The following is a 60,118-nucleotide window of genomic DNA, read 5'->3' as shown; positions in this document are numbered from 1 at the left end:
TTTTTCTAGGAGTTATCCCACTTTGACATTTAATATACTATTGCAACAGTTTATCAGCTCAACTTCCCCTGAAACCACACATCAGAATTTCATGAAATTTGTAGTTAATGACGACATATTATGACTTTTGTAAGAGATATGAGGCTCTCGTGATATTTTGTTTGCCCAGTGACAATGTGGGGGCATGGGATATGTGACCATACTTACATAAGTTCTTTCATTTTTAAATAAAATAGTTCAAAATAAAACAACTGAACTTTCCAATTCATTTTATTTACATTATATAAATATATATACTTTTAATTATGTCAACAATAAAAACAAAAACAATATTTACATTACTAATAGATGGAAAAATTAATAAACATTTGTAAATTTGATTTTTCACCAGCATATCCACACATCACAATAAACATGATAAAAAAACTATCTTTACCAATGACGGCTTGACTTTTTGTAGAGCTTGTCTATAAATCAGAAAGGATTATGCATGATTGAACATACATTCACACTGTCTCAGTTGTAAGATCAATTTAAAGATTTGACTTAAATATCACATATATTTATAAATGACAATTGTTAATTACAAATTCATGATTAGACTAGGAGTAAACTGGATATATATATAATTAATTTCAGAGAGATGATGTTGATAACATTAAATAAAACAAACTGCCCTAGTCATGGTTAAAACAAATATCATTTAACTGGTAAATCTGTGACATTTAAAACTGTCCAAATTTAAAAAATACTAGACAACTTGCTACAATTAACACAATTGTGAAATATAGATGCAGAAAAAATTAATGCATTTTTCATTAAAGGAAGTGAATTGTCATAAATAAAGAAACATCACATGTATAACAGTTAGCACTAATACTAAGGGTATATATGACCAATATTTCCTCCACTTGTGAAAGGATCCTGATTTACCCTTATGTGTGTCGTTCATAAAAAATAAGGACAAAAAATGAAAATAAATGAATGCATAGAAAATAACATTTATCACAAACAATTAAAACCTTAAATCAATAACATGGACTTAACGACAGCAAACTTGACTTTGGATAAAAAAAAATAGCTGCTCCAATTCTTTCCAAGAATATAATAATATGTTGGTTAAACATCAATAAGACAGAAACCTAACAACACAAACAAAATTAACAAATAAATCCATTCATTCCATAGAAACAACACAACCCTTTATCATTTCATACAAAAACTAGGGGAAAAAGAACACATCCATGCTGCTATTTTCTCAACACATATTTAGTAAAATTAACGGCTTTACAGATCAATGTATATTGTATACTTCTAAATGATGCTACCAGTTATTAAATTTCATCTTCAAAATATCATTTTCCTTCATAAATATATAAAATCATAACGGTAATAATAAAGTCTACAGTTAAAAGTATCTTTTTCATTGTTACTAGAATCTTATTCAATTTCTTATTGTTAGCTCTACATTTAGAGAGTATTCATTCACCAACATTCCTTTTCATTTTATTTCCAAGTTTACTACAATTACAGATATGTTGCATATGTAGAAATACGACTATAAATACATGTTATATCACAGGAAAACTTTTGTGTCCGATAAAAAATACTTCAATATCACAAACAGTAATGAATTGAGCAAAATGAATGGAATTATGATAATTGATAACGAAGGCAAAGGGGTCAAAGATATCTGGTTATAGGTTATGTACAATCTTGTCAAGGCTTTTGGTAACCACAGTATTACTTATTTCAGACTCCTATTCTATGAAGCAAAACCGTCTGCCCAACTACTTTTTTTAGAATTTTTTATCAAACTTGCAGTCAATGTTTTTACGAGTTGCAAAATAAATGATTTCCTGTCATTTGATTAGAAATAAAGATTAAAGCTTTGAATTGACAACTTTTTACTAATTAACACACTACATTAATACAGAAATCATTTATGTGATCTGGTAAAAAAAGAATAAGTTAAAAAGTAAATTACAGTATCATTTTATGTATTAATAAATGATTCTTTGAATGCCATTACCTAGAAAAAGATACATGATACAAAATAATGTCTGTGATGCTTTCATACAAAAAAAAAAATCCTTTCATTTTTTTTCAAATAAACAGCAGCAGTTAAAAAAGGAAGACAGTCTTTCAAGTAATGTTTATTTATAATATAAATCAAATTCAAGTTCTTCACATGCAAAAAAATGAGATGTCTGGTTGTAAGAACTCTTTATGTTTATGTGTTGAATTTCGTCATGCATGTTTATGCTTCATACTTAGTTAAGGACAGATAACGGTAAATTGAATCTTTGTTGTTGTGGAGATCTATTCATGTGATTAATGATGATTAACCCTTTACAGCACATTTTGCTATGATTTATTTCTCTATTTTCAAAATTGTTCGTGTTTGAAAATAACACTTTTTCAAAATTGTTCGTGTTTGAAAATAACACTTTTTCAAAATTGTTCGTGTTTGAAAATAACACTTAATCAAAATTGTTCATGTTTGAAAATAACATTTTATCAAAAAAGATGCGAAAGATGTCAGTTGGACATTCAAACTCATTAGTAGATTTTAACTTTGTGAGTCCTACGATTTTCCTGAAGTTACCTTTATCATTAATGTTCAAACCCAAAAATTTTAAAGCCATGGTTGTATAGATACATAGAAACATAAGGAGCTTTATAACCTAAAGGAACCTAAACATTGAATAAAAGGTTAAATTTACATGAAGGTGTTTGTGTCTTGGAAAAGATTCAGTTTTGACAAATCGATGATATTTTTCCACTGGCAGGTAATGAAAATTATGAAAGTAAATCATTCATGAATATTAGCAATGAACTCTCTAATTAGATAAAACAATCACTGTATCATTCATCACTAACACTGAAGAGGTCATAATCCAGTGTCTTCAACTTTTTGTGTATTTTGATGAGATTGTTCCTCGGTTTCCATCTTTGTCTTTTCTTCTTTGTCTTCATTTTCTTTTTCCACTGTAACTTGTAAACTTTCAAAATTTACTCTCTCACTTATTTCATACTACAATAAAATTTCAATTGATGTATTTTAAATAAATATTTGCTTATAAGGTATTCACTTAATAAGGTGTTTGAGAAATAAAGAACTTTTAATCTTAATCAAAATTGTAGTGTACAATGCTTTGCCTAAAATATCTGAAATTTTTTAAAATCAAAAACTGTTCAATGTCAATTTGCCTTTCCTTAATATCACATTAATTCTTTATAAAAAAAAATTGCGACCAGATACCTATTACACATGTGTGTGGTACACATGTCTATGATAAAAGTGTATATTTAATGTGTATCACAATTAAGAATATTAGCAACTGAGCAAGTATAATAAAGACGAAAATGTATATAGTATATGTAGAGTAGATGTATTGTATGAAATTTTGTTTTGATTTCTTTTGTGTAAAAGAATGTTGTGGTATTATAGAAAACAATTTAGTTACTAATGCGTATTTATATTTCAAGACTGAGAATATTCTAAATATAAAAAAAAACAGATTTTCAAATTAATTTAAGGTCCAAGACTCCTCTCTCTATTTAGCTCTATATGTTAATGAAGTTCCACTTACATGTTTGTTAAAGGCAGCCATTTTAAATTCTTGCCAACTGTCATCACAGCCTCTCATCTTCCGACTGTTAATGTAAGATAAGAGATATAAAAATACATGATAATTTTATAATATTAATAAATCATTAGGTGAATAGAATTTTGAAAAGTGTTTGATCAGCCCTAATATTAAACTATAAAATACATCCACGGACAGGTCATAAAATATATCAAAATCATGAATATTTACTCAAATTGAAAAAACATTTTCATCTACTTTGATTAAAAAAAAATCCCTTACAATAGACAACTTTCGAGTTTTATGCATTTGTGATTTTGGTTTTAGTGAATATCACTTCTGTTCCCATTTTGAGTGAGTGGTTGGAAAACTATGATGCTATATTGCACGATTTATTCGGCAAATTGAATTCTCATATTTGACAATCAGCACTGCTGTCATTAGGGAATTGTGATTAAGTACCTACCGAACCAACATTATTTCTATTTTATCCTGCACAATGACGATCAGCAAGACACTTGATGAACGTTAATAGTGCAGGGATACAGGTGATCCCCTCTATCTGGTAAATGTCGTCATAAAGGCACGCATAATTGACGAGTTGAAGGATTAACTCAAAAGGGGTCTATTGGCACTGTTGTAGCAGTCAAGGAGATATTATTTCATCGAAAAATCTTAATTGATTATATCAACAGCATGACTTAAATGTCCTAAACTTGATTACTTTAAAGTTCAAGATATCCTTTTTGATATTTTACCCTTTCCTAGGCCTTTCTGGGAATTTATTCAACACCCATGAATTAGTCATTTAAAATAAATATTGGTTCCCTAAAACTGAAAATCCAAACATGTAAAATCGCTCATTTGTTCAAAACAGAAAAATTCTAATATAAGAAATAAAAAGTTCCCTCTTTTATACAGTACCGAAATTATGCAAATTTGCAATAATTTGTTGATAAATAGTTTCACATATTACAGTAGTCAAAATAAATAATAGTTAAAATAAATATTAGTTCCCTATAAATGTAAATCAAAACATAAAAATCCCATATTTGTTCAAACATCAAAATTCTAATACATGTATAAGAAATAAATATTTCCCTCAATTATACATTACCCTACTTTTGAAATTTTCTCAATATTTTTTCTGATAAATAGTGTGATTTATAAGTGAGTAAAAATAAATATTGGTTCCCAATAACTGAAAATTAAAACATGAAAATAACCCATTTGGTTATACATGTACAAACCAAAATTCTTATAACAGAAATAATTTTTTTCCCTCATTTATACATTACCTACTTATGAGATTTTCTCAATAACTTGTTGATAAACAGTTTAACTAATATATATGTGTACATATATATTATCATCTTTGGGTGTCTCATTTTCAACATCTATGATTGGAAGAATATAAGCCAGTTAAAAAAAAATCAAAAATATTTTTAAATTCTAATGCTAAACTTTGTTTCTAATCTTTCCAAAAATATGTAGAAGTTAAATCACATGATGTCAAATTTAACTTTCAAATGTTATAAAAAAGCAATATAATAAGTGATTCCTGCACAATTTATCACATTATTCAAAGATATAGATATAATGATTCTTACAGCTTGATTAGCTAAGCCTTCGTCTGTACTTGACCCATCAGTGGCTATAGGACTTATTTCTGATTCATTCTTGGAGGGACCACCATCATCAGATGTTTCTGTCTTTGGTTCATCCTTTTAATATAGAATTCATATTTGTTAAAATCAGGGTTTAAAGCATGAAGATCTATGTTTTAAGATTCTACTACAAGGCAATGATCATGTGTAAATGCAAGAAATGTCACATTTGAAACCAGGTGCTCCGCAGGGCGCAGCTTTATACGACCGCAGAGGTCGAACCCTGAACAGTTGGGGCAAGTATGGACAAAACATTCAAGCGTGATACAGCTCTGAATTTGGATTGTGATCAAATTTTTGACATTACATGGTTTTTTTTTACACAAAACAAATGTCAAGATTTTACAAATCAATTAAAGATTTCTTCTTCAAACTTTTTAAATCTAAAATTAAATAGTTGACACAGCATAGGTTTCTGACACAGAATGAATGTGGTCTAATGAACTTAAAAGTTTTTTTTTTTGCCTTTGAGCAATTCACTATGCTGTTGAATATTAATCCTCTCAAAAAAATGTTTGAAGAAATTTTCTTTTTATTTATGAAATCTGAAATGAGAAAAATTTAAACCCCCCCCCTTTTTTTTCACATCCCCGCGTTTCCCTTTTTCCAAAACTGATATCAATTCAAATTTCTAATGGAGTTTGCAACAATAACTACTCTTTTAAATACATCATAAAATATTAAAATGTAAAGTAAAGTGCTTGTTATCACTGAATGGTAAAGATTGGTTGGTAGTAAAAGTGAATATACATTGTTTATTGTATAAAACAATAAAAAAAACTTCATCAGCAACATTTTATATTGGCAAATTACCAATGAAGTTATTTACATAAAGTTATTGGCAAATAAAAATAGAAAATGACATCATAGTCATGTCTGGCAAATGTCCAACATACATTATCTAAAAACATTTTAGATAAGATAAGGAAAAAAAGCTTCATCAGCAACATTTTATATTGGCAAATTTCCAATGAAGTTATTTACATAAAGTTATTGGCAAATAAAAATAGAAAATGACATCATAGTCATGTCTGGCAAATTTCCAACATATATTATCAACTACTATTCTATACAAAGAAAGATAACTCCAATTGAAAATTAATTGCTATTGCACAATATTGTGCAATTAGATATTTCTTGCTATTGTGCAATACTGTGCAATTGAAAATTTCTTGCTATTGCACAATACTTGATATGGAATCCTGATTTGGACCAACTTGAAAACTGGGCCCATAATCAAAAATCAAAGTACATATTTAGATAAAGCATATCAAATAAGCCCAAGAATTTAATTTTTTTAAAAATCAAACTTAGTTTAATTTTGGACCCTTTGGACCTTAATATAGACCAATTTGAAAACTGGACCAAAAATTAAGAATCTACATACACAGTTAGATTTGGCATATCAAAGAACCCATTTATTCAATTTTTGATGAAATCAAACAAAGTTTAATTTTGGACCCCAATTTGGACCAACTTGAAAACTAGGCCAATAATTAAAAATCTAAGTACATTTTTAAATTCAGTATATCAAAGAACCCCAAGGATTCAATTTTTGTTAAAATCAAACTAAGTTTAATTTTGGACCCTATGGACCTTAATGTAGACCAATTTGAAAACGGGACCAAAAATTAAGAATCTACATACATAGTTAGATTCGGCATATCAAAGAACCCCAATTATTCAATTTTTGATGAAATCACACAAAGTTCAATTTTGGACCCTTTGGGCCCCTTATTCCTAAACTGTTAGGACCAAAACTCCCAAAATCAAACCCAACCTTCCTTTTATGGTCATAAACCTTGTGCTTAAATTTCATAGATTTCTATTTACTTATACTAAAGTTATGGTGCAAAAACCAAAAATAATGCTTATTTGGGCCCCTTTTTGGCCCTTAATTCATAAACTGTTGTGACCTCAACTCCAACTAGAGGCTCTCAAGAGCCTGTATCGCTCACCTGATTCTACTTGGGTTTTTGAAATCATATAAAAAAATATAAAATTTGGCTAAAAGTGACAACACAACCTCATTTATAAGGAAAGGAACATGTTAAATTTCATTCAAAAGTCCCCCACTGGTGGCCATCTTGGATGATGGATCGGCTACAAAGTAACAACACTTGGTCAGCACCTCATAAGGAACATTCATGCCATGTTTGGTTTTATTCCATTCAGTGGTTCTCTAAAAGAAGTCATTTGTATGCATTTCCCATAGGGTCCTATGTTAAACTAAGTCCCCCGCTGGCGGCAATCTTGGATAATGGATTGGCTACAAAGTAACAACACTTGGTCAGCACCACATTAGGAACATTCATGCCATGTTTGATTTCATTCCATTCAGTGGTTCTCTAAAAGAAGTCATTTGTATGCATTTCCCATAGGGTCCTATGTTAAACTAAGTCCCACGCTGGCAGCCATCTTGGATGATGGATCAGCTACAAAGTAACAACACTTGGTCAGCACTCCATAAGGAACATTCATGCTATGTATGGTTTCATTCCAGTTAGTGGTTCTCTAGAAGAAGTCATTTGTATGCATTTCCCATAGGGTCCTATGTTAAACTAAGTCCCCCGCTGGCGGCCATCTTGGATGATGGATCGGCTACAAAGTAACAACACTTGGTCAGCATCCCATAAGGAACATTCATGCTATGTTTGGTTTCATTCTATTCAGTGGTTCTCTAAAAGAAGTCATTTGTATGCATTTCCAATAGGGTCCTATGTTAAACTAAGTCCCCGGCTGGCGGCCATCTTGCATGATGGATCAGCAACAAAGTAACAACACTTGGTCAGCACCTCATAAGGAACATTCATGCCATGTTTGGTTTCATTCCATTCAGTGGTTCTCTAAAAGAAGTCATTTGTATGCATTTCCCATAGGGTCCATGTTAAACTAAGTCCCCCGCTGGCGGCCATCTTGGATGATGGATCGGCTACAAAGTAAGAACACTTGGTCAGCACCCCATAAGGAACATTCATGCTATGTTTGGTTGTATTCCATTCAGTGGTTCTCTAAAAGAAGTCATTTGTATGCGTTTCCCATAGGGTCCTATGTTAAACTAAGTCCCCTGCTGGCGGCCATCTTTGATGATGGATCGGCTACAAAGTAACAACACTTGGTCAGCACCACATAAGGAACATTCATGCCATGTTTGGTTTCATTCCATTCAGTGGTTCACTAGAAGAAGTCATTTGTATGCATTTCCAATAGGGTCCTATGTTAAACTAAGTCCCCGCTGGTGGCCATCTTGGATAATGGATCGGCTACAAAGTAACAACACTTGGTCAGCACTCCATAAGGAACATTCATGCTATGTTTGGTTTCATTCCATTTAGTGGTTCTCTAGAAGAAGTCATTTGTATGTATTTCCCATAGGGTCCTATGTTAAACTAAGTCCCCCGCTGGCGGCCATCTTGGATGATGGATCGGCTACAAAGTAACAACACTTGGTCAGCACCCCATAAGGATAATTCATGCTATGTTTGGTTTTATTCCATTCAGTGGTTCTCTAAAAGAAGTCATTTGTATGCATTTCCCATAGGGTCCTATGTTAAACTAAGTCCCCGGCTGGCGGCCATCTTGGATGATGGATCGGCAACAAAGTAACAACACTTGGTCAGCACCTCATAAGGAACATTCCTGCCATGTTTGGTTTCATTCCATTCAATGGTTCTCTAAAAGAAGTCATTTGTATGCATTTCCCATAGCGTCCTATGTTAAACTAAGTCCCCCGCTGGCGGCCATCTTGGATGATGGATCGGCTACAAAGTAACAACACTTGGTCAGCACCTCATAAGGAACATTCATGCCATGTTTGGTTCCATTCCATTCAGTGGTTCTCTAGAAGAAGTTCAAAATGTAAATTGTTAACGACGACGGACGACGGACGACGACGACGGACGACGACGACGGACGACGGACGCCAAGTGGTGAGAAAAGCTCACTTGGCCCTTCGGGCCAGGTGAGCTAAAAATCAATCCCAACCTTCCTTTTGTGGTCATGAACATTGTGTTTAAATTTCATTGATTTCTATTTACTTAAACTAAAGTAATTGTGCGAAAACCAAGAATAATGCTTATTTGGGCCCTTTTTTGGCCCCTAATTCCTAAACTGTTGGAACCAAAACTCCCAAAATCAATCCCAACCTTTCTTTTGTGGTCATAAACCTTGTGTCAAAATTTCATAGATTTCTATTAACTTAAACTAAAGTTATAGTGCGAAAACCAAGAAAATGCTTATTTGGGCCCTTTTTGGCCCCTAATTCCTAAAATGTTGGGACCAAAACTCCCAAAATCAATCCCAACCTTCCTTTTGTGGTCATAAACCTTGTGTTAAAATTTCATAGATTTTTATTCACTTTTACTAAAGTTAGAGTGCGAAAACTAAAAGTATTCGGACGACGACGCCAACGTGATAGCAATATACGACGAAAAATTTTTCAAATTTTGCGGTCGTATAAAAAGGTTGGTTGATTGCTGATGTTGAATGACTGTTTTTTAATGTTTTTTATTGTTTCTTAACCTTTCTTGAAATAACAAATTTTTTAGTGTAGACCTTTGGTAAAATTTTTTTTTCAATAAATGGAAGTAATTAATAGGTGTAAGACAAATATAATCTAACCTTTTTCTGTGCTTGAAAAGTATGTAATACTGCATCATGTATGGTAGGGAATAACTTTTCTCTGTCTAGCATATCAAAGAAACCTGTCTTCTCAAACATTTCTCTAACCCCAGCTGTAATATAAACATTCAATTGTTGTATATCTCTGTAAAACATTTTTTTTAACTCAGGCTGGTTAAAATCACACAACCTCTTTTAAAAAGTGATTTCATTATTCGAACTTTTGAAATGGTAATTTGAGAACTTTTCAACCATTACATGGAATAGAACTATTTACTTTTGTTTTGTTTTGATTAATCACTAAATCTATGAAAATCCATTGCTTCAGATTCTCTACATGAATATTGAGAAATTACTCATTTGTACAGCAGAATGAAAACATTGCTGCTCAAGTGGCTGAATATTAATTGTAGGATATTGTTAACCAATAATGACCTTTTTTGTTGTATACTCTTGACAATATTACATAGAGAATTAATCTGATTCTGAAATGGCATATGAGCACCCTTTGCAATTAAGCACTGTGGATTTCGGTAAATACTAATTGTAGGTCTTCAATGATAAAAAAGAAATGTAGGAGAAGAAAGTTAAAATATAACTCACCTTTACAGAAGGCTAAGTAAATATCTATCTCTACATCTCTGTATTCTTTGATTACCTATATAAAATAAATGAAAATTAGAATAAATAATTTATACAAATATAGAAACAGCTATTGCTCTAGGCAAAACTTACACTATAGATAAATTGAATAATTCTTGAAGCAAGTTTAAATGTATCTTTTCATTTTTAATTTGTAAAATAGTTGGTTTTCTATGTTTTAGCTTTATCAAATAAAATCTTTTTTTCTATGACTCCAATGTTAACTGTTAATAAATTCTCTCAGTCATTATTTATACCTTATGTGCATATTCTTTTAACAATTGAGAAGCCCAAAGCCAATATTAATGACTGTCGCTTAAATATTTTTTTCATTTCTTATACTTACATTAGTTAAAGCTTTAACCCCCATGGAATCAATAAAACTCCAAGTGGAACAGTCCAGTATAACAATATCATATGGAATTGCAGGAATATTAACTGTGACTTCAGGTAAATCAATTGGTGCTAACTCCATACTACCACCATCCATGTTTGAAGATGAATTCTAAAAAAAAAGATAAAAATATAAAAAGTGAAGTTTAATTCTGTCCGTATTTTGCACTATTTTATCTTAATTAGATTAATATTTGGTTTAAATTTAGTGACTAAACAAATGCATCCTAAATGAGAATAAATAAAGAGAACTGACACATGGGTCATTTTCTTTATAAGCAATTTGATTGCATTTTGATTGGATTAGGACACTAACATATATCTTTGACGTCGCCGCGATGTAGCCTTTTTGTGTTAATGCGCGTAAAGCAAACAACAATAAATCAATATATCTTTGACATATAGTTGCTAAGATGATAATCTAATACAAAACTGATCCAAAATCATTTTTGAGTCAAAATGAAGGCCTAAGTGACCCATGATCACTTTTGATACTATGTGAAATATGCACATTGATAAAATATAATTTATCTATGAATTTAGTCCAAATATTTTGGATATCTTTTTTATATATATCTATAAAAACAAAACAAAACCAGTCATCATTTGGAGAACATTCCTGTTCATTATTAAAGACCATGAGTAGGCTGTAAGATGTTTTTTTCTATGTTCTGTCATTGGGTTGCTGTCTCAATGACATTCGCACAACATTTTCTTTAACCCATATAAATGTCATCTTAAACTTACCCTTATATTATATTCTACTTCTTGCTGCTCTCTCTGATTGTGTGCTCTCATTTTAGCTTTAGATATCTCCGTCTTTAAATGTCGAGGATTTATTGTACATTTATATAGTGTATTACGAAAATGTTCTACACTAACAAAAAATATAGCATTTTCAAAACGGAAAATTTTTAATCTTGGAAACTCTTGAGCCTACAAATAAAAAAACTTGTTATAAGACACTGAAAATTCATGTATACACATGAATGGTTCAAAAATGTAAGCTTTGTTTTTTGAATAACAATATTAAATTTAAAATGCATGCTTTAATTGTAGATTTTGAAAATCATTTATTTTGCATAGATTTAAAACGTGCATTGCTTTTATTACTATGTCTTTTGATTGAGTTAAGCCATTTCAATTTATATTTTATAGTGTGTCTTTTTGTTTTGTATGTTGTGATGTTACACTATTATTTCGGGTAAGGGTGAAGGTTGGTACCTATCTAAATGTTTAAAACCACTGCATTTGTTTGCACCTGAAGGCCATATTTTGATCTATAATGGTTTACTTATACAAATTGTGACTTGGATGGATTGTTGTCTCATTGGCACTTATATAAATTTGAAGAATTATATAAAAAATGTCAAAAGATAAGTTAATATAAATTTTGAAAAGGTTATGAGCAGTTTTTAATGAAGTTTAATGCAGACAAAACTTCAAACATAAAATATAGCCGGTGTGAAATTAAATATTTTGATAATATCAAGTATGATGACTTCAGTAGTTAACACCTATGGCCATCTTCTGTTATGATTTTTCATTGCGCTGCAGCATTTTTATGCTGATGTGAGATTAAGCAATCAATAATCAATCAATCTGTAATGACTGAATGTGCAAGATGGAATTTTTCTTCCATGTTAAACCTGTAATAAATAATTTGAATGCTTAAAGCTTTTAAATAAATAAATGTTTACAAAATCTGCTCAGAAGCAAAACAAATAACATAAATTTTAATTCTTATCTGCTACTTACTTCTTTATAAACTTTAACATCTCTATAAATATCTGTGTTTGGAATTTGACCTAATACACAAGCATATGGTCTGTAAATTGAAAGACATAAAATTAATAGATATGAAAATCTGTCACGTCAATGCTCAATAAATCTTATAACTTCTTATTACAAGAATTTTAGTATTAAAATCAATCCCTATTCCATAATAATTTATAAGCCAAGATTTTTAGATATATACAGTTATCCTTCTTTTCATATTCTCAAATCACCCCAAATAGAAAACATCATATTATTTTATTCTATAATCATGATTTTCATTTGTTTCTACAGTTTAAAAGATCATCTTCCATTGAAACAGAAAGTTGACATGATTTATCTCTCTTTTCCCATGAAACCTTTCAGTGGAGTAAATTACACTTGGTAGGCGAAGTGAATGAACTAGGATTATCGGCATCAAAATATGTATTCAAACAAAGAAAAACATTGATAGATTTTTAATACATGTATATACTATTAATGTTTATAGTTTGTATACAAATACAGATTATACATTAACAGTTTTGTGTTTTCTCAATACTATTGAATAAAATTAACGGTACCAATTTTCTTGCACCAGATTCGTATTTCAACAATACATGTCTCTTTAGTGATGCTCATGGCCAAAATATTTGAAATCCAAAGCTTATATAAAAGATGAAGAGCTATAATCCAAAAGTTCCAAAAAGTATTGCCAAATCCGTGAAAGGAATCAGAGCTTTGCATGAGGGAGATACATTCCTTAATTTATAATAATTTCTAACATTTTGTAACAGCAAATTTTAATAACACAAAAAATCTGTATTTTCATGCCAGTACCGAAGTACTGGCTACTGGGCTGGTGATACCCTCAGGGACTAATAGTCCACCAGCAGAGACATCAACCCAGTGGTAGTAATAAAATTAACGGTACCAATTTTCTTGCATCAGATGCGCATTTCAACAATACATGTCTCTTCAGTGATGCTCATGGCCAAAATATTTGAAATCCAAAGCTTATTTTGAACTTGCATATATATCACTAATTGACCAATTTATAAAACAAGACTCAATTATACTATTATTCTACAACAAGGTAAAACTCATTATGACTAATATAGATATCAATTACATATATCTTACCTCTGAACTCTGTATACTATAGTTAATAACCCTATAACAACTCCTACAAGGAGACCAAGATCTACATCTAACAGCACAGTGGCTAAAAATGTGGATAACCAAATAAACTACAATATAAAAAGTAATTAAAAATATTTTTAAGTTTATGTTATTTAGAATTGCTGAAAAAATCACCTAATTACAAAGATTTTGTTCAAATATCTTCCTTTAACATAACACTAACAATAGTCGTTATTATTGTAGGGACTCTATGCATTAAATGGCCTGCTGTGCAGTAAATGTTTGATTAATTGTTGAAGGCAGCACAGTGAAATAATGTTTCTTACTTCTATGTCAACTGGTATCTTATGGGTGGTGTCTCATTGGCAATCATACCACATCTTCTAATTTTAATATAAAAGTCTGCATCAATGTAATGTATGTTGTTGGTGAAAATATGTAGTCAAATAAATCAGATTCATAATTCTGTCATGTATATTAGCCTCACTTTGAAAATTGACAAAAATGAAGAGGGAATTCTGTGTGTCATGACCCAATCTTTAAATCATAGGGCAATGATTAAACTGTAGTGTGAAAATTGTAATTTGGGGTCTAAACTTGTAGATCATGGTCACTGATCAGTGATGTGGATCTTTTGGGTATCTGTCAAAGTGAGATATGGTGTGATGAGGTGTAAACACATGGAAAACAGTAATTTATCACAATTCATTCATAAATGGATATCAAGTGAATTGTGTATGCTAAGTAAAACACATATCTTCATGATCATACCTGCCAACTTTTCAAAATGTCCATGGGGGTTTTGCGTGTAAGATGGCTCTTATAGTCCGAAAAAACCTTCAAGGGGACCTTCAAATGTTAATTAATGTTGTTTTTTGGCTTCCTCATATTTTTTAAAAGCCTATAGCAATTGTAAAATTAACTGTTTTGTTTAAAATTGTAGACAAAATTGCTCTTACAAAATTTCCATTTGGGAGCTTTCATGGGGGAAATCCCCCACAAATAGTGACAGTTGGCAGGTATGCATGATAAGTTGAGAAGGTAGTAACTTGTGCACAAATTTAAGTTCTTTTTGTAAATGACCAAAATTCTTCATGACACAAACTGAAGTTAAATTTAATACAAAAGATTGCTAATGTGTTTTCCTACATTTGACACTTTCACTGGAAGACATAAATTTCAAATGTAATAAGTATTTTATTGAACTATTCTTAATTTTTTTTGAAAACTTGACATTTAGTATACTTGTCCTATTAATGATTTTATAACTGATACTGGTGTTCAAGTTGACAAACAACAAAAGATAAAGATATCATGTAACACATGTAACATGTTTTTGTAGGGTGTTAGATCTTACCGCAAGCTTATTTATACTTCTGCCAATACTTACAAAATCTATTTTTGACAGCTTCCATAATCTTTGAAGCTCAAAAAACTGTCTAAACATTCCTTGTAAGGCTACAATAATTATAGATGCTAAGATACACTGAAAAATACAAAATACAAATGCTTTTATGGGAAAATACTACTAAATGCTTTATTTCCTCTGAAATTTATAAATCTTTAAAAAAATATTATCTCCCCTTTATTCATACTATTATCCAAACTTTTGTACCTTTTTTTGCCAGAACTCATTGGCAATCATATATTATCTAAAGTTGTCGATTAATTCGCCATATCTAATGTTTATTTTACATCCCATCATATATAAACAATGTTTTTAAAATAAGTACAATATGATCACAACGACCATTAAATTTTCATTAACAGTACCATTCATTCAGATATTAACATTTGACCATGCTGAAATCCTTTGACATTGGTATCATATTGTATAGAAATGTGAAAAAAGCACCTGATCAGTGGCATTATAGTAAATTCAATCACTCCAATAACCAAAACTTTATACATGGTTACTGCAATGTATTTGAATCTTTAATATCAGACATAAATACACACATTTATAAATACAGGGAATTAATCTATTGTTGTGGATTTTTAGTGGAATGAGGAATAATTTTATTTTGTGAAGAGTTGATTTCAAGGTTTTAAGACATTCTACAGTCAAACATGTAGGAAATTGTCCATTTGTTATTATCTCAATTTGTGGTATACAATAACCCACAAATCCACAAATATTGGTACCCTATGAAAAAAATTTAACACACACAACAAAATATTATCATTTGTTTGTAGTAAATAAAAAACAAAATCACTGATAGTCCTCTAAATTTAGACTCACCTTAGGTAATGTTTTGAAGTAAGGTCCTAACAGCAACAAGACCAATAAAAGTAAAGCACTAGACACTAACCCTACTACCTGAAAAGAAAGATTACAATGTTATGAAATGCACCTGTAAATAGCATAACCTGTGTAAGTTGTTAATTTTTCCCTGTTTTCAATTTTACAGAGCATATTGCAGAATCATATATAAGGCATATCATTTTTCACTTTTTTCTTTTTTTCACTGAATGATAATTTGTTTTCTCTATTTCAATCAACTAATACATAAGAAAATGATGTTATTCAGAGGTTGCTTGGTTGGCACCCGCTTGGTTGATGTCAGTTTTTTTTTCGTTTTTTTCGTTTTTTTTTTTTTTTTCTTAATTCAGGACATTGGTTTAACTTGTCATATGACACATCTTTTAGTGCAGTCTTCTTTAAAACTCTAGTTTAAATCCTTTGTAACAGAAGTTATTATTATTACCTGTGTTTTACCACCAACATTTTCTTGAACAAGACTTCTGGATAATGATGCTGATGAGACAAAGGCAGAGAAAAATGAACTGACTATATTACACGCTGCATATGCTATTAACTCCTGGAACAGACAGAAAATGTAATTACAACAACACTGAAAATTAAATAATCCATTTCAAATTTTTGTCAAAAATAGTTTATAAATGTTGACTATTGTTCCAGGGTCATTTGTTTGGAGATATGTATGTACATTAAATGATTTAACCATTGCATATTAAAATTCAAGCTTACAGTCTACAAGACAACACATCATATTATTCAAAGCTAATCAAGCTTTGTTCTGACTCATAAAACTTTTATTTCAAATTATTGTTGTGAATCAGTCAAAAATGGAACCCATCACCAAATTTGAGATAGCATGCTACATGTTTTATTAACCTTATGTTGTGATTTGTGTCATGAATTAATAAACCATATACTTTCTTTTCAGATACAAGGTCACCAAAGGTCAAATGAAAGCATTATAATTCTACGACCTAGAAAGTCAAACTTCCAGTATGTATAAATGTGTCTTGCACAAAACAGTATTTTCATATTACATCAACTTGTTCTTGTCCTGAATATGTATATATCTCCTCATATTAAGTTTCTATTATTCTATACTTTCTTTATTAATTGTGTTTAAAATAAACAAGAATGTTTCCCCAGTAAATGGATGCCCCACTCACAATATCATTTCCTTTGTTCAGTGGACCGTGAAATTGGGGTCAAAACTCTTATTTGACATTAAAATTAGAAAGATCATAACATAAGGAACCTGTGAACTAAATTTCAAGTTGATTGGACTTCAGCTTCATCAAAAACTACCTTGACCAAAAACTTTAACCTGAAGTGGAACGAACGGACGAACGAACTTACAGACGCACAGACTAGAAAACATAATGCCCCTCTACTATCGTAGGTGGGGCATAATAAGGCAAAATTCTCAATCCTAAAACGTTTATAGTATAAAATGTTCACACACTAAATAACTATCATTTGTAATATACCTGATTGGAATTAATCTCGTAATCATATTTTTTGGCTAATATTTTGCCCATGGAAACAGAAATGGCAAAAACAACAATACTGATAGCAAAGGCGTCTGCTATCACATCTGGTATCATACTGAAATTTGGTACTTTAGGTATAGGCATCCTGTAATAAAAAAATATTTGTTTTCCATATCAAAAATGTTTATCGAATAATTTAGTGACAAATATGGATTTTCATATTCTTTATTGTTGATATAAAAAGAAGAAACTAGGTAAATATACACATTTTATTCTTCTTAACATTTAAAACTAGAAGCTACTAGTTGCATATCACAACATTGTTCATCCCACAGTTCATCTTGTATTCTTAATAAGTAAACATTTTTTTAAAGTTGGGTTAATTCCCTTGATTTGGTCTCATAAGCTTATTTAGAAATTAATTTGATACAAGTTAAATATACACCATTTCATATACATCAAAACTTACATAAAACCTTTTTATTTTGCATTAAAAACTTTATTATAATATTATGAAGTGCCTGATAAGAAATTTGAAACCTAAAAATTATTTTACAATCATGTTATCAACCATATATTTTATAACAGGTAAATCTTGCTAACCCTCCAACAAGTAAATTGTGACGTCATGAATTGTGGAATATGGCCTTTCCAAATGGAAGGCAATGAAAAAACAATAACAGGACCCATATATATCACTCCCTCCCCAATAGTTGTAATGTAAATCCCCCAATCTCCTCAACGAAAAGAAAGCTGTAAAATATGTAATTCAAAAAAAAAAAACCATGATATTTTAAAATATCTCATAATGATTTGAAATTGCTGTAATCATCATTTTTTAAATAGTCTAAACAGTAGCAGCTAAACTTTCCTTGCCAAATTATGATTCTTTTTTGCTATTAACTTTAAAATGTGAAATGTTATTCATATTTCAAATTTCAAAACTTATGCATAACTTTAATATTTGAGATTGTTTTGAATCAATGGTTTAGGCCATATATTTAAAAATTTCAAGTGCCAGGATGAACACCTCATATTGGGAAAATTCCTCACAAAACTGAAGAGTTGGCAAATTGGACTACCACTTGCATTTGACTTACCCAACAGGAATATCTCCAACCTGTGTTACACCAAAATCTCTTTGTAAATTAGCACCATAGGAAATTAAAGTTCCTAAAACCACCTATTAAAATAAAAAAATCATCATATATATAATTAATTGAAAAGATTTGCAGCAGAAAATCAATTAACATACTTTTGTTTAGATTTTTTTTTTCAAGAAATTTTACGAATTACACCTAAGAGTATGAAAAGTTTATTGAATTATCTCCCTTTCCATGTATTAAATCTGTACACTTGTAATAAAATAATATCTTTCATATCTTAATAACAGAAACTTGTTTCCTTTAAATCGTCAATTGGTGATTAATCATTATTAGTATTATTTAACGGCAAATAGTCCTCAAAGCTAGTTATTTTATTCAGATCTATTTTCAGGGTTAAGAAAAAGAATCTAGCATTACTTGATATTGTTTACCAAGATGCCACTAATGACTTCCAATTATGATAAGTTTCTTAAACTGTTGGAATGAATTTAAAAAAAAAAATTGCATTTAAGAATTGAATGCTTCTTTTTGTAACTTCATTGGGGTGTAAAAGTGTTGACTGAAGTAAATTTCGTATGAAGCACGGAAGCGCTTCATTCTAAAAATGTGTGCACGGTCAACGCTTTTACAACCCTATGAAGTTACAAAAAGAAGCATTCAATTCTTATAATTACATTTTTTAGCTAGGATCATGAAAACACAAATTTTATCAATTTTTTTATTTAATTCACCTGAGCACTTTATTGTGGGACCTCGTGTCATCATGAATAATAGTTTTATTGAGTGATGCAATTGCTTAAGGAATAACATGTGATTTGCAGTTAGCAAATCAGAATAAAGTAGTATAATAAAACATACATCTAATGTAATTATTTTTAAAGTATAAAAAAGTATTTTTAAAATAGATTGACATTGTGGGGCAATATTACTGGGTTATATTTTGCTCTCCTTTCTTCTTGATATTTACATTGAAAAATAAAGGTTTTGCACACTGAGTCCTAAAAAAACATTCTCAATTACAGAAATGCTACAAGTCCTACAATTTAACTTGTTAATGCTTTTTAACTTTCACACTTACAGCTATCAACTCTACAGGAACAGGCATTTTCAGTCTTGGTTTTATTTTTGGATTCTGGTTGATATATGTTTTTATTGTATACAGGAACACCATACATATTACAGAAGCTATCAGAGTCACTGCATTAGTATGTGGTATATTTGTGAAAAAGTCTCTGTATGTCTGAAAAACACAATAATAATCTATCATTTTATTTCCAACAGTGGTATCATGCATCAACATACACAATGTATCAGATATTAAAGTTAATGAGTAAATCTTCCACTACAACTTCAGAATTACATTTCAAATACAGAAGCAATTTTATGTAATTTTGAAACAAAATTAAAAACATTTAACATCAAATATATATGGATACAGGTAAGTATAATTTTTGCATAATTATTAATTAGTCTGTTTCTGATTTTTTTAATTTTAATATTTTATTATCCTGTAAGGAAAATGTGATTGAATTATCTCCCTTTCAATGCTTTCAAACTGTAACGAAAAAATCAAATCGCCTTAACTGCTGTTTGATTATATAACATACAAGACAAGGAATGTGTTAAAAAGTTTATAAAGAAAATTTGCACTTCTCAAAGTCTTCTGCATTTTAAAAATGCACACCTCAGCATTTGAAACATATGCAACTGTATGACAGGTTTTAACAGCTTATCAATGACTAACATGACATTTATGTTGTTTTTTCTTCTTTTTCAAAAATGTAAACATACAGACTGACTTAAGCCGCATACCTTTCAATTTTTCTCATTTTTCATTTTGTGTCAACAGTTGTTGGTTATGTAACTTTTATTTAAGAAAGCAAAACAATCCATTTTTAAAATATGTTAATACATGTAAATCTTTATTGATTAATCATTTAAACATATAAGTACTGTACACACATCATTTATAATAACAGGATATAAATCATGATTTGTATCAACGTAAGCATCTTGTGTAATTTTTCTATAAATTTGTTTTTATATCCTTATATGTAAAGACACCGTTTCAGTTGTTTATTAAATAAGATGTTTGCTCAAGGACATTTTGGTTAATTACTATATATAGTTTATTATTTTAGTTACTTCTAGGGCATTTCCCTTAACAATTCATAAAAAAGCAACCAAATTGTTATATTAATTCATAAGATGCAATGTCATTCAGTAAAATAGTTTACACCATTGTCATTTGTTTATTTATGTTAAAATATGTTCCATTTCCTACTATTTTTGATAAACATTAAATTTAAGAATGCAATATATATTTAGGAAACAGTACTGAATTACCTGTAAAAAAAATTCTGTATCTGTACCAAGGATTATTCTATTTTTAAAATTCTTTAATTGATTGATAGATTGATGTTTACTATACACGACTTAAGCACAAAAAGGCAATATCCGAGGGAGCAAATTGAATTTATGACATATACATTTGGTACTTAATTCTTTATTCTATTTTCAGCGTACAATTTCATTTCTATTAAGCTGATCAGTTTCGGATAATATATCAACCCATGATATAACTGCAGCCTTTCTGTTATTATAATTACAAGTTTCTATTTTGTCACCTATAGAAGCAAATCAGTCAAGTTCAACCTCAGATTAGCAAACATAGAAAGATTGAGATGAAAGAGGATAACTGCCACTTCTTTTTCCTATGCCAATATACTTACATAAACAAGTTTGAGTGCACCACTGTATCTTGCAGTAGATATACCAAACACATGTGTAATCTGACTAGTAAATACATGACAGGCTGCTCCCGTTGTAAATCCACTGACTAAAGGGTCTGACAGGTACGTAGTTATAAATCCTAACTGTGCTACACCCATTCCAAGCTGTAAAATTAAAATAAAATAATAAAAAGAAATTTATACAGTAAATCCAATCTTATACCATGTGAAACTTTCAAATAATATCAGTCAGAGAATCGATGCCCATTAATTCCAAAATTTTACTATGAAATCTATTCAACCTTGTTTTGATGGCCATGACAAACAAACAAATTCTGCAGAAACTGTGAGTGTGTTATATACCTCACAATATTTGCTATTTGTAACTGTACCATGAAGTAAATCAGTATCTTACAAAGTATAGGTAATTTCATTGTTCAAAATCCCAAAATAAAAAACAATATCACAGCATTAGTTAATTGATTGTTTAGGATGTTTAGGATGTCTTCAGCAAATCACAAAGTTTTGGTGTAAGCTATTGAAAATATTACTTAGAATGCATAATATTCTAAAATGGTAAATTATTTCCAAGAGAATCTGCTATACAGTATAAAATAAGTTATTCAAAGACTCAATTCTACTTTTTGCAATTTAGAACTACAAAGACTCATTAATAATTTAATAGGTTACTGGAACAGGTTAAAACATTGTCAAGGTTTATTCCAAAAACAATCATTTTACCATTACTTTTTTTATTAAATTATATTGATTTACAGTCACAGCAAACATTATTGGTATTGTTAGACACTTAAGTTCAATTTGATATGTCAGATAATTACCTTTTTGCATATATAAAAGTGTGGGGAAAGATACCAAAGTAATATTCAAACTCATAAATCGATAACAAACTCACAATGCCAATTCTAATTTTCCTCATGCTATATTTTAGGAAATTTTCAATATTTGTTACATTGTACTTATAAAGAATTCATATCGTCCACAATATTTAAATTTATTTTTTGGGGGTGAGGGGGCAGAGGGTTGAAAAAGGGGGATGCTTGTTTAAACTTTAAATCATATTACCTGTTGATTTAACGTTATGTATTTATAAGCAAATAACTCAAATCAATGGCATGTTCTAAAATAAATTTACTCAACTTTTTATAATTAGGTGCAGAAATACATATATATTGTTTCATTGAACTGACAAAAGGATTTCTAAACCTAACTGATCAAAAGGGTCATATGTTACATTTGTCCCTTTACTTCACTGAGATTTTTCAATTCTACTTTGCGCAATAAAATTGTTTAACTGTACTTTATCATCAAAGTTTTCTAAATCTTTTACCTTACATCTATAATTTTATATTTATATAGGTAGCCATTGTCATTTTCTTTTCCAATTCCTTTTTATAGTAAAAGATGGTATATCGATAGGACAAATATAGTATTTATATCAAACATTAAATTTTTACCACATAAAGTAGTTATACCATACAAAACCAAGAAGTATTTGTTTAAAATATGATCTAAATAGATTGCATATCAGCATATTGAAAGAAAATTGATGAATATTAATGTTTTACCCTTATAAAGTGGTTGGTATGAATGAAATAGAGGTGGCCAATACCAAAGGGACATTAAAACTCACAAGTCACTAAACGAAACATGCCATGGAAAAAAAAAGAAAAAGACCAAAATAACAATAAACATGTACAATTCAAGAATAACAAAAACTTGCTTTGTTTCAAGTCTAGTGTAGTACAGAGATACAGTTGTTTACCTTGATTATTTGGCAGGTTTTATTGAAATAAGACTCTATAAGGATGAATTTCAGGAGAAGTAGCCTCACATTCTTGATTTTTTTTTACAATAAATTTAACAGACAATATATAGAAAAAGAAAGACAAATGCAACACCTTTTAAAAATTACTGTAGCCTAAAATTCAATCAGGTATCAGAAATAATATTAGATTTACTACATAATATGCAACATCTGGTAGAAGAAACTATTTCCAATAAAAGAGAACCACTAACTCATTTTTACAATTTGTTTTTATGTTGGCAGTTGTGTTAATACACCACTGACCAGATCAGGATGAGGATTGAGTGTTGACAAACAAGCAAAACCCTTGTACATTCTTTATCTGCTTGTCCCAACACAGGAGCCTCCAATTCAGTGGCTACTGGTCAGTCAAAAGTAATTTTTGTAGAATAAACTAGACCAGGCCACTGATTTCCTCTTTCAAATTGTTTGATATATAGAAACCTTTAATATTTCAATCTACAGTTTTGGTTTTGCTCATTGTAGAAGGTCTAAGGGTGACCTGCATATGTGTACAATCTTTGCTTAATGGTCTTTCATGGCTTGTTGTCATATTGGAAATCATTCCACATCTCTTACTACTATAAAATTTTGGATAACAACAAGGGCAGTTTCTCAATATCCACTTAATTTTTTTTTATAACTTTAGAGATTATTAATAAACAAACCTGTATGAGTCCAACCATCAGTGTTACTGCCATAGCAACCTGTAACTTGATTTCATCTTGACAGGCTCCAGTACTGCCAATTTGTGTAACATTAGTCCCATTTACATCTGCTATTGAAACAGTAGTATCATTACAGCCTTCAAACACACCACCAAACTTGGCCACTCCCTTGTCGACTGCTGAACCAACCATTAGACATGCCACAGCAAAAGTTCCTACAAAAAATATAAATAAATTAGTTTAAATTCAATGCTTTCTATGGCCAAGCCGCATAACTTCTACCAACTGGTCATCACTTTTCGAATAATATCTAAAGCTATTCAAGCAATTGATAGGTTTAACCCAAAAAAAATATATAAAATTGAGAATGGAAATGGGGAATGTGCCAAAGAGACAACAACCCGACCATAGAAAAAAACACAACAGCAGAAGGTCACCAACAGGTCTTCAATGTAGCGAGAAATTCCCGCACCCGGAGGCGTCCTTCAACTGGCCCCTAAACAAATATATACTAGTTCAGTGATAATGAACGCCATACTAATTTCCAAATTGTACACAAGAAACTAAAATTAAAATAATACAAGACTAACAAAGGCCAGAGGCTCCTGACTTGTGACAGGCGCAAAAATGCGGCGGGGTTAAACATGTTTGTGAGATCTCAACCCTCCCCCTATACCTCTAGCCAATGTAGAAAAGTAAACGCATAACAATACACAAATTAAAATTCAGTTCAAGAGAAGTCCGAGTCTGATGTCAGAAGATGTAACCAAAGAAAAAAAACAAAATGACAATAATACATAAATAACAACAGACTACTAGCAGTTAACTGACATGCCAGCTCCAGACTTCAATTAAACTGACTGAAAGATTATGATTTCATCATATGAACATCAGGCACAATCCTTCCCGTTAGGGGTTTAGTATCATACCATCATAACATATATGAGAAGAACATAACCCGTGTCATGCCAACAACTGGTTTTGGAATAAATGTGTTTAGTTCCGATGCAAAGACCCTATAAGTGAATCAATATTAACGCCAAAATATGCAATCTTTAATGACCTGACAACAGTATCGTAACTATATCCCTTCTTAATAAGTCTATTCAAAGGTTTTGTTAGTTTTTGAGGTGAATACTGACACCTTTGTGCTTTATAAAGAATATTTCAATAAAAAATTGGATGTGAAATACCTGAACGTATAAGAAGTCTGCATGTTGATCAATATCTATTTAAATTTACTTGTGTTCTAGTTACTTGGTTTTTTTTTTTTTTGGGGGGGGGGGAGGGGTTAAAGTTAGTAATACAACGTTCTACTAAGATCAAAACAGGCTCTTGGTCTGTGCTTTGCATAAAAATATCTGACAAGGCTCATTTTTACTTTCTATAGTAGTGTGATGATCTATTTGGGTACCCTTGGGTTTTGTTGTACATGTACAGTAATGATACACACTTTCAAAAATTTGGAGGCAGAAATTTCATTGGCTGAAGTATACGGTAAATTATCAAAACAGAATGACGAACAAAGTTTTGTAAGATCCAAGTAAGCTTTAAGCACGGACACAAGAACAGAATTTTAATATGGTTGTTTTCATATCAAAATAGAAGTGACTACATGTGAAAAATTAGTTAAAAGTAAACACATGTTTGGTTTCAGTAGTATATATTGACATTGCTTACATTATGAGTGCCAAACAGACCCAAGTGCTAAAACTTATATATAGTTGACCTAATTCTTAAAGTAGATGAGAAACTGACCTTCCATAGTGTTTGATTAATGCGAAATGTATATGAGATGACCTATGTCAGATGGATAAAAACCCATAACAATAAATATAGAGAGACTTCTACAGTTGACCTTTTTCACAGTTTATGAGAAAACCTCCTAAGCCCAAAAATGAAATGATGATTTTTCACAACCATGAAAATGAGATCAACGTCAACGGCTGAACACAAGATCTCTACATAAAATATATGAATTGCTCAGTGATTCTATGTCTTGAATAGTTTGCTTTGAACAAATAGTTTATGCTGCCAACCCTATCTGATTATTTAATATGTCTTAACCATGCAGTTATTACGTTAAAAACTGAGATTCTTCACAAAAAAAAGTTTCTAATCCAAATCAAACAACTGATTTCAGAAAAAATCAGGTCAGCAAATCTTCAAATTAAAAAGGTAAACTAGAGGCTCTCAAGAGCCTGTGTCGCTCACCTTGTTCTATGTGCATATTAAACAATGGACACAGATAAATTCATGACAAAATTGTGTTTTGGTAATCATGATGTGTTTGTAGATCTTACTTTACTGGACATTCTTCTTGCTACAGTTATCTCTATCTAAAATGAACTTGGCCCAGTAATTACAGTGGAAAATATATTCTACAAATTTACAAAAATTTTTAAAAATTTATGAAAATTGTTAAAAAATGACTATAAAGGGCAATAACTCCTGAAGGAGTAACTTGACAATTTTGGTCATGTTGACCTTTTTGTAAATCTTACTTTGCTGAACATTATTGCTGTTTACAGTTTATCTCTATCTATAATAATATTCAAGATAATAACCAAAAACAGTAAAATTTCCTTAAAATTGTCAATTTAGGGGCAGCAACCCAACAACGCCTTGTCCGATTCATCTGAAAATTTCAGGGCAGATAGATCTTGACCAGATAAACAATTTGACTCCAGTCAGATTTGCTCTAAATGCTTCGGTTTTTGAGTTATAAGCCAAAAACTGCATTTTACCACTATGTTCTATTTTTAGCCATGGCGTTCATCTTGGTTGGTTGGCCGGGTCACCGGACACATTTTTTAAACAAGATACCCCAATGATGATTGTGGCCAAGTTTGGTTTGATTTGGCCCAGTAGTTTCAGAGGAGAAGATTTTTGTAAAAGTTAACGACGACAGACGACGGACGACCGGACGACGGATGACCGGACGACGGACGCCAAGTAATGAGAAAAGCTCACTTGGCCTTTTAGGCCAGGTGAGCTAAAAAAAACTTGCATAACAAATATATATGTACTTCAGCAATGAATTACTTGTGACATCAAAATTAATAGGTGTCATGGTAAAATGGCTTCATATAAGCTTTCTATTTCTGACAAAAGGTCTAGTTTACATGTTTCATATATACTCTTTTTGGTTTTGATGTCTCTTCTTTTTCTCTGCACTTCAAAATTTATAATGTGGTTGTTTATTGTCATATCTAAATGGTTTTTTTTGTAATTTTAAGACTGATTATAAATGATGGAGGATAATTAATAATTTATTCACTTTAGGCTATTTAAAGTTTGACATATTATATTGACACATGTATTAAAGACTGTATACATTGACCTGGGACTGAGTAGCTATCTTTAGATTATTTTTGTTTTTTGGTTGCTGTCATTGACATATATATACATACACTCCAAATTTCCTTTTATCCATTTGAAACAATATCTTACCCATAGACACATGTCTTGATGTTCCAAGGAAGAAATATACAATGACTGGGAAAAATGAAACATAAAGTCCATATACTGGGTCTAAGCCTGTTAACATACCATAAGCCATACCTACAAAATACCAGTTTAAGTTTTATGGTGGGAATATCAACAATATGTAAATATTTCATTTTTAATATTCATATCTTAATATTATTAGTTCTAACCGCTAGTGATTTGTCAGAGTGAGGATTATTTCTGATGGGACTCAGAAATTTCATTTATTTTCATTGGTACCAATTTTTGTGGATTTTGGAAAACTTGCATTTTCATGTCTATTTGATTTTGTGGCAGATTCAGTGATACATTCCTAAAGAACGATCTTGTTGAACATTTAAATATGTGGTTCCCATGTATCCTGCCACGAAAACTGGTATCCAATGAATAATGATGTAACCGGTATACAGTTAAAAGCAGACTTAAGCTGAATTATACTGTTAATTTGTGAACTATTCCATGTTAAAATCAGATGCTCTAAATCTGTCTAGTACAAAGGTGGTGAAAATTCATATTTTTTTCAAATGTTCAGTCAGGAATCTGATTTTCAGTAGTTGTCGTTTATTAAAATGTGGTTCATAAGTGTTTCTTGTTTCTCAATTTTTTTATATAGATTAGACTGTTGGTTTTCCTGTTTGAATGGTTTTACACTAGGTTTTTTTGGTCCCTTTATAGCTTGCTGTTCGGTGTGAGAAAAGGCTTGTTGTTGAAAACCATACCTTGAACAATAATGGTGTACTTTTATAAATTGTGACTTGGATGGAGAGTTGTCTCATTGACATTCATACCACATCTTCCTATATCTATTGCCAAAATTGCACATAAATTTTGTCACTGGGTATTGCAATTTCATATCATGCACTGAGTTGGACATGATTCAAAATAAAAACTAATGTTATTTAAGATATGCTTCATTGAAGAACCACCACATTATATTTTTTAGTTAAAAGAATATATGGATCCCATATAAGAAGATTTTCTCACAAGTTGTGTAAAAAGTCTCACAATCTTCTTTGAGGTATTTTTGTCATTGGGTTGATGTCTCTTTGACATATACAACACATCTACTTTTATTAACATTCCTGTTCAAAATTTCACAACATTGTTGACAAATTTAAATTTGCAAGGTTTTTCTACCCTCAACAAATTTGTATTTGGCTTACCTTGAGGTATGTGCATGATTCCAACAGTAAGTCCAGATATAATATCACTTGGTAGATCTGATTTGACATTGTATCCCTTTAGAATAGACAAGAATGGAAAAATTCCAAAAAGAAAATTCTTGCAGCAAGTCTTTGAGCATGCACATTTTGAGCATGCCTTCCGACATGAAGATTTCAAAGAACTTTGTGGTCGTACTCCAGCTTCAAATCCCTCATCAAGTTTCTGCTGGTTGAAGATTGGTCTGTCGATAACCATTTTAGCGTGGCCATTTTCCGTTATGTCAATCAGCGACTCGCCTAGCTCTGAGTCTTCTTTCTTCATCCTCTGTTTCCCTGTAAAAGAAATGGAGAAATTAAGAAAACATAAAATCTTCTGTGAAAATTCCCAAAAGGATACTGTTAGAATTTGTTGATTGTCAATCAGTATTTTTTAGCAATTAAGTTGTTCACAAAACACCCTTTGGCTTAAAAATTGGAAAATATAATGTTTTAAGTGAGAATAATGAATACATAAGTACTTTAAAATACAAAATCTATGTTTCAGGCTATATATGTTGCTGATAAAAGTTTCACTAAAAATTTCAAAAATCTTGATAAAATATGTTATCACTAAAAACTGCAAGAATTATACACATGGTCTATCATAAAATCTGGGAAATATTTAATACAACCAGCAACCTCTGTAGTATATGTGAAGTTAATGATGAAAATGGACATGCAAAATTCTTGAAAAATATTTCCTAAGGGTCATTTGCCATGGACAGTTCACACCAACTTCATCATATAAATTGGACAGGTGCAACAAATTACAACTTTCACTTTCCCCTGAGAGGACAAGATAAAAATTCATTATTTCATTCAATAAATCAGGTGTAAAAGTACATAAATAACTTAAATGGATGTCATATCTTGTAAATAGATAGATAAATATTATAAGGTCAACATAACTGGCCTATTATGTGTATCTTACAATTTATTGTATAACATCTTTCTGTAACTAGACTATGTACAACATGTATATATGATTAAATTTATCTTTGATGTATCTGTGTTTTTCTAATGACATGCATGGTGACAATTGTTCTAGATACTAACACTCAGTACCAGGGGGAACCCTTTTTCAATTAATTGACCATCAAGGGTGATTAAACACAATGAATATCATTTGCCTTTGAAGAGGGAACAGACAAAACCTGGTATTTCTGTTCATATATATTCAAACAGCTAACATTTTTCTGAATTTTACTTCTGCTTCTAAATTAAGCATAATTTTGTGTATGGTGGAAATCTATATATCTAAAGCAGCTACTCAGATCATATCTTAATTAAAGTCTACAGTGTCTAACTGAAGCAGATCAGTCTTGCTACCTAGATCGTGTCTTACATGGACTTCTTTGAGAAAAAAAGGTCTACCTGAAGTAGAATAAGAAGAAAAGACTACTAACACAAAGGTTCCTGGTTTGATCTGCGTATCGGGGAGAAAATTTCAGGGACAGAATGTTTTTGCTCTCCCTCGACACCATTTGCAATTATGGCGTTGAGAGATGATGAAAGTTCGTCAAAAGGGGACGATACATGGCTTACCCATGTTAAGAGAAAGCAGTATCTCTTTGCACATAAAAGACACACTTGTAGATTTGAAAAAGAGCAGGCTAAAGCCACTACAAGGCAGCATGCCCTCGCACCAGCAAAGTGGAAAGGGATTAATACAAGTTGCAATAACTTGTTTCCCACAAATATGTTTAAACTAAACTTAAGCAGGTCACAACCACCTATTTCATGTTAAACAGTCTAACCTAAAGATCACTGTCACTTAAAGCATGTCTACTAGACACTGACCACTTACACCGATAGTGTAGCTTAAAGTCCTCCCGAAGCAGATCATAGTCACATAGATTTGTTTTAAATTCAAATTAAAAGCAGATCCCAGTCACCTAAATAATATCTTGTAATGATTTGCTTAATCTTGGTCAGGGTTCTATAGATTTATATATCTTGTATTAAAAGTTTTAAAATTCATATCTAAAGCTAGGTCATTTGGTCTACCCTTAGTACTTATATATACGTACAAATATGTATAACTAATAAAATATGCAAATCATTTTTATGATAAATATACTGAGTGATTATCTACCTTGATTTGAATTTGAAGTGGTTTTGAAATCCTTCACCTAATTACTAGGTTATTTAAATGATTGGATAGAAAAATTTATAAAAATATGAATTTAAAAATATGAATCAAAGTTAAGCTTTTAATGAACAAACCATGAATAATGACAGTACCTCAAATAAATGAATTTGATATAACATTTCTACTGCCAATCAAAAATCTAAAATTTTTGCAACATACTGATGGCATTTTGTTTGATCATAATGTTTTCAAAAAGGAGCTTAGACAGCCTGCAATGAGAAGTTATCATCCTTCTTAGTCCCTCCTTAATACTTGTACCATGGCTTTGAGATTGGAGCAGACTGTGACCATCACTTACATAACAATGTCTGAGGAGGAGTTGTAACAATGTCACAATGTATTCAACATTATCAAGCTTATGATGGTCAATCGTAAAACTGTCTAAAGAAGGAAGACAAGTAAGAGAACAATAAACAGTTAATTGGGTTTTCTACCATAAATGGTTAATGTGGATTCATTTATTTTCGTGGGTACCAATTTTCGTGGATAATTTTCGTGGTTTTGCCGAAGTCTGCATACAAGCCTATAGAAAACTTGAAAATTCGTTGAACATTTAATTTCGCTGTTCACCTGTACCCACGAAATCCACGATAATTGCTATCCAACGAATAATTATGAATCCCCAGTAATTGGGTTTTTTACTTTTAAAGTTTTTAACCTAAAGTCTAGATAGAATATCAATGTGTTGAGAACCTGATAATCTATATACTTATCAATGTCAATTCATGACCTTGATAAGACCCATTCCTTTACGGTAAGATAACTGATCATAACTGTTGCAGAAAAGATTGTGCCTCTTAAAAAAAGCAAAGGATTTCAATCAAATACATATTTTTGACAATGTATTTTAAAAATACTATTTTCACAAAGCTTTTCCAAAAATTAGTTATCATCCTACCTTGCAGAATAGACATGTCAATGCCAAATGGCCATGAAAAAGATAAGAGTCCAAAATTATGATAATGATAAAAAAAAAAAGATATAAGACGTATAAAACCAAATGTTTAAAAGTACAAATAATACTTCAACTATTTTTCTCTTTTCACAATTACACTTTAAAAAAATCTCCTACCTTGAAAAATTGACATGTTGAGTTTCCGTGAATATTTATATAAGAAGATGTGTCCAGTAGGACAATCATATACATACTATAGTTAGTTATCATTTATCAGTAAACCACATACCAAATATGTTTAATAATCCAACTGATCCTTGGCCTTGGACAAACAAAATATATTCCCACTTATTTCTGTCAATTCAGTGACTGGCCTATATTCATCAAAGTAACTGTGTCCAAATTTACAATTCCTTTCAAGTATTTTGCAAATAAAACCGATTTTACATGCTTTGATCTATATTAGATGAGTGCATCTTATAGAATATATAAATTACAAAGCTTTTGAGGGAAATTGTTGTTTTTAGTACATAATTTGTCCTTCAAAAATGACACAGATCTAGGTCAAAATTTACGAAATTAAGAAAAAAAAATTGTTTTTAAATGCAATTGTTTACAAAAACAAACTTGCATTTTGTTTATGAACAAATAATATGCACAAAACCAGTTTGATTTGGGAAGGTGAGGATGAGAAACTCTTTATATTCTATTTGTAATTTAATAAGAAAATATAATATCTTCTTTCACATTAAAAAACAGTATTGTTACGTAATTGTATGTTGAAATTACCTGAATAAAAAACAAACATGGGATTTCAGTTGATTGAAAATTAAAGTAAACTTAGTTATAATCATTGTAATGTGCTTTGTAATGGTTTGTAAAGAGGGATAGCTATAGGTGGGGGTAACATAACATCCATATAGCAGCAACTCAAATAATACAATAGAACAAAGAAATGATAGATTTCTTATATTTTTACAGCCTTTTATATCCAGAAGGATTATTATTACTCCAATTTAAATTTTTTTGCAGGATTCCTCCCGGACTATAGCAGGATTCCAAATAGAATGAACATGGAATCTTAAACTCCTGCTACTTTAATTTTTCATTTTCCTTCATTAAAATTCCTGGCATATATATATATAGTGTAAAATAGAATTATTGTTTTCCTAACAGAAAATCATTCTATCAGAATTATTATCTTGACTGATATTGATTTATATACAATAATCTTTAATTGGATTCTGGATTGCTAATAACTTTTATTTTCCTGTGTTATATACAACTAGGTTTTGATTATAAAGGGGGTATCATTGGGGGTTCTGATCCCAGATCCCACTTACTGTTTTGTCAGATTCCTGTATCCCCCTTCCACTATGTATGTAAGCAATTCTCACTTTTTTGTAATTTCCTGTGTCCCGCTAGACTGCATTTTCCATTTTCATGGCACAACAATTTGACTTTCACATGTTTCACTTACAACAAATCGGCAATCCTGTGTCACCCTTAGACCCCAATGAGACCTACTATTTAGTTGGAGTTTTCTTATTTGCATAAAGGTCAAATCAGTTCAACTAAATTACATAGTATTACTCCTATTTTTGCTGAACATGTATTTTTAAGTTCATCATACCTACCGGTTTGTTGTGCACATAATAAAACTAACAAAAATGTTTTTAAAAGTGAATAAAAAATTTGCAAGTATTACCCCTTTTCCCCATTATAATTAAAATCAAAAATAGATTTATACAAAGCAGATATTTAACACAACCTTTTTTTTGCAGCATTACCACCTCAGAAATTTGTTCAGAGTTAAAATTTGTAACAAGAAGTTGAAACACAACAGTGGCGGATCCAGAACTTTTCCTAAGGGGGGGCCCGCTGACTGACCTAAGGGGGGACCCGCTCCAGTCATGCTTCAATGATCCCCTATATAACCAACCAAATTTTTCCCACGAAAGGGGGGGGGGCCGGGTCCCCCAGGGCCCCCCCTGGATCCGCCTATGCACATGTAAATCATTTCATTTGTATCTGCTTCAAAATTAAAACTTTATACACTTAATATGCAGTGAGCTAGATAATAGTTTTGGATTATTAAAAGCAGATGATACACATTTATTTTTTTAATCTGGCTCCTTACCTTGAAGAAGAGGTGTCAAAACTGTATAGTTGTTCATTTTATTATGTGTGTATTTTTATTTTTATTTTTTTGTCATTGAGGCAGTCAGCTGATTATATTGTAGGTTTGAAAAACAAGTTATTGACAGGATATAAAAATTAATTAACAACTAAAAAATAGACACAACTTATATAAATCTTCATTTATCCTCATGAATCCTGTTTTCACAGGTACTGATGACCACCTAGCTATAAGACAAGCAAACTTCACTTCTTTGTTCTTTTTTAACACTCTAGCAGAAAAAAATATAATGTACCGACAAGCTCATCTCATGTTTCTTCTATTTTTCTTATTCAAAATAAAACTAATATGCTGACTAGTTTTTTTGTCTTTTACACGCCCTTAATACAACACTGAGGTCACATAAATCTGATTTTTAGATTCTTTGACTGATTTAACAAAAATGTTTGCAGGAATTCTATATTTTGGGATTTTTTTGTTGTTGATTATATGAAAAATATTCAATAAAATAGGCCATTGTAGTATAGTTATTCAATGGAACTGGGAATAAACATAACAAAATTAATCTCATGTTGAAAACCCTACTTACAAACAAAATCACAGTAATTCCATATGTAAGTAGCTTTAATCTTGTATGTATGATTCTTGATTTTAACAATCCTCATACTTTAAAGGACTGCATGTATAATGAAAATTTCAAAATGCTCAATCTTTTCAAAATCTTAAATCTTAACCCTCCACATTTTCTTGTATTTTTGTTGCTATTTACTGACAGAAACATTGTTAACTGACAAAAACCTTGCTGTTAACTGACACAAACAGATATTGTTACATTTTTATTTTTTTTGAAAAATTTTCTTACCTTGTAAGAACAACTCTTACTGCAAGTTAGTTACGTACATAGAATTAAAGTTAAAATACCTTATTGAGGTTTAAAATATGGTATTTTTGTAAGGATTTATAAGGCCTGATTTTTTTAATGTCAAAATCTAGCACATTACATCAGAACAACTTCTATATTTCCTGTACATACTGATGTCATTAGGTGGACCTTCATCTAACATGTATTTTAAACTTAAACATAAAATTCACGACTAATTTCAAGTAAGATTTGAGCATAGATCTTTGTTTTATATAGTCCTTTATCTCTGAGCTATATCTACAAAATTAGAAATCATTTGTTTAATTCCTTTAAATAGGATTATTAACGATTTTAAATATTGTCAATGTATTATTATTTAAATCATTATTAATTGTGTATTTTTGGGATATAGAAATTAAAATTTAAATTCAAGAGTAAATATTGAGAAAAAAAACTTTTCCCATAAAAATAATGAAACAATGTACAATACTAAAATAAGAAATTATAGTATGATTGCCAATGAGACACCTCTCCACCAGAAAACAAATGATACTATCAGTCACAATCCAGCCTTCAACAATGGCAAAAATCCTCAACTTCCTATTTTTCTTTACATTAATTATCTTATTTAAAAAGCAAAATAACAAAATTACCAAACTCGAAAGACAATTCCAAACGAAGAGTCTTTGATAGAGAATGATCTCTGGTGGAGAGTTGTCTCATTGGCAATCATAACACATCTTCTTAGTGGTATATTCAAATGGTTTCATTATTCTAATATGGTAAAATATAAAAAAAGAAGATGTGGTATGATTGCCAATGAGACAACTATCCACAAAAGACCAAAATGACACAGACATTAACAACTGTAGGTCATCGTACGGCCTTCAACAATGAGCAAAGCCCATACCGCATAGTCAGCTATAAAAGGCCCCGATAAGACAATGTAAAACAATTCAAACGAGAAAACCAACGGCCTTATTTATGTAAAAAAATGAACGAAAAACAAATATGTAACACATAAACAAACGACAACCACTGAATATACAGACTCCTGACTTGGGACAGGCACATACATAAATAATGTGGCGGGGTTAAACATGTTAGCGGGATCCCAACCCTCCCCCTAACCTGGGACAGTGGCATAACAGTACAACATAAGAACGAACTATTTATAGAAAAGTTTATTTTAATACTCTTAAATTTAAAATTTTAATTTCCACATCCCAAAGGTATATAACAGGGATTCTTTGTATTAGTATATTTCATTGATTTATTAGTAACATGAGTACTGCTGTTATCCTAAAGCTTTGAAAAACCACATGCATGAAATGCATATAATTCAAATAAAACACAGCTTCAAATTGCATAACTACAATTGTAATAATATTCTTAATCCAAGAATTATGTAATTTCTAAAACTAGCACAAGAAAACCAGGTGTCACTGCAGAAATGTTATACATGGAAAAGTCAAACAAGTAGATTATGATGGCATACATTGATGAGAAACTCCCTGAATCTCATTTAAGAATTTACCTTTCATTTCAATGTCCAGCAAGAAATATATAAACCATTTTTGACGGTCAAGATTTAAATTGTGTATAGGACTCAGTTTTGCACTAGACATGCTTGCTGTGCTCATTTTTTCCACCTGCATAATTACAAGGCAACTTCGTTGACTTGTCAATGGACAAATCTGTCACAGACCTGACTAGACTATATATTCCTCCCAAATGCCACATGCTTAGGAGCAGTAAAAAATTAAGTCTTCGGCCATCTTGGTGATCAAGATTGATAGATTGATTGTTTGCTGGGTGTTTAACATTCCTTTCAACACTCTTGGCTATATAACTGAGGCAGCCAGTTTTATTGGTGGAGGACAAACTACCTTGGTTCAGAGGAATCTGGCAATCCTAGTTAAACAAGATAACAGATTTCAAAGGCACCTGATTGCATTAATTGGGAGATTGGAACCCACAATCAATTATCAAGATCAGTCAGGGGACTTACTTAAATGAGTGATTTTCTAAATCACTGATTCAAGTAACATTATTTCTAAAAAGGTTGTAAGTAAGAGTTGTCTTTCTTTAATAATCACCTATTTAAGTTGTACAAATTAATCACTAGAAGAAGTGATTTAATTTTATTGCAACTTTAAATATAGAATACTGATGATCCAGGGACTAATTATGTTTCTAAAATTATCAGAACCAACATCTGTGTTCATAGGATGACCAGGTCATTTCAGGTGATGACCTTGTACTGAATCTAGGATAATGACATAAAAATCACTTGTTTAGGTATCATACCTCAATTTCCTTCTAAAAAATCACTTCTTTAAGAATCATTATTTTAATAATCCCCACTAATTTCAACACCCCCAAACAGTGAATTTTTTATCGCGAACAGTAAAATTTTATTACATAATCTGAAAGATGAAACCTAGAACTTTACAGGAAAATACTCCCACTGCTGGGAAAAATCTGTTAAGAAAGTATCAGTTTATTATGTAAAGCCATTATTATAGCATTTTTTCAACTAAAATAGAATTTGGAGCTAAATGATTGCATTAAAGGCATATATATAAACCTTGCTACTTAATAAAAGCAAAAAGGTCATTCTTTTCAATTTTACTAATGAAAAGATATTATTTAAACCTACGTGTTTAAAATTTTGGTAAAACTGCAAAATTCCAATTTGTGACAAAACTTTGAATTTTCTACCTAAATAACTTATTTAAGTAAGTCCCCTGACTGAAGATATGACTGTTAGCCTCTAAAACTTAAAGCCAGCAAAAGAGACCACAAGATAACATCAGTGTTTCTGAAGTGAAATTTTCCAAATGAATACCAATACTGCATGTGACCAAACTCTAGTATTTTTAACATTATATAGCATAATTCCTATACATATACATGTCGGGGGTGGATCCATCCATTTTTAAAAGGTGATTACCAAAGAATGAATAAAGGAGGGTTCCAACTATATGTCACATTCCCAACCATCCCTTTTCCACTCAGCTGGCTCTGCCACTGCGTGTATTAACCAATTTTCCTACAATTCTAATGCAGGTCTTTTTAAATTTGATCAAGATCTAACAAAATAATTGTAAGGTATTGGAATCAATATTGATCATGTCAAACTTCTTAAGGTGGCTCAGGCCTATCCGAAGTTTCTATCAGAAGTGCCGTATTTTTTGTTATTTTATTCTTTACAGAAAGTGAATCAAATAGATCCAAAAAAAAATAGGGGTCACAGATCATTTAAGCTCAAAATTTTACTTTTAAACAGATGTGTTAAAGAGGCATTTTTCAATGAAATGATAGGGAAAATAGAGGTGTTAACATATTTTTATCGGAATATAAAAAAAACGTTCTATGACACTTGGTCCAAAACTGTAATATAAAAAGCTGATATATAACTTCAAAGAATGAGCAAATAAAAAACATAGGTCACGGATAAGGAAACAAAAATATTTTGCCTTAAATCCATAATTTTGGCGAAAAAATGGTGAAATCTGTGTCAAAATGTCATTTTGAGCCTTTCACAGATACACATAATAACGATAATATTCTTTTAGTGACATAACTACAATGATTTAACATTTCTAATCAACCAAAATATTAAAAAAATAATATCGAATTTACGACACATACTTTTCGTGTGCATTGTAATTCATGCGAGAAATTATGCACAGTCGAATAGTCCAAATCCAACTTAAGCTACCTAAATAGTTTACCTGTGTTCCACCTGAAAAATTTGGGTCTTAGAATCAGGCATTTTGTTGAAACTTGCCAAAAAAAGCTAATATATAAAATTGAAAACATTATGTTTGCTGAACAAGGAGAATTGAAAGATAGCTGTTCAAATGTGTAAATTTGTCACCAATTTCGTTTCTCTTAACTGCTTATGGCTGTGGAAAATATCATTACAACCTGACGAAGTTAATATGTCAACATATTCAAACTTAAAAGTCACTCAATCCTAGAATCATTAATATGCTATATTTGCATAAAAAAAAACCATGTAATGTAGATTAACAAATTGATGTACAAGGCCTTGCCATGTAACTTGCAGAAAATAAATTAAAATGAAATCGTGCTTGTTTGCAAGGCCAAACAAAGCAAACATTTCAAGGCTTTCTAATCACTATAAACCTTCAAAAAATTCTCTAATAGCTTGGAGTTTAGGATGTACCAATAGAAATAAGTTATTAAAAGTTATTAATATTATGAATAAAGGCAACAGTAGTATACCGCTGTTCAAAACTCATAAATCCATGGACAAAAAACAAAATCGGGGTAACAAACTAAAACCGAGGGAAACGCATTAAATATAAGAGGAGAACAACGACACAACACTAAAATGTAACACACATCGACAAAATCCCACGAGAATAACAAATATAACATATATATATAACATCAAAACCAAATACATGAATTTGGGATAGACAAGTACCGTGACACGTCTTATCGCAATGTGAATTTACACTCAAAAATAAGAGAAAACAATGACTTATAAGTACAAACAGTTCAATTTATGCAAAAAATTTGTTTTCAATTGTGATAAAAAAATTCTGCCTTCATTTTAGATCTGCATTGTCAAATATTACTTTTATCATGTTTATTGAACTGTCAGCTACTTTTAATTATTTTTTATACTGAACCCGTAGGAGTTCTATACAGATTGAAATCCTAGTCTTCAGAAAAATTATACTAGCTTATATTTCAGCTTAACTTGGAAATTTTAATAACTGTGAGTAAATTTCTAGTCAGAAATTGTAAAATTTGTGATCTTATGCCCTTTGCCCTCTTTCAGTCTTTAAAACTATCCTATAATACTTCAATCAAAATATTATCTTTTAAACAAATATGATCAAATATTTAATGTTATATCTAGGTGTTAAAAGTTATTAAGTACACCTGTAGTTTATACATATATTATCTTACCTGAAATATAAAGATGCTACAAAGTTTATGTGTCCCCGTAAAGAATGAGTATAAGATAGTAAGTCACAACAAAAGGTTAGGTACACAGAAACACAAACATTTCGTAAAAGATATGTCAAAAAAGTTTGATAAATGAATTATGCTCATCGGTACATTTTTCAATGACTTATTCAAACCACAAAATGTATTCTTAAACAAAAATGAATTGTTACAGAAGTTGTGTTAGAATTTGAAAAACTGAACAAAAGTTTACTCAAGTTTAAAATTGATTTTTATATAATGAATCTATATTTTTGAAAGAGAATGAATGTGCCACCACAGTTTAAAAGAAGGTGTAAATTGTTTTCAAATGTATCAAAGAGTAGAAAAATCATTAGACAAATAGACTTTGAAACAAAGTTTTGTAAAGTAACAAAAAATTAAGTCAACAAGGTTGGTCAGTTTGACATTTGATCACAAATACTTGAAAAATAGGTGACAAAAAGTCTGGTGGTTAATTTTTCATAAAATTGCAGAAGCACCATAGGGGCATTAGCCATGTTAGCCAAGTTACAATTCTTCATGAGTTTGGAAAAGAAGAAACTGTTTAAACATGTTTAGACTGTAAAGTACTCTGTGCTGACAATTTATGTCAAGTAATTCATGGTAATTGCTGGTGTTGGTGTTTAGGAACCTCGCATGTAATATCTAGAAAAATAAAATGTCCATGTATTACCTTGCATTGTAACCAAATTTTAGCCAAATGTCAGTTTATCTATAGCTGCTGTGACCATGACCTTTGACATTCGACCTCAGATTCAATTGCAGTCTACCTCTTCTGAAGAAGTATACATGTATATACATGCAAATCTGGTTAAGATATGATTTATGAAACTTTACCTAAATTTTGTTCTCTCTAGAAAGGACTTATCAACTAACTTTGCATATTTGTATATATATGGTTCAAAACATATTGTCTGAAAACCCCAGATTTGCTCAAATTTCAGTCTATAAATAGCTGTTTTGACATTGACCTCTGTCCTCCATTTTTATTCAAATTCAAAAATATTCCTAAAATTCTAAATACTGTACATGTAATGAAGGGTGAATAAAGTTCACAAATAATATGGAAAAGTAGAAAATAATGTTTGCTATATCCTATATAAGATAATATCTTCTGATCAAAACTTTACATGTTTAGAAGAATCTGTCCAATAATGTCATACAAATTCATTTAAATATATTTTTTTATGTTGACTGCCAATGGAGAATGAGGGTTTATAAGATAGGATAGGGTACTAAAATTTGCCTTCCAACATACATACACACATTGTCAAGAGGGGGTCAGACCTTTATCAGGACTCTGGGTTGGGGTGTTTTTAAGCTCAGGATTTCGATTGATCCTTTAGGGATCAGGGACTTCTTTTTTCAAATTTAGGGATGTCAGAATTTAGATTTCTTGGAATTCGGGACCTTGGGATTTCATGTGTTTAAGCCCAGGTTTTTCAGGATCAAGACCCTCTGACCGCCCCTCTTTGTCACCTACAGGACCATCATAAGAGTTGTTGTAACAATTCTATAATACTAAGATCTTCCAACATTGACACTAACTCAATTCAACATCTCCATAACTGAATGTTGCATTTCCATTACATGTGGATATCAAAATGTCAATAACTTACAAATGTTTACAGTTAACTTGTTTACAAGTACCATTATTTGTAAAATTCATTCTAAATTTAGACAAATTGTGACACTCTGAGTCTCAAAGTCATTTGTGGTCCTGTTCTCTAATATACATATGGTAACTTAACATTTAATTTATAATGCCCCCAAGGGTATTATCAACAGTGCAATTTGTCATAGTTGTAAGTGTTTATTTGTTTAAGCAATAAAGATTAATGTGAGAAGAAAAATCATATTTCAACATGAAAAATAATGAAAGCCTACATGCTCTTAAAAGGTTGCAATTTATTTTCTTGTGATGTAAAAGAATTAAAAATACAATATATCAACAAAAAGGTTATATTAACTCCAAGATCTTGTTTCATCAAAGACAATTTGGTTTTGAGCAACTTAAAAGGTTACAACCAAAATTTTAATAATACAAAAACTGAAAATGTGTAAATTTTTCTCAAACCTAAACAGCATCTGAACTTGGAAAAACATTTGTCAAATCATTTCAAATAAAAATTCAATCAATCATGATGCTCCTAGTACCAGAAGCCTTTGAAATATATCTTGGCCAATTAGATTGATTGATTGTTGTTGTTCACCACTTTTATCACTGCCTAAATGAAATAGCAACCAAGTGCTCCACAGGGCACAGCTTTATACAACTGCAGAAGTTGAACCCTGAACAGTTGGGGCAAGTATGGACACAACATTCAAGCTTGATACAGCTCTGAATTTGGATTGCGATCAAATGTTTGACATAATATGAGTTTCTGACACAAAACAAATGTTAATATCTTACAAATCTATTGTATTGCACAATATTGTGTAATTAAAGATTTAATTCTTCTTTTAACTTTTCAAAAATTTGGAATTTGAGAAATTTGAAAAAAAACAAACTGAAAACAACTACCACCCCCCCCCCCCCCTTTTTTTTGCAATTAGTCCAAAACTTAACATTTCTTTATACATAATATACAAGTAGTGTAAGGGAGGTAAATCGGAACATACCCAACATTGTATGTGAAATGTTTTAGAATTACCTCCCTTACACTGCTTTTAAATTGTCTTTGTCTTTTGACCAGAAATACCTAGTTTTTCCCCATTTTTGCCACTAATTCCGAAATTTTTTGAGCCATAACCCCTAAGTCAATACTAATCATCCCTTCATTGTATGGAAACGTGTGGTTTAATTTCAGAGAGATCCATACACTTAAACACAAGTTATTGTCTGTAAACTAGAAAAATGCTTCTTTTTGGCCCTTTTTTGGCCCCTTATTCGTACATATTCAGGAAAATTAAACCCAAACTGAATCCCAGCCTTCCCTGTGTAATATGGAAACTTGTGGTACAATGTCAGAGAGATCCATACAGTTACACACAAGTTTAATTGTCTTGAAACTAGAAAAATGCTTGTTTTTGGCCCCTTTTTGGCCCTTAATTTGTAGGTTGTTTGCCCAATAACCCCTGAAAATAAATCCCAACCTCCTACTAATGGTATTAAACATTGTGGTACAATTTCAGAACAATTGAAATACTAATACACAACTTTTTGTACTGAAACTAGATAAATGCTGTTTTTGGCCCCTTTGGGCCCCCTAATTCCTAAACCTTTTGGACCATAACCCCCAAAATCAATCCCAAGCTTCCTTTTATGGTTATATAAACATTGTGTAAAAATTTTATGGATTTCTTTTAACTTATTCAAAAGTTATTATCCAGAAACAATCCGTCTTCGGATGACGCTGACTGCAACGACGCTGACAACGATGTGTTACCAATATACGACCAAAATTTTTTTAATTTTTACAGTCGTATTAAAACTATACTGTTTTAACATCAGAATCTGAATGTATTATCATACGGTAAAGACATTTAATTGTTTCTATTCTTCTGATTATACAATAGATCTTTAAATATAATTTCCTATGTCATTTCAATGTAAAATTTTACTTCTACTAGCAGCATTTTGTCAAATTAAGAAAAAAAAAACATCAAATGAGACCTAGTTCATTGATATTTAGATATCTGATATTAGAAATTAGATCCATTGACCTAATATTTGGCCCCTTGATCTGTGAATGACTTCATCAGAACCAATTAATATACAATGTATCAAGAATTAGTGACTTAAATTCAGAGAATCAATGACAGATATTATTAAAAATTTTAAGAAGAAAATATTTGAAAAATTTGGCACCATCTCACTAAACCCCTCCACATTATGTATGGGCCTGTCCCAAATATGGAGTCTGCAATAGATTGTAGTTTGCCGAGCACTGTGTTACATAAAATTGAGAATGGAAATGGGGAATGTGTCAAAGAGACAACAACCCGACCAAATAAAAAACAACAGCAGAGGGTCACCAACAGGTCTTCAATGTAGCGAGAAATTTTTCTTCATTATTTTTTGCATTAACTAGGCTGTTTTCTAATTTAAATTATTTCACATTTGTCATTTCAGGGCCTTTTATAGCTGACAATGGGGCATGAGCTTTGTTGAAGGCTGTACAGTAACCTTTTGTCTGTGTATTTGGTCTCTTGTGGAGTGTTGTCTTATTGGCAATAATGCCAATTATACCATTATATCTTCTTTATATATATATATATATAAACATTCAAATACTTTGTTGTTTTATTGGCATTCAGGACTAGCTTCCAGGAACTGCACGTCCTCTCAAATTGATACTTAGTGTCTTAAGTCAATTTGTTAGTTTTGTTGGAATTTTTGTGTGTTCTAAAATTGTCTCTATCTGATGAGTTAAGCCTTTTTCAACTAATTTTTATAGTTTGTTCTTATGCTGTGCTGTTTCCTCACTGTCCAACAAGAGGGTAACTATGCATAATGGGTTTTGCTCATTGTTGACCTATAGTTGCTAAAATTTATCATGTTTATGTCAATAATGGTCTCTGATGGAAAGTTGTCATCATGGCAATCATACATTACATGTTATTAGTATAATAACGCCTCAAAGAAATCAATTGAAGGTTAACTATTTAGTAAGAATGTTAAATCATGATCGAGATTCTGATTGTTTAAGATGGCCATTTTTCTCTCTATATCTAATGTGAGATCAAACATAATATAATGCCTTGGTTCTATTTTTAGCAGTGGCCATGTTGCATATCTGTATATTTTTACTAGCCTAAAAATAGAACTGAAATGAGACAGATATAATTCTTGAATAATACAACAAATTTATGAGATAAAAACCATAAGTTTATTGCAATCAAACTGTTGCAAAAATGTGCATAAATTGTACTTCAAACAGAGTTGTGATGCACAGATACCTGTAAAGTTGTATAAAACAAAATCAAATAATCAAAATTGTTATCTTTAATTTATAGCTTTTTACATCACTTAACTTTTAAACTGATCATGTTGTACTATATGTGCATACATTGAAGTTCAGTAAACAAATACTTTGGTAAGACTAGATGTGGTATAATTGCCAATCAGACAACACTCCACCAGAGACCAAAATGACATAGTAGTAGTTTTAACAATTATAAGTCTCTGTACACCCTTCAACAATGAGCAAAACCCTTTTTTCAATCTCCCAAAATATAAAACACTTTGTTACATTACTATTCAGATAAAAAGTATATAAAAAAAAAAAGATGTGGTATGATTGCCAATGAGACAACTCTCCACAAGAGACCGAATGACACAGAAATTAACAACTATAGGTAAACGTACTGCCTTCAACAATTACCAAAGCCCATACCACATAGTCAGCTATAAAAGGCCCTGAAATCACAATGTAAAGCAATTCAAACATATTTAAGTTACATTATTTAATTTTTAATTTAAGTTTTTCAATATTTTTCTTTTGTATCGACTTACCCCCAAATATATTGTACCATTTTGTACCAAAATACATATGATGTTGTCTCCTCCTGTTCATGATATTTCTTTTTGAACCCATTCAATATCCAAGTTCATTTATATCAAACCACAATTTACTTTCTGCCACATCAATATATCATTTATAACTTCGTCACAATCACAATCAGAGATCAACCTGTTATTTTTTTTTTATTTACTTCAAGCTGTTTCACCCTTAATGCTACATAATATCACCAGAAAATATCATGCACTTGTCGAATTGTTGAGGCTAAATCCAATAGTACCATGTACATTGTATCAAACAGCTGGAAAATTGTGCCGAAAATCAATATCTGTTTACAAGCTATTTTTATAAACAGTCAAGTTGATGCTGATGCTAAGCTGATAATTAGGTTTGTTAATTTCTACAGGAATGTATATTTCAAAATATAAAGGTTAGAATAATTTTTTATTTTACTTTACTAAAACGTTACCATGTGCTTTTAAGTAGTTGTGGTTTTAAAAAAAAAAACACTTTTAAAACCACAGATTTAAAAACAAATTAAAAACTTCAGCAACTTTCTATTTCCTTTTGTTAAATATGTTTTAAAATATTGTTTTATTAGTTTAGTTTATCAATGTTTATAGAACGATTTATAAGGTGTCCTTCAGCATAATCTGTTATTTTAGCTTTCTAGTTTTAACTACATGTAGTTGTAGTTTAAGTAAGAAAACAGAGAAACTGAAGACAGCCAGTGGTCAAAACCGCTTATAAATATTAAAAGTTTATTTACTACAATATATAATGTAAAGAAAATAAACTTTTTTTTTATATACATGTAAATGTAGCATATTGAGTTGATATATTTAAATTATTTTGTGTCATATTTTGTGTATAATTGATTTAATTGATTTTGAAACTGTTTGAAATTTTAAATGAATAATTTATTTTTATTGACAATGTTTTATTAATTAATTTTCAATTAGGACTAGTAGATAACCATAAAAATATACTGGAGAAAGGTTAAAGTAGCCGATTCAGAAGACATCACATAATTGGAGAGATTTAGATGAATGTAACCAAAATACCAAATTAAGGAGAATGCATATTTGGCCCCGAATATTAAGTCCATAGTTTTAAAATAAACAATGTTTCAATGTTTTAAAGATTCATCAAGTAAGAAAGTGGAATAGAACTACGAATGTGAAGTTTTACTTATAAAATTAACATTTACAACCCAAATAGGCAAAAAGCAGAATTTTTTACAGACAAATTGTCATATTGTAGATTTCTCTTTTTAATCTTCTTTAATAAAGCTCAAATCTTAATTAATTAAGAGAAGCATGAATTGCATGTTTAAATTTCATCATAACAAATGGACAAATTTGGCTGTATTTTCACCTCATTATGAAATATGAAATTTGAAAAATTTTGAAAAAAAATTTGAACCCCTTTAAAAATGTGGAACCCCCCCAAACTTTTGGAATCCCCCCTTGAAGCAATTACCCCAACACTCAAACCCAGCCTTTCCTTTGTAGCATGGAACCTTGTAGTACAATTTCAGAGAGATCAATAATCTTAAACACGATCGAGCTATTGTCTGGAAACTATATAAATGCTTGTTTTGGGCCCTTTTTGGCCCCTAATTCCTGCATAACCTTCTACTTGTGGTATTAAACATTGTGGTACAATTTCAGACCAATTGAAATACTTTTACACAAGTTAATAGCCTGAAAGTCGAAAAATGCTTGTTTTGGGCCCCTTTTGGGTCCCTAATTCCAAAACGGTTAGGACCATCATCCCCAAAATCAATCCCAACCTTCTTTTTGTGGCATTGAACCTTCTTATCCAATTTCATAGAGATCCATTTACTTAAACTAAAGTTATTGTCTGGACGACAAATGTGTCTTCGGACAAAACAGACAATGATAACAACACAGACACCGACATCATACCATTATACGATCCCAAAAATTTGTTTGCACCATTGAGAACCCAAAATTCTGAAAAGTTTTGCCAAATACAGCTCAGTTAAAAAATATTTAATCTAACTGGGGTAGAAAATCCTATGTATTTCCATAAATTCAAAGTTGTAAAACCAGCAATGATTTATAATTATGACCATATCAATGATACCATTCATTAGATCTCTCTTATAATAAAAGTTTAATCAATTTTTCAAATATAATAAAAGATTATCTACAGTAAAAATCTTTTAAAATTGATGAAATATCAGCTATTAAATCCAACTTATTTGTTCGATTTGTTTATAAAAAGTTTCAATGAAGGATTGAATATTAGTAACAGATGGTTTAACATAAACACATGTAATATGACGATAAAAAGGCATGTGGAGGTTATTCCTTTTTGATGAATGAATAAAATCTCTTCTTTTTTATACATCAATCATTACTGGTTACCCTCCCACTTTTCCATATATCACTCATTTTCAAATATGTTCAAAGAAATTCAATACCTCTTCTCTAAAATTTTCAGATCTATATATATAGGCTTACAAGTATACATATAAAAATAACAAGAGGCTCTCAAGAGCCTGAATCGCTCACCTTAATTTTTTTGGTTAAATCTCTCATCAATGATTATTTTGGCTTTTCAATTTATTTAAATGTTCTTTGAATCGTCCTATTTTCTTCAAAAGCAAAAAAAAAATCATTTTCTCCTATGTTCTATTTTAGCCATAGGAGCTATGTTTCTGACATACAAGGAAATGAAATATAAAATTTATACTAGATACTCTGAAACTCATTTAGCCTAAGTTTGGCTGAAATTGATACAGCAGTTTCAAAGGAGAAGATTTTTTAAAGTACATTTTTTTAAGTCAGCATGATGAACAAATTGTGAAAAAAGTCTTTAAAGGGCAATAACTCCTTAAGGGGTCAATTGACAATTTTGGTCAAATTGACTTATTTGTAGATCTTACTTTGCTTAACATTTTTGCTATTAACAGTTTATCTGTATCTATAATAATATTCAAGATAATAACCAAAAACTGCAAAATTTCTTTAAAATCATCAATTCAGGGGCATTATACCTGAAAAACCAGTTACCCAATTCGGCTGAAAATTTCAGGACAGGTAGACCTTGACCTAATAGATACTTTAACTTCTTGTCTTATTTGCTCTAAATGCTGGAGTTTTTGAGATATAAGCCAAAAACTGCATTTTACCCTGTGTTCTATTTTTAGCCATGACGGCCATGTTTTTTGACGAAATAAAAAATAAAGCACAAACTTTATTTTATACACCCTACTGATCATTCAGTTGAAGTTTGGTTGAATTTGGTTTAGTAGTTTTAGAGGAGAAGATTTTTTAAAGTTAGCAAATATGATGAACAAATTGTGAAAAATTGTCATTAAAGGACAATAACCCCTTAAGGGGTCAATTGACAATTTTGGTCATATTAACTTATTTGTAGATCTTACTTTGCTGATCATTTTTGCTGTTTACAGTTTATCTTTATCTATAATAATATTCAAGATAATGACCAAAAACTGCAAAATTTCCTTAAAATTACCAAATAAGTGGCAGCAACCCAACAATGGTTTGTTTGATTCATCTGAAAATTTCAGGGCTGATAGATCTTGACCTAATGAACATTTTTACCCCATGTCAGATTTGCTCTAAATGCTTTCGTTTTTGAGATATAAGCCAAAAACTGCATTTGACCCCTATGTTCTATTTTAAGTAACGGCGGCCATGTTTTTTGACGGATCAAAAATCGAAGCACACACTTTGTGCAGGATAATTTAAGGAACAATCATGCTAAGTTTCATCCAAATCCATTCAGTAGTTTCAGAGGAGAAGATTTTTTAAAGTTAGCAAATGTGATGAACAAATTGTGAAAAATTGTCATTAAAGGACAATAACCCCTTAAGGGGTCAATTGACAATTTTGGTCATTTAACTTATTTGTAGATCTTACTTTGCTGATCATTTTTGCTGTTTACAGTTTATCTTTATCTATAATAATATTCAAGATAATGACCAAAAACTGCAAAATTTCCTTAAAATTACCAATTAAGTGGCAGCAACCCAACAATGGTTTGTTTGATTCATCTGAAAATTTCAGGGCTGATAGATCTTGACCTAATGAACATTTTTACCCCTGTCAGATTTGCTCTAAATGCTTCCGTTTTTGAGATATAAGCCAAAAACTGCATTTGACCCCTATGTTCTATTTTAAGTAACGGCGGCCATGTTTTTTGATGGATCAAAAATCGAAGCACACACTTTGTGCAGGATAATCTAAGGAACAATCATTTTAAGTTTCATTCAAATCTATTCAGTAGTTTCAGAGGAGAAGATGTTTGAAAATTGTTAACGACGACAGACGACGACGACGACGGACGCCAAGTGATGAGAAAAGCTCACATGGCCTTTTAGGCCAGGTGAGCTAAAAATAAGGTGGGTATAAGCATTTATAGATAACAGTACGGCCGTCAATAATGAGAAAACTCCTATATATAAAAAAAAATGTGGTATGATTGCCAATGGGACAACTCTTTACAAGAGACCAAATGACCTTTGTATGCTTACAATTGTATAAAATAAACTTTTAACAAATTATGAGGCCCCTTTCGAGATTAAAAAAAAAAGTTGAAAGATATAAAAGAAACATACAAACTTAATAGTTAAAACAAAAAAAGGCAACACCTTGAAAAAGATAGAAAAGGGAAAAAAAGACTAACAATTGATTAATTAAGTTATATAGTAGTGGATCCAGAACTTTTTGTAAGGGGGCCCACTTACTGACTTAAGGAGGGCCCGCTCAAGTCAAGCTTCAGTGATTCCCTATTAAATCAACCAAATTTTCCCCATGAAAAAGGGGGCTGGGCCACCAAACACCCCCCCTCCCTGGATTCACCTATAAGTTATAAGCAAGAAACCTGATTTGGGAAATTAAAGTTTAACAATGTACCGTTTATATTCCTCATATATCACTACAAAACTTTGTAAGGGCATAAAAACTACCATAATTGGTTTCAATTTATTTTACCAATTATCTCTTATCAAGATATCATCTCTATAATACATGTATTGTAGATGTCTAGTCATTCTCAATTAACTTATATTTATATCCTTGCAACTTTATTCAAATGTCAAGAGCAAATTATTCCTTATATCCATGCAACACTTTTTTCAAATGTCAATTTTTATATTTAATAGGCAGTCATATCATGAAATTAGTGTAAAACTGCATCAGATAGATTTTCTTTCAAAAGAATTATTGAAAATAGTTATATGATCATATAAGGTCATAGACAAAAGTATGAAATCAATAGAAAAAAAACATAAGTAAAAGGATATTGGACATTATAACTGAAATGCCTCATTTCTAGGAATACAGAATGGTTTGTTGACAATCTTTGAGATACGTGTATAACAATGTTTTAAACATCCCATAAACTGATGTCTTTCCTCATAGCAACTGTACATGAAGAGGTCACTTAATTTATCCCTTAAATGATTTTACAGACTAAATTTAGTTGTGGATTTAATAAAACTACACCATACACCCAGCTCAAGCTATCTCATTCCTATGCCTAAAGAAATGTCATACATGTATCTAGGTCAAAACCCTAATTTGGCGTTTATTTTTAAATTTTATATAACAGTTGATATTCCGTCCTAAGTTTCAATATGATGTGACCATAACTTCATTGTCATTTCAAAACTTCAACCTGATACAGGGAGGAAAGAAGAAAGGGAAACTTAGGGACTTTTTCACAGTTTATTCTAATTTTTGCCATTAAGTATTTCTCTAAAAAAATATTTAACTTCTAACCATTAAAAATTTCTCTTCAAATATATGTGAAATAATATACTTTTAAAACCGATCAATATAAAACTATTATTTCTGTCTAATTTTCTGTAGAAAATTTGACAGATGTTTACAGTTTTAAAAAGCTTTGTTTCTCCAGTTCTTTTTTTAAAACTTCCTGTTTAATAACACAGGACAACAATTAAACATTTTCTGTTTGAAAACAAAAGAATAAATATATACCTGACTAATTTTCTACTGTAGATCTTATTTTGTGATTTTGGTATGCATAATCTCTACTAAAATTTATATGCACATAACACTATATAGTCATACAGTTTACACTTTTTTATACAAAGAAAGACAACTCTATTTCATTGTTTGGTTTACATTTTGTATACAAAGTAATTATATATAATCAATGAAATGATGAAGATAAATTTTGGAATATAAATTATTATTATTTGCATTTAATTTTTTATACAAATCAAACTAATTCAAATACATAGAATTTGAATAGTAAATTCAGTACACTGAACAAGTGATTAAAATATGCTTTTAAAACAGCTTTCTTTATAATTACATGTATATTTTTTACCCCAGTAAAATAATATTTATACGGATATGTTCATCAAGAACACTTATTTATTACCACCAAAGTTCAAAGGATGAAAATCTGAATATCTACAAGTCACTCTGCAGCCTAAAACAATGTGTTATAGGCTCATACTATCAGGGACATTTAATATTTACATGTAATCAGGGTTCTCCTCACAATTTTCAAATAGAATCCTGGAAATTGAAATGGTATTATTTCTAAAAATTTATAGTATCATGTAGTTATAGATTAATACAACTTTTTATAAAATCTAATTAAGTACAAAAATGTAGAAACATGGTAAACAAAGATAGCACAATGATAAACAAATACAGCATGGCACACCATCGTGGTATGGTGCTATAATTAGCTCCTGAGGAGAACACTGAATAAATCAAATTTGTATTGGAATTACATGTTTATATAAATGGAAAATAATATTCTATTTTTTTATGTAAATGTCTCAAATCTGTCCTTTTAAAAACTTTTACAAAATTGTCTTGCTAGTTCAATATACATAAATGAATGCACATAGATCAATTTATAGAAAAATGGTTATTAAGAATACCTACATATTGTACATAATTTCCAAATTGGATGAAATATATTTATTTCCACCAAAAATGACTCGGAGTCCTCAATACAATGGAACATTTACATGAACAAATGTATATATATACTAAATTTCGGAATAATAGCCAAAGATAAATCTTACAGGGTGATAGATCATATAATTATGATACTGTTTTTTGATACGTACTCTACAAAATATAAAATATAATAAGCAAGTCTAAAAGGATATAACATCACCAACAAAATAAAATCATGAACAAATATTAAATATTTCAGTTAAGTTGAGTTAACTAATATATTAATATATATATATCCTTCATCAGTAGCATGTCAAATTGTTCTTATCTAGACATGTGGTAGTGACAGTAAATTAATAGTAATCTTCAACCTCATTCAAATTATCACGAATCAATATGCTGGTAATATATACATGTACATGTACATGTGTATATATGCATGTATATAATTTATGTATGAACTTTTGGTTGAACAAAAAATACAACAACTTTTCAATTGCCATTTTTCAGCAAGAATATATACAACATAATTGATCGGGCTTGAGTTTGTTTTCTAACTGAAGCTAAAATAAATAAAACATGCTAAAATTGAGCAAAATGATTTTAAAAAGGAAGTATCCAGTTGTCATTTTTCTTCTGTATAAAATTGTGTCGTGGTTACATATGAAGTATATATATAGTTTAAAGTTGATTAAAAAATGGCTTCATTATAATTATATCAACAATACATTGTATACATGTATACATGTATGTAGATACAATATTACAATTGCCACTAAAAAATTGGGTATGAGTTGGTTGAGAACGAGTTGGCGTAGGTACAAGTTGATATGTATTTGACCAAATGACATGACGTAGAAGTCTGTCATAGTCTTAGAGTGATGCACCGGTCTGCCCATATTGTGCTCTGCAGATAAGAGACATGTACGTCCCAAGCAAGCAGATGAGAGACAAGTATGTCCCAAGCACCAGATGAGAGACAGGTATGCCCCAAGCACATCCTAGGGGTTAATTAAATATGAAGTTTCGTAAGCCATGATAAGGTTGATACCAGTATCCCTGGGTCTCCACCTTAATCAGCCTCTGACAAACGATGTTACATCATAATACATGTAAATAAGGATCCAGCATAGATGTAATACCCATATCTATGGATCCAGTAAGTCTATGGTCAAGGTCAATAACCAAATGTGAATAATGAATTCTTATATTATCAGGCATTTCAATGAAGTGTTGAGGATTTGCAAATTTGGAGATATTTTGTTGCATGTGGATTGTAATTTTTGGTATTTGATGTAACTCTGTCAATAATTATTATTGATCAAATTGTTTATGTTTACCTTTACCGATCCTTGTTTATCCTTATATATTAGCTTGTTTATGAATCTAAAAAGAAGTTCACAACAGCATGCATTACAAATTTCATCATGCCTTTTTGACTCCTGTGATCTTCATAATTAACACGGGTGATTGGTCTCTGTAACAGTCACGTTTAATTTTTCAAGCATAACCTTCACCTTCTTAGAAATTCCCTGTCACTAAAAATAAGTCAAGGGAGACTACCGTTGTTCTATTATCATATGTATAAAAGCACTGACGTACTAGCCCAAGATCCAAACATTCTGAGGTTTTCTTGCTTGTAAATTTTCACAATTTACAAAAGTTACTTCCCTTTTTTTTATGATTTTGTAAGAGTTGTCTTTCCTTTTATTTATTCAAATATATCTATGTAAAGGATGTTCACCATCTGAGGAACCAAACATTTCTAGAATTAAACTTTTTTCTTAACCTGACTTTTGGGTTTATATAACTGCAAAAAAAAATTGGTGTAAAAAAATCATATGGTGGTGCACTTCTTTTTTTGTTACTGTACAGCCAATTGAAAGTATCCAATTTTGATGATCTCGAGTCCCATTTTTCCTCATTTTTTACCCGGCCATAACTGGACTCTTATCAATAAAAAAATTACAGTTCCACAATAAAACTTCTTTTTCATATTTTCACAAAAGATAAAGTGGACCAATCTTAATAAATTTAACTTAAAAAAAATTATAGGTAGACTATGTTTTCACCTTCTAAGAAAGTTTAAAAAAAAAATGCTTTTTAGTTTCACTTTTTTTTTAGAACAAATCGCATATTATTTTAACTTCTTTTTAAGGATGATTGAAGAAATACATATCTAAGAATTTTGAAAAGAAAAAAATGACTGAGATGGGATGTTCATATATCTGTTAAATTTATTTCTGGTCCCCTTAATCCATTTTGGCTAAAAAGACTGAAATTTATTACTCAAAAACTACTTTTTGTAAATGCACAATTTTTTCACAAGGTTAAGTTTGATTACGATATGTATTTTTATATATAGACACTGTCGCATAATTCCGTGTCGTTAGTTTTTCCCTAAACATATTTGTCATTTCTTTACTTATTCCTTAATTGATTGTGTAGTAGTTTCTTGGTGTTAGCCACTTCCGAATTTGGTGGACGGTTTCATTCATATTACCAGAGACATATATTACATATACTATATGTCTCTGATATTATGTAGTGAAAAGTGTAAAGTGCGAAACGTAGTAACATTTAAACACTGAAGAACACAAAAATAGATTTCAAAAGATTTCTGTTTTATCTGTTTAAAAAAAATCCTTAAAATTTAGAGCTTTTCATACGGTAAAATATATTTTTTTGTTGTCGACAAGAAAGAGAGAAAAGAGATTAGTGGGGTTCTAAAATGAAAAGAACAGAAACAAATAGGCAAAATGTAAAAATAGAGAAAAATGGCTTAGAAATCAAAGACAGAGGATTAAACCCCATTTACACCATCTTTTAGGATCTTGTTAAGGTACCCGACTTTTTCTGAAGACTGTATATGTACTTTTGGTTAATTTATTTTTGTCGTATGGTTGCTATCCTATAAGTTTTATACCTAACAACTGAATTTATATTACATCTTTGTCTTTTTTAATTACTCTAAAATTTTAGGATAGAAGAATAAAGAATTATGGATAATATCTACCCAACGTGTTACCGTATATGAAAGAAGTTTTGATTTGTTAATAACATCCTGCACATTTCGAGATTCTTTGTTTGTCATGGTATACGAAGATTTATACCTCGCTGCTGTCCCGGAGAGAGGGGGAGGGTATTGCCTATCCTTTCGGGTATAAATGTGCCCACAGCACTTACAAAATCATACCCTGTTCTCTCCAGATTACATTGAAAAACATACCCTGTTCTAAACAAAAATATCTAAAAACATACCCTGTTCTATACATGCTCAGAAAGTGTATACCCTGTTCTAGACCGTATAAAATGATAGATGCAGTTTTAGACCCGGGTTCTAGACTGTATCTTATAGTCATAGTAAGCGATCCTGTTCTAGACAAATACTTTGTTTAAAAAAGACCCTGTTCTTACCAGCAGGGCATGAAAAAACGACCCTGTTCTAACCAGCAGGACATGAACAGGGACCCTGTTCTAACCAGCAGGGCATGAAAAAGTTACCCTGGTTTTTGGTACATTCATACCACTAAAAATATAGGAAGTAACCCCACCCCCACCCCACCCCCACCCCCCAGTCTGACTCTGGATGGGGTTTACAGAAAAGTGGATAATATGCCAAAAAATTACAAAAAAAATAGAGACTAAGAAAAAATAGAATAACGGAATAAAGAATATAGAACACATGGACAAAAGAAATTAAGATTTAAGAAAAATGACTAGAAATTGAAGAAAATTGAAACGAAGGATCTCCCAGTCACACCCTCATGTTGAAAATACTACTATACTACAAAATAAAATTGAATATTTAGTACCTTTTAAGTCATTATTTTCTAGCTTCTTGGTAACGTCTGGAGCATCTTGCAGGGTACTGATGTTCAACAGGATACCACTCTGTACAGAAGCAGGTCCTGATTTGTCTTCGGCAGAGATGTCCCAATTGGAACGACGAAATCCTTTATTTACAGGCATCTATTAATTGTATGTGTAATTTCATTTTAAAATTATTACATAACATACTAGTATATGTTTCACAAGAATCCGTACTTTGAATAGGCTGGGAGGGAAGAGGATCGTAACCCTTGGCTAGCGATAATGACAACAACCGAGAAGCAGTTCAAAATTAGGTTTTATTTCCCAATAAAAGTTAACATTCATAACAGTATTTGCATCCCAGGACAACAGCACAACAAAGCATAGACTTCTTCTTTTAATTAAATAGGGTTGTAAAAGCGTTGATCGTGTGGACATTTTAGTATGAAGCACCTAACTATACGCGCTTCATACAAAATGTGCTTCGATGAACGCTTTTACGATTACCACTATATCGTTTGTTGGCTATATATTGCCAGTTTTTCTGTCGAAGGTCACAGGTTCTCTCCGGTCATCTATGCTTACTCCAAAAATTAAAACTAGCCGCCACGAAAAAGTCAAAAATGTTGAAATGGGAGTTAAATCCGATTTGAGTAGCAAAAATAAATCCACCGTCAATCAATTAATCGGTTGATGCCGCTAATGTTAATTTGCTTTTTCATTTTAGAACATATATTTAGTTTTAGATGATCGACAAAGTTTTGTTTGCTTGGTGTCTGATATTCAGTTTGGTCTCGCCCGTATATCAGATGAAGGTTGTTCCTGAAACTAATTTTCAAGTGAGCCCTCGGTAATTGGTATTATACTTTATAATTTTCAACTTTAAAAGTATGATTTCGCATAGGTATATATGTTAAGTTCATACATTTATATAGAAAATGTATACTATTTCAAAACCATCCAAGGGGAGAGGTGTGTGCGCACATGAAACTGGTTTAAACCCAATACATGCATGTGTGCCTGTACCAAGTCAGGATATCTAGAACCATGTATAACTGATTATTCGTTCTTTATTTTTGTATGTTTCTGCATTTTCGGATTGGGGAGTTGATCGATGTTGTGTGTGGCAATTCTGTTTTATGTTTTTTTTATATTAAAAGCTGTTATATAACACAATGATACATATAACATAACTAACGACTTACCTTTATAGAGTATTGTAAACATAAGCTGATGAAGAATGCGAAGTATGGATTTGTGCATGTATTATATGTGTGACTGCATTAAGAAAGACTTAATTCATTTGTTCATTAACATATAGATAGTACATTTGAATGACTGATGTGAAAATATTTATCAATTTCTACATGAATCTAGACTTCTCTTAAATTTGACGATTAGCTATCTACCAAAAAGACACTATGGATATATCCAGGGATAGTTGAAGGGAGAAGTATCCCGATGCTGCACACACCTTATCTGTATGTATGTGGTACATCTGGAACGAAATTCTCGTACGTTGGTCAGAAACACTTCCATTGTAGGTCGACACTATCTTATTTCTTTTAAGACACTTTTGAAAAAGATAAGTGAGGGGTAATAAAAATCGTGTACATTGAAAATGACTGAATATCTATTTAGATTTTTTGAAGAAAAAAAATCAGTACGGAAAAAAAGAATTATAATAGAACATAGTATAAGTGTATGGTTCCAGTTTCAATGCGTGTTTCTTGGATAACCTCAACACGGCCTAGACCTCAAACAACAAAATATATAAGTGATAATCGATAAATCATTAATAAAATTATGAATAATGCGAAAATAATTAAAAATGAAAAGTCAATGACTATTGTAAAAATACTATTAAATTAATTAATTTATTATAATAAAAAAGTAACTATACCTTTGACTTTATTTAGAAAATAGATTTTTCAGTTTTGTTTGTTTTGTAAAATAATCAAATGTTTCGATTTCAACTACATTAATCACTGTCGATTTCTATGTACGACTTGATAAGTCTCAGGCTAGGTTGACAGTTACAATGTGGTATCAGCAGGAAAAGTGATACTGCCTTTAAATGTAGATATGCATGTAGAACTTGATTTGTTTGTTTGCATTATTCGGAAAATAACATGAAAGTGTAAAATAAGTTAAAAATTCAATGTTGTCAAATTCTAACCTAGATTAGTATACTACAAATTAAAACATTTGAAAGATGTCGATATACACAAAGCATTATTCTGTTATATTAATTACCTGATTTTGTAGATAAAGAGACATTTTTTATTTTTATTTTTTTATTGCTTATAAATCATATAATTGCTTTTAAGTGATCAAGTTTATTTTGCGAATTATTTGTTTGCATGTGGATTGTTATTTTTTGTAAATAGTTGATGTAACTGTCAAATCACAGTCGCTTGAATTATATTGATATATAAAAATAATAAAAAATACTGGTATATATTATTTTATTGATATGTGAAAAAAATTAAATTAAAAATACTGGTATATATTACTATACCAGTATTTTTTTTCATATATATATCACTAAAATTCAGGCGACTGTGTATTTAAAAAAATCATATACATGTATATATATATCACTAAAATTCAAGTGACTGAAGTCAAACTATATTATTGGTCAACTTATTATTTTTTACCTTTACTGATCCTTGTTTTTCCTCATAAATTAGCTTGTTTATAAATCTAATCAGAAATTCACAACAGAATGCATTACAAATTTCATAATGACTCTATTTAACTCCTCTGATCTTCATAATTAACACGGGTGACTGGTCTCTCAGTCACGTTCAATTTTTTAAATCTAACCTTCACCTTAATTCTTAGAAATTCCCTGTCACTAATCATAAAAATAAGCTTAGTTTGAACATATTTTATTTGCAAAAGTAGCAATAGGGATTGGACACAGTTATAACATCATTAGTGACGTCCTCTCCCTATATGAATATAAACACAAAGTACATTAGATAATGACGAAAAACATAGTAGGATTGCATGTAAAAATAAAAACTACAAACAAAAACAAACAAAAAAACAAAAAAACAAAAAAACAAAAAAATTAATATAAAAAATACAATATAATATGGAATAATATATAAAACTGTCCTGGAGTGAAGAGTTGGAAAGTAGGAAATCAGAATGTAAATTGATTGTTTTAAATCTTTGTTATTCTGATTTATGCTTGTACAGACTAAAAAAAAATCTTTGTTTAAAAATAAGTCAAGGGAGACTACTGTAATCCTATTATCATGTAGATTGTAATAAACAATTAATTTCCCCATAGGCGACAATGATAGCCTTTTTCGAGATACAGACTTTAGAAAGTTGATTTTTTAAATGAAACCTTGCTAGAATTAAAGAAAAATTATTCGGACAGCATTTTTGGTCCAAAAAAATATAGGTTCCAGTTGCTTTTCTTAACGTAATTTGTACTTATCTCCAATCTCAAAATATCAATTTTGCACTTAAAAACACGTGTCTCATCCTAGCGTTGAAAAGACATCTCAGTTCCGTTAGTGCTAAGGAAAATAATTTATTTTGCCTATGGTATAATGCAGAGTGAACGAAGTCTCTAATTAAAAAAAAAAAAAAAAAAAAAAATAACGGGCGAACATATCGACCAATCAGGATTATAGCCATACTCTTAATTCTGAATACCATGTTCATGAAATGGCTACGCCTATAAAATCTAATGGTTTATTGTAACCTATACTTTCTAGAATAATGCAATTCATAGTGCGTTAGATGCACAAATATATATGCCACACATAAATTATCCTCAAAACGTTCTCGCATTACTCTCTGAATTTTCACATTTTTTTTTATCAGAGGTGACCCCAGTCATGCAAGTCGAAAAATGTCCAAACAAATCCTGATTTTTTTATGTAAATGCGGTACTGGTAAAAAGGACCTGAAGGTCCACTTACTCCAATGATTCTTTATATGTCATCAAATACTGCTTATATTGATACGTTGAATTTTGAACAACAGTTTTAAATGAAACCATTTTCGTATAAAAGTACATTTTTGAAACATACTATATATATATATATCATACAATTATAGCCTTTGTATGAGGTCGATACGAGGTTATATCGACCTAAGAGAAGTATATTAATTGACTGAGGACGTATTGACCTGAACCAAAGGCTACAATTGTTATATTATTAATCAACAATTATTGCACGAACAATGTAAATTTGGGGATTTCTAGAATGTATTTTTAGTAACATATGCCGTATGC

At 30.6% G+C, this 60,118-nt stretch overlaps 1 protein-coding gene across 9 annotated transcripts; it reads right to left on the bottom strand.

Annotated features, from left to right (window-relative positions):
- Nucleotides 1-252: 252 nt before the first annotated feature.
- On the bottom strand, nucleotides 253-56,013 carry LOC143078852 (prestin-like). 9 transcript variants are annotated; one of them, XM_076253858.1, is made up of 20 exons: nucleotides 55,857-56,013; nucleotides 28,550-28,882; nucleotides 27,351-27,461; nucleotides 23,898-24,112; nucleotides 21,405-21,569; nucleotides 19,751-19,912; nucleotides 18,667-18,749; nucleotides 17,564-17,711; nucleotides 16,522-16,635; nucleotides 16,056-16,133; nucleotides 15,204-15,299; nucleotides 13,814-13,920; nucleotides 12,674-12,743; nucleotides 11,663-11,851; nucleotides 10,869-11,027; nucleotides 10,484-10,538; nucleotides 9,881-9,993; nucleotides 5,204-5,317; nucleotides 3,597-3,660; nucleotides 253-3,037 (listed from the first exon to the last, which is right to left on the bottom strand). In XM_076253858.1, exons 1-19 carry the CDS (start codon nucleotides 56,011-56,013, stop codon nucleotides 3,640-3,642), a joined length of 2,490 nt encoding a protein of 829 aa, XP_076109973.1. In that variant the 3' UTR covers nucleotides 253-3,037; nucleotides 3,597-3,639. The 9 variants fall into 9 exon arrangements, with proteins under 9 accessions (XP_076109973.1, XP_076110028.1, XP_076109982.1 ...); XM_076253913.1 differs by lacking the exon at nucleotides 55,857-56,013 and adding an exon at nucleotides 53,382-53,538; XM_076253867.1 differs by lacking the exon at nucleotides 55,857-56,013 and adding an exon at nucleotides 45,091-45,206.
- Nucleotides 56,014-60,118: the final 4,105 nt, after the last annotated feature.

Source organism: Mytilus galloprovincialis, chromosome 1, assembly GCF_965363235.1.
Source record: "Mytilus galloprovincialis chromosome 1, xbMytGall1.hap1.1, whole genome shotgun sequence".
In the NCBI taxonomy this organism is placed as follows: Eukaryota; Metazoa; Mollusca; class Bivalvia; order Mytilida; family Mytilidae; genus Mytilus; species Mytilus galloprovincialis.
Note: the sequence above shows the minus strand (reverse complement) of the source record. Positions and strands in the feature narration are given on the sequence as shown.

Coding starts and splice junctions, on each gene's coding strand:
- LOC143078852 (XM_076253858.1), bottom strand. CDS start 56,013: ATGCCTGTAAATAAAGGATTTCGTCGTTCCAATTGGGACATCTCTGCC. Junction 28,883..55,856: donor AGAAAATAATGACTTAAAAG/GTACTAAATATT, acceptor TTTCTTTTACAG/GGAAACAGAGGATGAAGAAA. Junction 3,661..5,203: donor AAGGCTTAGCTAATCAAGCT/GTAAGAATCATT, acceptor TTACATTAACAG/TCGGAAGATGAGAGGCTGTG.